The sequence below is a fragment of the Hirsutella rhossiliensis genome (assembly GCF_020360975.1).
Source record: "Hirsutella rhossiliensis strain HR02 chromosome Unknown scaffold00005, whole genome shotgun sequence".
NCBI lineage: Eukaryota > Fungi > Ascomycota > Sordariomycetes > Hypocreales > Ophiocordycipitaceae > Hirsutella > Hirsutella rhossiliensis.
In genome coordinates, this window is record NW_025408671.1 from 5363835 (window position 1) to 5433860 (window position 70026).

The 70026-nt window shown below is 46.2% G+C and overlaps 11 protein-coding genes across 11 annotated transcripts in view; 3 read left to right on the plus strand and 8 right to left on the minus strand.

Annotated features, from left to right (window-relative positions):
* Positions 1-1848, plus strand: part of HRG_06142 (PIF1-like helicase domain-containing protein) — a gene marked incomplete at both ends in the record, with an annotated part of 5966 nt that extends 4118 nt beyond the window's left edge. The window contains one exon of the mRNA XM_044864613.1: positions 84-1848. Within this exon, the coding sequence (XP_044721145.1) occupies positions 84-1848 (1765 nt within the window). The remainder of the gene's footprint in view (positions 1-83) is intronic.
* Positions 1849-3828: 1980 nt separating this feature from the next.
* Positions 3829-4262, minus strand: HRG_06143 (DDE superfamily endonuclease domain-containing protein; the record flags this gene model as incomplete). The annotated part of the gene is made up of 2 exons (XM_044864614.1): positions 3829-4196; positions 4250-4262. 2 exons carry the CDS (start codon positions 4260-4262, stop codon positions 3829-3831), a joined length of 381 nt encoding a protein of 126 aa, XP_044721146.1.
* Positions 4263-6225: 1963 nt separating this feature from the next.
* On the minus strand, positions 6226-6435 carry HRG_06144 (uncharacterized protein; the record flags this gene model as incomplete). The annotated part of the gene is made up of 1 exon (XM_044864615.1): positions 6226-6435. One exon carries the CDS (start codon positions 6433-6435, stop codon positions 6226-6228), a length of 210 nt encoding a protein of 69 aa, XP_044721147.1.
* Positions 6436-11244: 4809 nt separating this feature from the next.
* On the minus strand, positions 11245-12175 carry HRG_06145 (amidohydrolase family domain-containing protein; the record flags this gene model as incomplete). Its single annotated transcript, XM_044864616.1, has 2 exons — positions 11245-11802; positions 11894-12175. 2 exons carry the CDS (start codon positions 12173-12175, stop codon positions 11245-11247), a joined length of 840 nt encoding a protein of 279 aa, XP_044721148.1.
* A 7591-nt stretch (positions 12176-19766) lies between these two features.
* Positions 19767-21157, plus strand: HRG_06146 (transposase-like protein; the record flags this gene model as incomplete). Its single annotated transcript, XM_044864617.1, has 5 exons — positions 19767-20021; positions 20193-20257; positions 20361-20854; positions 20936-21037; positions 21111-21157. 5 exons carry the CDS (start codon positions 19767-19769, stop codon positions 21155-21157), a joined length of 963 nt encoding a protein of 320 aa, XP_044721149.1.
* A 9424-nt stretch (positions 21158-30581) lies between these two features.
* On the minus strand, positions 30582-31001 carry HRG_06147 (reverse transcriptase (RNA-dependent DNA polymerase) domain-containing protein; the record flags this gene model as incomplete). The annotated part of the gene is made up of 1 exon (XM_044864618.1): positions 30582-31001. One exon carries the CDS (start codon positions 30999-31001, stop codon positions 30582-30584), a length of 420 nt encoding a protein of 139 aa, XP_044721150.1.
* A 517-nt stretch (positions 31002-31518) lies between these two features.
* Positions 31519-32036, minus strand: HRG_06148 (uncharacterized protein; the record flags this gene model as incomplete). The annotated part of the gene is made up of 2 exons (XM_044864619.1): positions 31519-31932; positions 32022-32036. The coding sequence occupies 2 exons, from the start codon at positions 32034-32036 to the stop codon at positions 31519-31521; spliced, it is 429 nt and encodes a 142-aa protein (XP_044721151.1).
* A 2466-nt stretch (positions 32037-34502) lies between these two features.
* Positions 34503-35317, minus strand: HRG_06149 (integrase core domain-containing protein; the record flags this gene model as incomplete). Its single annotated transcript, XM_044864620.1, has 2 exons — positions 34503-34845; positions 34908-35317. 2 exons carry the CDS (start codon positions 35315-35317, stop codon positions 34503-34505), a joined length of 753 nt encoding a protein of 250 aa, XP_044721152.1.
* A 4702-nt stretch (positions 35318-40019) lies between these two features.
* HRG_06150 (DDE superfamily endonuclease domain-containing protein) lies at positions 40020-41032 on the plus strand (the record flags this gene model as incomplete). The annotated part of the gene is made up of 4 exons (XM_044864621.1): positions 40020-40137; positions 40218-40398; positions 40515-40639; positions 40785-41032. 4 exons carry the CDS (start codon positions 40020-40022, stop codon positions 41030-41032), a joined length of 672 nt encoding a protein of 223 aa, XP_044721153.1.
* A 209-nt stretch (positions 41033-41241) lies between these two features.
* Positions 41242-42901, minus strand: HRG_06151 (reverse transcriptase (RNA-dependent DNA polymerase) domain-containing protein; the record flags this gene model as incomplete). The annotated part of the gene is made up of 6 exons (XM_044864622.1): positions 41242-41468; positions 41657-41903; positions 41959-42030; positions 42097-42227; positions 42278-42341; positions 42533-42901. The coding sequence occupies 6 exons, from the start codon at positions 42899-42901 to the stop codon at positions 41242-41244; spliced, it is 1110 nt and encodes a 369-aa protein (XP_044721154.1).
* A 3892-nt stretch (positions 42902-46793) lies between these two features.
* HRG_06152 (C2H2 finger domain-containing protein) lies at positions 46794-48311 on the minus strand (the record flags this gene model as incomplete). Its single annotated transcript, XM_044864623.1, has 7 exons — positions 46794-46856; positions 47020-47108; positions 47154-47529; positions 47593-47769; positions 47817-47957; positions 48056-48060; positions 48128-48311. The coding sequence occupies 7 exons, from the start codon at positions 48309-48311 to the stop codon at positions 46794-46796; spliced, it is 1035 nt and encodes a 344-aa protein (XP_044721155.1).
* Between the last annotated feature and the right edge of the window lie 21715 nt (positions 48312-70026).

Sequence of the window (70026 nt, forward strand, 5' to 3'; positions counted from 1 at the left end):
AATTTCCAATATCTCGAGACGATGTCCAAGCAGCGGCCAAGGCCCAACAGCTAATGCATCTTCGGATGCTTGACGACATTGAGTGGTTCTCAGGGGACCATGCTTTCCGCGGATGGCGCCGACGTCGACGATACCCTAGCTCGCTACGGCGATACGGAGTCCGCTGCTGCGCTCCCGGGCAGCGACCTCAATGAACAAGGCCCTCGGATGCTTGTCGACGTCAGTCCGGCAACTAGCTTCGCGGAGATGGGACGCACCACCGCGGCCAGCTTTACACTGAACTATCTACAGACCATGGCCCTTCAACTCGTTTGCCTGTTTCTGGACAAGTATACTGCCAATCCGGACTCAGCGGGTCAGCATCTTCAATACACCGGCGGGCCGGGTGGCACGGGAAAGTCGAGGATTATCGATGCCCTGAAGGACGTGTTCGCGGCGAGGAACCAGCCGCATCTTCTGCAGATAACCGGCACATCGGGCAGTTCGGCGGCCCAGATTGGCGGCACGACGATCCACTCGGCCTGTGGGTTAGATTCCCATCGCGATCCAAACAAACCGCCTCCCCCCTTCTCGGAGGCGAAGAAGTGGATCTGGAAACAGAAGCTGGTACTCGTGATTGACGAGGTCAGTATGCTTGGAGGAGCCACTCTGCACAACGTCAGTCGTCACCTGCAGGCACTCCGTGACTGCCCGGACGAACCATTTGGCGGGATGCCCGTCGTTCTACTGATGGGAGACTTCTACCAGTTCGCCCCCCGTGCGGGAAACAAGCCTACTAATCATCACACCGCCGGACCGAACAGAGACCCCCCCCTGCGACAAGCGACCATCTCTCACCACAGCGGCTGCAGATTGTGGCATCTGTTCAAAACCGTGGTGCTCCTCGAAGACCAAGTCCGCGCACGCAACGATCCCCAACTCCGTGCACTCCTGGATCGAGTTCGTAACGGGCGCCAGACCCATGAAGATCTGATCTTGCTCAATGCCAACATTGTAGGACGCTCGCAAATCACCTTCCACGATGGTTTGCGTGCTATAACGCCGCTGAACCGCACCCGGTGGGCCCTCAACATGGAAGCTGTCGTTGGCTGGGCGCGCTTCAACCAGCGGCATATCCGTATCTTTGTCTCGACTCACACCTGGCGTAGCGGCACGCTTTCTCCAGACATCGTGGCGCGAACCATCGGACAAGGCGACGACTCTGCCTGCAAAGTCCCCGGCGTCTTATTCTACGCCCAGGGCATACCCGTGGTTGTGAACAAGAACATCTACACTGGCCTGAAGGTTGTGAATGGGGCCGACTTTACTGCCGTGGATGTAATAATCGATCCCAATCACCCGGGATACTGCTTGGCAGATGACGTGACCATCCACTTCGGGCCACCGCTCGGCATTCTTCTGCAGTCCGAGGAGACGAAGGCCTTGGCGATACCGTCCCTCCCGGTGGGGACGGTACTCATCCGACCCATGTCGCATACGCTCGATTCGACTAACTCTCACTTCAAATTCTTGTCGGCAAGATGCACGCGACGTGGATTACCCGTTGCGCCAGCGTTCGTCCTCACTGACTATAAATCCCAGGGTAAAACGTTCGTGGAGGTACTCTTGGAGCTGCGTGGAAATCGTGTGACCAATGGTGAACCCTCCAAATGCGATTTCACGAGCCTCTATGTTCAACTGTCCAGGTGTACTACGCTCCATGGCATCAAACTCCTCAGTCCCGTGAGATACCAGGATTTTATTGACAATACGCTAGATCGAGCCATGCTTGATGGAATGCGCAAAATCACAAACTTGGCGGCGCAAACGAGACGGGCATATGAGGGTGGCGGTTCAGAAAAGCAGTGACAGTGGTCAATCCGATCGTTCATGTCGCCTTTTCGTGCGTACAAGAGTCACACCTGATAAGGTGACCGGGCCGCACGCCAATCGTCTGGATCTCGCTCCCCTCCCTTCCCAGGACGTAAGCGCTTTTGCTCCTCACAATAATTTACCCACCATTTCTCGAACGCCTGGCGGCTGTAAAGCCATCTCGGCGGCCCGTCTCCTTCCCCGAACAGGTCCAAGATGTGGTCGCAGAACATCCACACTCCTTCAAGATGCTGCGGATAAAATGGCCTCCTGTCCTTGCGCGCGACCACGACGGTGCCAACTTGTGACTGCCATTCTGGAGGTGCAAACCCGGAGTCGGCATCAATATTGAGGTACGTAGCAATCTGGTTGTCGAGGTCTGCCTCGTTGACGGACTGAGTCCCCGTCCGATAGAGGACCAGCGGGACCTCGATGAGCGCTGGGACGGAGGGCACCGACTGCGAAAACATATCATGATTCGCAGGGATTGTAGTGGCAGACCAGAGGGAAACTTGCGTTTCTCGGCCTCGCATCGGACAATGACAGCTTCGACATGCCCCGACTTGCTGTGCGTTTCCCTCAAACCTGACGTACCCATCGGCGGCGAGGCATGCGTGGCCGGCGGGTGGGTTTTGCCGCTGGCGCTTGCTGGGGCGATGTCTCTGGCTCCGAATCGGTGTCGATGTTGTCCCACTTTGAGTAATCAATCGGAGGCATTGGGTCGATTCTTGACAAATTGTTACCCTTTACTGCATAATTCGCAACGGTTCGGACTCCTTCGACCTTCAAGATGATGGCTCCTGAAAAGGCTCCATTACGTCCTTACCCCGCCCTAAGCCTATCGTGTTGTGGCGGGGTAAAACGGCGTCCAAGCAGCCACACTATCGGGAGCAAGCCTCATCTTTCCTTCCAACAGACTTGTCAGTGTCAAACCAAACCGATTGCTTCAGTCCCGTTCCTCAAGGCATTGGCGGACCCTGCAAGGGGCCGGTCTCCTGTGGAAGGGGCGGAAGGAGCGGAAGGAAGAGCCTTTCGTTCCTCAAGGCACATCGCATGCATTACATCCCCAACGTGTCTGCCGCGCCTGCCGGCGGTTGAGGGCATTGCCAGTCAAGTCAGCCAGAGCCGCCCTCTGGCCCCTTTTTTGCTGGCTTTGAGACCGTGTTTGGCCCAGCTTGAATCCTTGGCAGGCGAAGCGGCGAGACCATTTTCCCTGTTGATATGTTGATGCTGTGATATTGGCACGAATTCGTTGCCGGCGTTATATCGTTGCCTCGAGCTGCCGCTTTTTCCGTATCTTGCGATAATCTCGTCAACAAGCTGCTGCCGCCACTGGCCCTGTGAGAGGTAGGGCTTCCACTGAGGCTGGCCACGAGACTGAAGAATGAAGGTGTTGATAAGAACTGTGTCTAGAAGGAAGGTCCAGGCAAGAGCCTGCCAACCACCCCGACGAATGCGGTGAGAAAACCCGGAATAGCTTCGTAGCTGGTCTCCAACATCAACAGCGCCCATTTCATCATTATACGCAGCCGTGACTGTAGGCACAGAGACTTCCTTGATGTGTTCATCGCCGAACATTGACTTGACAGCTCGAGAACGTGGCTTTGTAGTATTTGGTCGCTTTCGAATGCGTTGTGATATCTCCTTGCCAGTAAAGACGCTAGAAAGAAGCAACACAAGGGCGTTATCTTTCCAGGCTATCTGGTTTACCTGATTATCTGGCGTAGGGACCGTTTTCATCGCGCCCCAAGTCCACTGAAGCTTTCCAGCTGTGTCGGTTGTCTTTGCTTCAACTAAGGACTTAGAGATGTGTTGACTTGATATGAGACATGGACCAAGACATGTTTAGGCAGCACTTACAAGTGGTGAGTCACTGGATAGTGGCACGGACGTGCCACTATGTATATATGTATGTTGAGAGCTGTCAGACAGAATTGAATAGAAGTAAGTTCAATCGCAACACAAATCAGCAGGGCCTCATCGCCGTAAAAACGAAGTACGAACCGTTGCATGACTCCCATGTCCATCCAGAATGATAAGCCTGGCCTCAGAGTCGTCGTCAGGTCGCGTCTGAGGCAAATAGACTTCCTCAAGCCATTCGACGGCAATGTGGTTGTCCGTCCATCCATTTGGTGAAGTTATGTAGTTCCAATCCGCAAATTCTCGAAACTCGTCCTTAAACCACTGTGCCTGGAGATCTTTGCCCTTAAATATGATGCCAGGAGTCAAGGCGCGCCCGTCGGCGGTGATGGCCTCTATAAAAGTGGTCCAGCTGCGGGACTGGGGTCCCTTGAGAAGAGTCTTCCGTTTAGGGTCCGAACTTCCAACCACCAGACTGTCCAGACCTAGCAAAGAAATTGTATTAGCTTATATCGCCTATGGAGAGTTGATTGCATACCAAAACCCGACATAATCCCCCCTTCATCAACATTCACCGTGTTCTCCGGCTTGATCCACCCGTACTCCTTCTCCTGACGTCAAAGTACCAGTGCACTGCTTTGGGAGTAAATGAGTCGAATCTGTTGGCTTCCTGACGCCTACCGACCTTGCTTCTAAGTTCCGGATGGCGTTGAATGAACTTTTCTTCCCAATGACGTCCCAATCTTGAGTCGCAGCCTTGCTGTTTCAGAACGGCAACAACGCAGGCGCGGATTTGACTCTGGGACGGAGCGTAACCCAGAGATTCTTGGCGAAGAGTCCATGCAACCAAGTTGGCCTCCTGGTCTCTGAATAGGAGTTTTCCAGGTTGTTCCTGGTCGGTTAATGCCGACTGACCTCGCATTCTGCTGGAAATAGTACTCTGGGGTATGCCCCATTTCTGAGAAGCCTGGTGCTGCGACAGACCGTTATCAGTGACATCGAGGATTGCCTCGGCCATCACGTTCTCTGTATAGATCGAACGAGGCCTTTTTGGAGCCATTTGTGACAGGTGGTGGAGGATGAGCAATAGTGGAAAGCAAAGGAGGCAGGAGGAGATTAGGGGTCGAAATTGCCATTTTGCGATGCCGGAGTGTCACGGGCCACGACACCTGTGGTCATCAGCTGACCTCACAAAAATGTAAGTTCAGTCATTTCTATACCCGCTACAGGTGACTGTTCGTCAAAAGCTTTAAAATTGAGTAGATTCTGTATAAGTGAAGTTGGTACAATTTGTATGGAGCGGCAACATTTTTGCGGAGCATAAGGGGGGGTTGAGCAGAAGGGGGGTAAGCATGGTACTAGTGGATTTCCCTTCAGACTGAAAAATGGCACTTCTTTCCCGTTCGGGCTGTAGCCAAGGCGCGATGGCTTTGGATCCTTGCTTAGCGCAACAATCCCTGCAATCTGACTGTCCGAACCTGACTGTCCGGAGCCATCCCGCAAGCAAGAGGTCGCGGTGATGATACTTGCAGTGCAGAAAATGTAGACCAGTGTGGCGGGGCATCGGCCAAGGGATGTCGAGGATTTTCCGGTGATCTGCCGGGCCACGGTTACTTCGTAACCTCGATTTAACAAGCCTGTCTTAACTGAACTCTTCTTGCCAGGGAGCAGAGAGCCTAACAGGAGCCCGCTACCCGCTCGCATTAAGCACGTCGTGCTGTAGAGCCGTCGTCGTCAGAGTATCATGCTTACCCCCGTTTGCTCACCCCTCCCCTTATGCTCAGCCAAATGACACTGGCCTCACCAAAAAATCCGAATTTTGAACTGCTTGGATTTCAACTAAAAACGGAGATAAAAATATAAAAGCTACATTATTTGAAAGAGAATCGAACACACTAATTTGTTCTTGGACTTTTTATGACGCGACCCTGTCGCGTGGTGCGCTGGGGAGGCCCAGGTACCTTGACTTCAATCACCGAAGCTGTCTCCGTCTCCGACTCCGCCTCATCCTCTGACGAGTCGCAATCCACCACAACAGCCTTCTTTGGACTCCCAATTTCGGAAACAATCTCATCAGCCACCAGAGCTTCGGCGAGACGCACGAAGCGTCTATTTGGGTTAAGGATGGCTTTTCTCTTTCTTCCTCTCTTCAGCCTGTCCACTTCCTCCTCCAGCCTAGCAATTTTACCATTTTGCACGCCCACACAATGTTACAACATCGCATTAGCGCAACATCAAAGGTGAAGCTTTTTCGCGATCAGAGACGGCCCCGACATCGTCAACCTGCCCCCTGTGAGACATTGTCGGAATTGGATGTTTCATTCATCGCAGCCTATTACTTCGGTCCCTATCCACAGTCATCTACCAAGGAGCCCATCATCCCCCCTCCGCCCTCCCCCACGCATAGCATTGCGGCACCGATATTCCAGGCGAGTGAGTGATGCTCGCGCACCGTCCTGGTCGGCATAATGTGAAGGCGTTGGTCGTGGCTCGATTGTTGTCCCCGCCCATCCCTCAGACACGGCGCTTCTTTCTCTTCTTCTTGCCTCTCATCTCGGCGCGACGAACGTTGCCCTTGCTATCCATCATGCCGTCCTGGGCATCGTTGGGTGCGCCCAAACTGCCGTCGGCTGCCTGCATCCTTGACGCTGCTGCTCCCCCCTCGGACGCGGCAAGGGCGCCGCTGGCGAGGCAAGCCGCGAGAATGGCTGCAAAGGCCTTCATCGTGTGAAGTTAGGAGGACTCGATGAAGATGGTACAAAGACGATTGAAAGGATTATACTGGGTTTGGGTGATTGGGAGGCACAAGAGAGGGCCTGGAGCCGAGATTTATAGTCGCGAGGTGCTCATCATCTTGGGCCAAGGGCATCGACTTTTTACTGCCGGCCATGTCATAATGACAGACCCAAGCTGGCTTCAGACATGTTCTCGGTCGCTGATGAATCCTAGACGGCGACTTGAGGTTGTCGCACCTCGGTGATTGTCCTGAAGCTAGCTACGAATATCCTTATAAGTATTCCGTACAGAGGTCTAAGGGGAAAGTGGTAGGGTGGTAGGTAAAAAGGGCTAAAGGGGTATAAGTAATGAAAATAAAGGGTAAATTAAGGATAAATATTATAAAAATATTACTTTTTAGGTGATCCCGGCCTTCCTTCTGCTCATTCCCTCCCTGTAGCTCAACGATCTTTTAGATATGCGTTAGAATACGCTCAATCCATCGTTGAATTTGCTCTTGAGGCAGCCCCCCTTTCCATGCTGCATTCCACGCTAAAATAGCTCATAGACAAGCGGCACAAGAAGAGGAGGCACAGAGTCAGGAATAAGGAGGTTCGCGACGAAGCTGGCCATATACGCCGCTGGCTTCGCAAGGTACGCTTCAACGTCAGGATTAGCATCACAGAGGCGAAAATTCGAGACATCAGAGGTCTCTGCGCCAGGGCGACAAGCGCGCACACCTCAATTGCAATGAGTGGATGTGCGCAAGCTACAGGATTCTCTGCGAGCTACACAACCGCGGCGTAGGGAAAAGGGCGATCATGTGGCCGGAGCCGAATTAGTGGTGATGGAGGCAAATAAGCGTACTATTTGCCGTCAGACGCTTTCCTTGGAAGCTGACGGCATCGAGATGCAATGAAGAGGAATCATAAGACGCGCTCGAGGCTGGGAAGGAAGAAGAAATCGATTAGAGCTCAATTCGATGCCAAAACACCAAAAACACCTCAAAGGCAGTATGGTGATGCATTTGCATTGCTATGACTAGCTTGCAATGAAGCGAACATGTGTTGCACTTATCGCGGGAAGAGAGTTACTTTTAAGTTCTAGCAAAATGGCGGGGCTCTTATGTACTTCTTTTTTTTTTCAGGTCAACAAGCTTTTTCTAGGTCAACCGCCCCCCAGTGGGGATTGGCCGACTTTGAGGCCTCCCTAGTAAGTGGGTCGTGGCACGAGTAATGCATTAGTGCCACGACGCAAACAATGGTCAATGCTCTCGACCGAGTTCAGGTACTTGGCCATGCCCACACATTTTCCTCCCACATTTCAAGCCAAGACCATAATCTGCTATTGTAATCCGTGTTCGAGGCATGTAACAGAGCTTGGGGGCCTGACAAACGACTTCGACTTTCCGTTTCACTTCGACTCAAAAAGTTTCGGGGTTCGCAACTATAGAGAGGGCATACGTGGCGCAAGTGCCAGCTTGAATGAAGTAATGCTTCTATCCTTATTTGTCTATGCAACATCTTATAGACCGGTCTTTTTCTCCGCTCTCAGCCGCCTCTCTCAATACTTTCAATCTTTTGCGTGAAGGTGACATGATACGGCTCCGTGAACAATACTCCCGTGCCAGGATTAGTGAAAATCAGAGGCGTAACGTTTCGGACATTCATACGCCTCACCGTCGCCGTCCCCGCACTCAAAAACCTTTTGCACACGCTTGGCAGCCAGATTGCTCTGGCCTGGGCGTCACTCCATAGACCCAGAAGAAGCCAGTTTGCACGAGGGATGTATCGTCCCATCCTGTATAGCAGCTCGCAGCCCCGAGATAGTGATTCTTCATGAGGGCCGGGTAGCGTATTGTCGAGAAGCAAACTCGCCACAGCAGTATGGCAGGCATGAAGAAGCCAATACTCGTGTTGCATCCCGAACGATGTGCGATAGTTCCATATAGTTGAAATGATACCCTCGCTGTGCGACTGGGAGAAACCGAGCTGTCTTCCCACCCCAAATTCCAAGAAAGACAGGCCCGTGAATGGCTCAAGGAGCTTGATAGAGACAACATGGTAGGACGCCCTGCTAGCAGTTAGTGTACTCTTCTTTGTCGCAATGCCGCTGCACCAGGCAAAAGTAGAATGCACACTCCAACAGGTGCGCCGATGCATTGGCTGATATGTCGTCTGTGTCGCTGTTCCGGTTGCAACTTTCTTCCAGTCATATCTTTCGTCCTGGATTATAGTTGTCGACCAGGGATTCTGGGCCTCGAGATAACGGCTTTCTCTCCAAACGAACATATATGTATGGCATGGGCGTACACAAGCAAACGGGTGGACTCACATCAAGCATACCCAAGCCGGTACAACGGATGTTTGACCCTGAAACCGTTGCGATTTTGACTCCTTCCATTGTAGCAAACGACGATATAATATCTTTGCACCAAGATAATCTGGTACTGGACTTAAGCGGTTGTCTTTGATAGCAGGCAGAATCTCGCGCGCTAACCAACTAAGCTCATGCTCGGCCTCAAGGGCGTCGTTATAGTACGACAGCTGTGGCTGTGTCGAAATCGGGTGAGGGATCCACAGCGCATCGATCATTTCTCCCTTTTTTGACAACGGGACTTCATCTCGAATGCTGTTGATCCAAGGGATCCGAGAGGGAGGCGTCGCAGGAGCCACGATTAGCTCCATCTTACTGCGGTGCGGCAAGTGTCATTAAAAGTACCCGGCGCTTGGAACTCTTCAATTGGCAATTTACACGTCCAAGTAATGGAATCCGTTGGAAATGAAGGCAATTGCTTGTTGAAGTTTGTTTGCTCTCGGGCTTCCGTAGTTGTCGTACGACAAAGGGACATCAAGAATCTCCGAGGTTGACCGTAAAGTGTACAGGGTGTCGAAAAAAGCTGACCCCTGAGCGGGTCGCCAAAGGCTTGCTCATAAATTGACATTATGGCAATTCCTTGCAGCAAGGGTAATTGCGCTGCATGATCTTGCGACGCAAAGAGTCGGAAAGCCTCGTCCGCGAAATCCCGATGGGTTGGAGGCTCGTCAAAGTCGGTACTCTTAAAAAAAAATCCCTAAAGAGAGGCGTGTCAATGTTACGTCTGTTTGATGTCAAGGTATGATTCACTGTTGTTGTTGAACCACATACCATAGAGACTGCTAGCATTGAGTTGATCAAAAAGTCTGAACAGAACTGTGCCTCAGCTTCCCTCGGCGCGCTTGAAGTGGCATCCCGCTCTGCAGACAAAGTGTCCAGAAGCAGCTCGCGATGCAATATCGTCGCAAGGGTGCTGTCCCAAGTCCAGAACATTGTGAAAAGATAGGTGAGAAGACTATCGTCATTGCTGATGTTCGTCCATCGAGAGAGGGGCAGTTTGACCAGTGGGGCAAAAGAAGGACGACAGTTGGGCATAGACTTGAACATGCTTTCATTCATTGCCGATGCGTGAAGCCCGTCTTGTCTTGACTCCAGTTGAGGATGATTTGTAGGTAACCGACAGCATGGGTATCCCATATTGGAACTGCTGGGCTTTGACTTGCTCTCATATGTTCTGCCGACTCCACAGCACTCTGCTTTGTGGTGTCACGCATTGCGTCAAAAGATTGCCTGATATCTTCAATCGCAACCTGTAACTCTTCGAGGTGTTGCCGCATGTTGGCTTCAGGGAGGCGATATGTACATTTCACCTTTGCCGTACTGCACGAACGACATGACGGGCTTCGACCGTCGCACTGCACTTTGTTAGCATGTCGTCTGTTCATGACGCCCTTCTGGGGGGTTAGTGTCGACCTTGGCCTTCCGCTTCCGACATCCTATTGAGGGATGACTTAGATATTTCTCCCCAGAGGTGCGATGAATGGCTTACTCTCGCAGGCCAACTTTACCTGCTGACGCTTCTGCCTTGCAAATATTTCAGATGGCTCAGTCGAAGCTGGGTTCAACGGTGCTTTGGGTAGAAGCTGCCTGCTGGGCAAATTCGACCTTGAGCGTCCATTTGGACGATGCATTGTAGTTGAAGTGAAAAGGCAGATCAGTAATGGGCGTTTTCTGACTTCTTTCTAGATTATGACATCAAGTGGATGTCACAGGTCTGGTTTTGGTGGGCGGTCAGAGGATTACCCCGCAGATTACCGCCGATTACCCGCCTTGCCCTTGACATCACCTCTGCCGGGTTGATGTCATCTTCGGAGCGCCATAAAGCGCGAAAGCCGGGACCGACGACGAGAAAAACTGTTCGACTGGATAGCCTGTGTTCGTGCGATCAGAATGCACCCTGTCTAAGGTCCTACATCCTGTCGGTTGCGAGGTCGCGGTGATTTGAAGCATTTTCTAGCCTTGACGCACTGGAGCTACAGCGGCGATAGCGAGATACACCCTATCTACAGGCCACTACCGCTAACTGTAACGACGTAGCCCTTGGCGGCCTGGGGGCACTTTCGCCGCCAAGGTCCTCGTCATTCTACCAGGCGGTGTTCAAATCCACTGCGCCATCGTCGTTTGCTCATTACTCATAGCAAAAGCCCTACAAAAGGCAGTGTGGCTAACAGACAGACTGTCTGAAGGTGGTCTGATAGACCGCATAACGACCGACCGCCAATTCTCATCAGACCGACCGACTGGACGGAACTGGTGTTCCTGTGATGCCATTGGTCCGTTCCGCCTAAGGTAGCACCTACCGGTAATGTCAACAAGTTACGCGTCTGCACTGCCAACTTTCGCGTCTTCCCATCCATCTACGATATCATTCGGTAAGGGAGCCAATTCCTTTGAGGGCGAAGCAAACAAAAATCCAGAGGCGTTCCTGCCGCCAATAATTATTTACCTTATATCAATCTCGACCCCGGCAATCCAAACCCGTCTGATTTTGTTGCTAATAGCCAAGTTCTCCAGTGGATTGCCATCTACAAGTAACAGATCCGCTCTGCAGCCCGGTTCAATACCTCCACGATCGCGCAACCCGAATAGTGCAGAAGGAACGCATGTTGCAGCCCGGATCACTTCGATATTGGATAACCCTGCCTCAGCGAGGAGCTGCAGCTCCTCATGCAGGCTCTGACCAAATGACACGGCCATGCCATCTTCCTCGTTCGCGGATGTCCCAGCACATATCCGAACCCCTGCCTTGTGAAGCTGCTTCACCGCAGCCATGGCATGAGCAAAGTCATAGTCCGTGTTATCTGCCATATGGACTGCTTTCTGGAGATAGGAGAGGGTGGGGACGACGCCAATGCTCTTTTGCGCAAATCCTCGTACTACTTCGGCGTCGAGCGCACGGTCCACAGGAACGGCCGTAACAATGTCAAAACCAGCGTCAAGCGCGAGCTTGTAAGCATCAGCGAGAGGCGTGCCCGATAGCCAGGCTCCCGTGCTGGTGAGCTGCCGTGACCGCAGCCGCAATTGTCTGGAAGTCTAAGCCGGGCTGGTCCACGATTATCTTGATGAAGCGTGCTCCACTTGAGGCAGAAACATTTTTTGCCACAACGATTTTCGCCTCTGCTGGAGTTGTAGCAATCTGGACAGCGCGGAAGGGGAACGTGCCCAGAAAACTGGCACCTCTAGGCCCAATAGCAGAACCGGTAGCGAAATAAGATGGGAGAGTTGGGTTCTCTGAGATAGCCAAGTGCATCGCCTGACTTTCGGCGTTTGTGCTTGTAGAATCGATGACAGTTGTGATGCCAAAGGCTGCAAAGGTGGAAAGCGCACCTGGCGACGCACCGACGTCTACTTTGGCATCAATGAGGCCGGGCATAAGGGTACATCCAGTGCCATCGACATAGACATCTGGATTCGATTGGGAGTGAGAATATCTCCAGGGCTCCCTTGGAAGCATTGATTGGGTACACGTTTGACGCAAAGCCCATCGAACACGTCAGCGTTCGTTATCGAAATAATTGGCATTGGGCCTAAATATATTGTCAAAAATCTGCGGGGTATTGTTCGACCTCGCCCTTGTTATAATGTTGTTCTGGTAGAATGATTTAATGCGGCACCCAGGCCCGCAGCGCTGATGTGTTGAACGGATTGCAAAACTGCATACAAGCATAAACAGGCGATCGTAATCTACAGGTTTCTCCACAAAGTTACCGCAGCATGGGTTTCCGTTGTCGTCGTCTACAGTGACTTCAGCTCGGAAGAGACTGGTTGTCTCTAGAAGATCCGTGGTCACGTAGGCCCCTGCCAGCTATGTCCATCTTGGCATTGCGAGCTTTCCCATACTCCCTTGAAGACCCATAGCATCACCCATAGCATCACCCGTATGTTATCGTGGGGCCGGGTGTGATGTTGAGGGCACGGCGTATCCGCAGGACATACTGTCAGACAGTGCACCGGGACGTATTTCCCCTGCTGTACACAGGTCCCCTGAACCCCCGATGCCTCTGTTTCTCTCTGTGGTGGATTCTCCCTTGTCCCCCCTGGTCTCTATAGGGTGGATCCCCCTTTGTTCTGGCATACATTCCTGTTGCCCCTTTGTCCTGGTATGCAGTCCCTCTCTGCTGTGTCCCCCTTTATTGGCCCCTCTTTGCTCTGGTATGCATTCCTGCTGCCTCTTTGTTGGTCTACATTCCTGTTTCCCTCATATATGCACTAGGCAATTGGGGGCTGCTGCTCTATAGAGACATTCGGGGTCTAGAGCCTTCTGCTCTCTCTTTTCCCCCTGTTCTCTGTTGCTTCTGCTTGCCCTCTTTCTCTCTATACAAAGCAGGTAGTCTCCCCTCCTTAGATAGAGAATCAAGAGCTTTTCTGTCTCGATCTCGCTGCTCACTTTATTCCCTTTGCTCATCAGATACAGCCACCTCAACTGGCGGCATCCAATGTTGCTGTTTTCTGTATAGCTCGCTGAAGATCATCTTCATTATATTTGTCTTCATCATTGCTGTTGGAGTGGCTCTGGTGGATTGAGCGGGTCTCCGGCGCCGAGCCCAACATGGCGGATTTGGGTGACTGCTTTGTCGCTCTGTCGTCCTTTCCACGTCCCATCGTGGTGCCAGTATGACCTTGGTGCTGTAAAACGGGACGGTGTCCATCTCGGCCATCAAGAGCCGCCGGGGAAGGACAACACCCAGTGTGTCCATCAACCAAGTAAAGCAGAAAATGACACCCTTACTTGACTTGGTTGAAGGATCCGTTTACTCGACTTGGTTTACTCGAAGAAATGGCTGTGCTTTACTTGGTTGGTTGACATTACTTGACTCCGGAGCCGATTTGCTTGAGTGATCTCTATATCTTGTCCGCCTGTGACCTTGGGACGAGGGGAAAAAAAGTGCTCCTCGAGCATGACTACGATAGCATGCCAGATCGAAGTAGGTGCTTTTGGCATTCGATAGCTGCCACGGTGTTGGAGCTGAGGCGATTCCGCTCATCCGTGATGACCTTTTGGTCTGAGAGAAAACCGCTCACATTCAGCACTCATTGCTGGACAAGTGAACAAGTCGAAAGCCATTTGCGACAGAACTGGGTAGTCTGCCGCATGACAGATCCACCATTGCAAGGGATCTTCGACTTCCGAATCAGCCTTGTTATTCCTAGCCATAAACTCGTCGAGCTCAAGTTAGTCTCGCTCTTTTCCTCCTTCCCTTGCCGGACGCCGCAAGCTCAGCCAGCATCTGTCGGCGTTTGCGAGCTTCCTGGAGTGGGTCAAGGGCGACGAGATCATCGCCAGCCTTATCAGCGACGACTTCTCCTAGGGCCAGCGACGAAGCCTCCTCATGGTCCGCAGCGTCCGCTTCCATGTATGCGTCTTCGTATTCTGCGAAAACTTCTTGAACCACGCTCTTTGCCTCACTGATCCACTGCTTGTTGTGACTCCACTCAAGTTCGAAGTAAGCAAACTTATTCGCCGGATGCAATGCGACAGCGCACCGATAAGCTGGGGTGGCATCGGTAAGGCCGAAGTACTCTTCTAGCTTGATGCGAGCAGCATCGATTGCGTGGGAATAATACGTTGAAACCACGTCGGGATGGTCATCGGCAAATCTTCCGGCCTCTTGGAGCTTTTGAAGAGGACATCGAATGATTCAATTGTTTCATGAAGGGAGCCATGTGATCCTTCCAGGCCAGCTTTGTTGGCTCGGCCCTCCATGCGTTTTGTCAGATCTTTGAAAGGCTTCAAGATGTCGAGAAAATGGTGCAAGTCAATCAATCTTGTGGGGTTAGTACGTCTTGCGAAATGTCGTACCCTACGCCACCGTAGCAATAGTTGAGGAAGAACAGATCAATCGCATGACGGAGCTTGACCGCCCTCTGAATCATTGCATATGCAGAGTTCCAGCGGATTCCGCCGTCGACCAGGACTCTAGTGTAGAGCAGTTCAATGCTGCCTTCCTCGTAAGCCTGCAAAATATACCGTTTCAGCTGCTCCCGCCTTTGGTCACTTCTGTTTACCCAAACACAGAAATTGTGAAGTTTACCGACGAAGCTATGCTTTCTCCAGATTTCAAAACGCTCCACTTCAGACGCGCCGCAAAGCTGTTTCTCCAACTTGCCGACACCCTGCCCAAAGAGAAGGGCTTTGACGATTAGGTTGAGCATATGGCCGACGCAGCGCAGGCGACTCTGAGGCTTGATGACAGGATAGCGCTTCGCCAGCTCTCGAATGCAAGTGTCGTTACTACTTGCGTTGTCCATCATGAAGAAACCAACGTTCTGACCGATCTCGTATGACCCCATGACCGCTGCAAGGACTTTGGCGATATTCTCGCCAGTGTGGGGGCCCTTCAAAACTGGCAAATCCAGCAAAGCCGTTTGCAGCTTGTATGCAGCGTCTAGAAAGTGAGAAACTATAGCCAAATAGTTGGTACCTTCTTCAGATGTCCAAGCATCTGTCGAGACGTGGATCTTGCTTTTGGACAGGCGGAGCTGTTCTTTCAGCCAGGCGCGCCTGCCGTTGTCACCGAACCATTTTTCGCTGACCCAACTGCTCAGCGCTGACGGGCTTTCGGCAAAACTTTGTCGATGTCTTCCAGGCACAATGCAAATATTTCATTTGTTCGTCGGTGAGTCGCTTGGCGGAAAGTCAAATCAAGATCAATGACCCAGTCGGCAAAATGACTTCGAAACTGGAGGTCATTGAACACCATGCGTCGGCTCCCCAAGTACGACGCGGCCTTGGTGGCTCCTTGAGAGATGCTGAAGGGGTCGGACCCTGCCACTTTGTAACCGAACTCGGCAAGTTTGTGGTGGTGCCTAAGGTGATAGATGATGCTCGTCGTACTCTCGCTGGCAAAGAGCGCTGTGTCGTGACGTCCGCTTACATGGCAATATTTGCAGAGCCAGTACTTGTTGTCGCCGTCTGTCGTGAGTTGCGCACCGTGTTTGTAGATTATCGATGGTTGCGCCTTCGAGTTCATTGCGCGCTTGTGAGGCTGACGATATCGTATGGTGGCCAACGGTTTTCTGTCGTAACGAATCTTCTCCCAAGATATAGGGAAAACGCATTGCGATGCCTTTGGCAAGTCCCTTTCATGGAGATGCTTGGCTCGTCGGGGACCGACTGGGAAGGCGTCTTGGGAGGCGTGACGTGCCCGAGATGATTGCAAGGATCGAAAGCTGAGTGAGAGGGCATTGCTGGCTTCCTCAGCGTTGAACAGTTTCTGCAGGATGTTGATGAATCAGGCACGAAGAAAGTAACTGTAATCACCAAGCTCAATCGGCGAGAGGAAAGGGTTCGTCCACTTTCATGACATGGGTATCACGAAATTGCCTGAAATCAACGCTAGTCAGGTACCGGTAACTCGGAGTAAACCCGAGTAATGCAGAAAGCTTTACTTTTGCTTGGTCGGAGAGATCGTTACTCGTGATTGACTGTTATGTAATCAACCAACTTCAAGCAACCAAGTCAAGTTACTTGATTGATGGACACACTGACAACACCCAGTAGCCTAGGGCCCTAGGCCAGGGTTACGGGAGCTGAACATCCAGCTGCCAGCTCGCAAGCGCTCATTGCCTCTCCAAACCTCAATGAGGTATACCCCGCAATTGACGCCTAATCCATCAGCCACAGCGCTCCTAATAGTGCAGACCGTTTAGCGCACTATTAGTGCACACTGCAGTTTGCACTGCTTAGTCAGCACACTGCCAGTGCAGTGTAACCGTTTGGCAACGCACTGCTGGTCCAGTGAGGCCTCCCCCTCCACACTGCTGGTTCAGTGAGGCTTCCCCGCCACACTGCTGGTTCAGTGCGGCTCCCGTCAAACTGCCCCATAGTTCAGTGCGAGCGTCGCGCACTATCAGTGTCACCATCAGTGTGACGAGTGTGACTTGTGTGATAGAGCTAAACTTGGACGTTTGACCATTAACGTAATTCCTGGCCTACTTACAACGAGTCAATCGCTGATTAAACGGCGGGATGCGTTCTTGCTCAATTTTACAAACCATCTAGCTCTTACGAGATATCAAAGTGTTGCCAGGGCAGAACGAGCCTCTGCGTAGCTTTCATCTCATGTCTTTAGGGTAGCATCTGGTCACACTTCCCATACTCTCTGCTAGGCAGAACTTGACGTTGAAGCCTTTCCTCAGTTCACCTTGCCCCCCGCCGACAAACACGAAACAGACGCGACAGGGTAAAAGCAGATCAGATGTGCAATATTTATTGCGCTCTCCAATCGCCAGACCGCTTCACGATCACTGAACTTTACCGCTCGACTAGTCTTGATGAAGCAAGCCACCGGCTTCCAATCATCCAACCTTGAGGATGTGATTGGACGTCAAGCTCATTCTGGGACGCCCGATTTTGGCCTTAATCTGACCAACTTGACCAATAGCGAGCCGGAACAAAGAGCTGCAGTCTCTTGAGCGCTTTACTGAACCGAATTCACGCTTGCATGCGTATGAATCGCGCCGTGACGCGCCAGACTATTTTATCAGGGCCTCGTCGCGCTTTGCAGTGTCACAATTTCTACGGCAATGACTCCCTGTTCCGTAGTTGCGGTCGTTCCCGTACCAAGATTGCCGACTTCGACACGCCCAAGACGTTTCTTCAGTATCTGATCGCCTCCAAGTTCGCGACATCATGGACAACTTCACTCAGGCGGATGCGGCCGACTGCGCAAGTGACACTGCCGCCTCATCATCGCCAACACCGTCCACTTTGTCCCCACTGAACAGTTGCCGCCAGCATATTTCGCCCGTTTGGCAATTTTGCCGAAGAGAGGAAGGGAAAAATTATGCGGCAGCTTGGACCGACGCAAACGGGACGAAATGGTGGCACTGTCAACCCTGCTGGAATAAGAAAAGAGCCAAAAAGTACAATTACTCTGGCGGTTCATCCGCCATTGTCAACCACTTGCGCAAGGAGCACCGAATCATGCTTCCCGGAAGACAAGAAAACAGGCGAGAAGTGACGCAAACTCGACTTGGTGACATCACCGCATTTTTGGCCGATGAGGCCCAGGTTTCCAAGAAACGCAAGGCGACAGTGGCTGAAAATGCCCTTGACCAGCCCATGTTTCGCGAGCTTTACTGTCGCTACGTTGTAGCCTGCAGCCTGCCATTCACCCATGTTGAGCAGCCAGCTTTTCGCGACTTGATACAGTACATTTGTCCGGCTGCGAATGATCTTCTTCCGACATCTGGGGATACCATTAGAAGCGATTTGCAAAGAGGCTACGATGGCAAACGGGAGTTTGTCAGACGTGCACTACAAAATGCTCTCTCGTCGATACACATTGTTCCAGACAACTGGACATCGCCGAATCATTTGGGCGTGATAGGATTCACGGTTCAGTTCGTCACCGAGGATCATGGTCTGCTGTCCTTGGTGGTCAGGATCAAAGAACTTCAAGGACAGCACAGTGGTGAGAATATGGCGGAAGCCATCATGGAGTTTGTGCGAGAGTATGGAATAGCCTCCAAGATTGGTTACTTCATGATGGATAACGCATCCAATATGAACACAATGATCGACAAAGTCAGCGACGACCTGGAACGTGAGTTCGACGTTTTCTACGACCCCCCTCCAGCATCGACTTCGCTGTTTCGGCCACATCATCAATCTGGCGGTGATGGAATTCCTCATAGGTAAGCGTCCACGCACGATCGAGTCCTATCACGGCCCATCCGAAGATGAGATCGAACAGTGGCGGACACGAGGGGCGATAGGGAAAGTACATAACATCGTTGTCTTCATCACATGGACTCCTCAACCAGTGTGTCCATCAATCAAGTAACTTGACTTGGTTGCTTGAAGTTGGTTGATTACATAACAGTCAATCACGAGTAACGATCTCTCCGACCAAGCAAAAGTAAAGCTTTCTGCATTACTCGGGTTTACTCCGAGTTACCGGTACCTGACTAGCGTTGATTTCAGGCAATTTCGTGATACCCATGTCATGAAAGTGGACGAACCCCTTTCCTCTCGCCGATTGAGCTTGGTGATTACAGTTACTTTCTTCGTGCCTGATTCATCAACATCCTGCAGAAACTGTTCAACGCTGAGGAAGCCAGCAATGCCCTCTCACTCAGCTTTCGATCCTTGCAATCATCTCGGGCACGTCACGCCTCCCAAGACGCCTTCCCAGTCGGTCCCCGACGAGCCAAGCATCTCCCATGAAAGGGACTTGCCAAAGGCATCGCAATGCGTTTTCCCTATATCTTGGGAGAAGATTCGTTACGACAGAAAACCGTTGGCCACCATACGATATCGTCAGCCTCACAAGCGCGCAATGAACTCGAAGGCGCAACCATCGATAATCTACAAACACGGTGCGCAACTCACGACAGACGGCGACAACAAGTACTGGCTCTGCAAATATTGCCATGTAAGCGGACGTCACGACACAGCGCTCTTTGCCAGCGAGAGTACGACGAGCATCATCTATCACCTTAGGCACCACCACAAACTTGCCGAGTTCGGTTACAAAGTGGCAGGGTCCGACCCCTTCAGCATCTCTCAAGGAGCCACCAAGGCCGCGTCGTACTTGGGGAGCCGACGCATGGTGTTCAATGACCTCCAGTTTCGAAGTCATTTTGCCGACTGGGTCATTGATCTTGATTTGACTTTCCGCCAAGCGACTCACCGACGAACAAATGAAATATTTGCATTGTGCCTGGAAGACATCGACAAAGTTTTGCCGAAAAGCCCGTCAGCGCTGAGCAGTTGGGTCAGCGAAAAATGGTTCGGTGACAACGGCAGGCGCGCCTGGCTGAAAGAACAGCTCCGCCTGTCCAAAAGCAAGATCCACGTCTCGACAGATGCTTGGACATCTGAAGAAGGTACCAACTATTTGGCTATAGTTTCTCACTTTCTAGACGCTGCATACAAGCTGCAAACGGCTTTGCTGGATTTGCCAGTTTTGAAGGGCCCCCACACTGGCGAGAATATCGCCAAAGTCCTTGCAGCGGTCATGGGGTCATACGAGATCGGTCAGAACGTTGGTTTCTTCATGATGGACAACGCAAGTAGTAACGACACTTGCATTCGAGAGCTGGCGAAGCGCTATCCTGTCATCAAGCCTCAGAGTCGCCTGCGCTGCGTCGGCCATATGCTCAACCTAATCGTCAAAGCCCTTCTCTTTGGGCAGGGTGTCGGCAAGTTGGAGAAACAGCTTTGCGGCGCGTCTGAAGTGGAGCGTTTTGAAATCTGGAGAAAGCATAGCTTCGTCGGTAAACTTCACAATTTCTGTGTTTGGGTAAACAGAAGTGACCAAAGGCGGGAGCAGCTGAAACGGTATATTTTGCAGGCTTACGAGGAAGGCAGCATTGAACTGCTCTACACTAGAGTCCTGGTCGACGGCGGAATCCGCTGGAACTCTGCATATGCAATGATTCAGAGGGCGGTCAAGCTCCGTCATGCGATTGATCTGTTCTTCCTCAACTATTGCTACGGTGGCGTAGGGTACGACATTTCGCAAGACGTACTAACCCCACAAGATTGGATTGACTTGCACCATTTTCTCGACATCTTGAAGCCTTTCAAAGATCTGACAAAACGCATGGAGGGCCGAGCCAACAAAGCTGGCCTGGAAGGATCACATGGCCCTTCATGAAACAATTGAATCATTCGATGTCCTCTTCAAAAAGCTCCAAGAGGCCGGAAGATTTGCCGATGACCATCCCGACGTGGTTTCAACGTATTATTCCCACGCAATCGATGCTGCTCGCATCAAGCTAGAAGAGTACTTCGGCCTTACCGATGCCACCCCAGCTTATCGGTGCGCTGTCGCATTGCATCCGGCGAATAAGTTTGCTTACTTCGAACTTGAGTGGAGTCACAACAAGCAGTGGATCAGTGAGGCAAAGAGCGTGGTTCAAGAAGTTTTCGCAGAATACGAAGACGCATACATGGAAGCGGACGCTGCGGACCATGAGGAGGCTTCGTCGCTGGCCCTAGGAGAAGTCGTCGCTGATAAGGCTGGCGATGATCTCGTCGCCCTTGACCCACTCCAGGAAGCTCGCAAACGCCGACAGATGCTGGCTGAGCTTGCGGCGTCCGGCAAGGGAAGGAGGAAAAGAGCGAGACTAACTTCTGAGCTCGACGAGTTTATGGCTAGGAATAACAAGGCTGATTCGGAAGTCGAAGATCCCTTGCAATGGTGGATCTGTCATGCGGCAGACTACCCAGTTCTGTCGCAAATGGCTTTCGACTTGTTCACTTGTCCAGCAATGAGTGCTGAATGTGAGCGGGTTTTCTCAGACCAAAAAGGTCATCACGGATGAGCGGAATCGCCTCAGCTCCAACACCGTGGCAGCTATCGAATGCCAAAAGCACCTACTTCGATCTGGCATGCTATCGTAGTCATGCTCGAGGAGCACTTTTTTTCCCCTCGTCCCAAGGTCACAGGCGGACAAGATATAGAGATCACTCAAGCAAATCGGCTCCCGGAGTCAAGTAATGTCAACCAACCAAGTAAAGCACAGCCATTTCTTCGAGTAAACCAAGTCGAGTAAACGGATCCTTCAACCAAGTCAAGTAAGGGTGTCATTTTCTGCTTTACTTGGTTGATGGACACACTGGCTATTGCGTTGCGAGGTCAGTAGTCCCACCCTAACCTTCGAACTAGAGGTGCCGAATCCAGTCACGACAAATAACTTGGCAAGGCAGAATGGGTACTTATGTCGCAAGGGCTGTCAGCCGCAGCGACGAGATTCACGACGTCGTCATTAGACGGAGCAACCCACCCGCATGCTACAAGTCTGAGTTCGCCTCGAGGGCCATAGATTCAGTGGAAATGGAGCAGGGGAGGACATCGTTTATAAGTTGGATTACGACTCCCCTCCGCTCATCCCAGAGCTTGTGCTAAGACTCATTCCGTCATACATTCGCCATCCTCTGGTTGAACAGCCCTGGACTACAAATATTCAGCCAATATGCCATTTCCGTTGCATCTCTTATGTGAACTCCTCAGTGAACTCGAAAGAAATCACACGAGGTCTTTCAGTATTCAGAAGACCCAGGACTTCGATGTGCGCAGTCTTGTTGGCTGGTTCGACAAACATGATACAGCCATCCCACGTCTAGGGTCAGAAGCCGTGGCATTCTTGTCATGCCTCTTTCCCGAACGCAGGCCGGACCGAGTTTTCGGCTTGTCAAAAATTCAGCTCGAAAGGATTGTCCAACAAGCACAATGTCTTGGATCGTCCCGAATGAAGGAGCTACAGATATGGCAAACCAGGAACGGCCCGGACTTCGCAACTTGTGTTGAGCGCGTTATGGCTATAACGGACTGCGAACCAAGGATGGGTCCGAAAGTGACTCTGCAAGAACTTGACGATGTGCTCGATCGGATTGCAGCCTTCTCACCTTTCTCGTCCGCTGATCTGCGAGAAGAAACTGAGCGGAAATACCGTCAACCCTGCAGCAGCTCGGACGATCTGCTCATCAGTTTGTTCCGAAGATTGAACAGCTTTGAGGCCAAATGGCTGGTTCGCATGCTATCCAAAAACTACAACCCGGCCTCTGTCCCAGAAAGACTGGCGATGGGCAGATTTCATCCGTTTTTGTGGAATCTCCTCCGTTTTCAGAATTCAATCCAAGTTGCCGTAAGTATCCTAGGGGACTTGAGATCCGGAATACACCCTACAGGCCGTGGTAAATCCTGGGAAGAGTTGAGGAAAGTCCTACAGCCGCAGGTTGGAGTCATGATTGAACGGCCAGCTTATGCGAAAGCAAGGAGCATCAAGCATTGCTGCCACTTGGCTGGCTCAAGACTAATGAGCGTGGGCGGAAATACGATGGAGAATACTGTCAACTTCATGTTGACTTAAGCAAACCCGGAGCCTGCATCAAAATATTCTCCAAGAGTGGGAGGGACTCTACCATCGACCGCATTGGCCTTCATCGCGCGTTACGAGAAAGCCTCGACCTTGGCACGGCAGGCTGCAGGATCAAGAAACAATGCATACTGGAGGGCGAGCTGCTGGTATGGAACGACGACAGTAGGGTAATCGAGCCCTTCCACAAAATTCGTAAACACGTCAGACGATCAGGACGGCTCCTTGGAGCGGCCCAAGACCCCCCATTCAATATGAATGAACATCTCATGATTATGTTCTACGATCTTCTGTTGCTGGACGACACGGTCTGCGCTAGAAAAAGCCATGCTAAGCGGCGACGACTACTTCGGTCTCTGGTTCGCCGGATCCCTGGTCTTGCCGAGGTCGGGTTCCGCGAAGTGGTTGCATTCTCCTCAGCCAATGCTGCTGAGCGGCTCACTGAACTATTCGCACGAGCCATTACACAACGGTGGGAGGGACTGGTGCTGAAAGGTTGCAACGACCCTTACTTCACCTCCGATTGCGACAAGTCATCCATCAAACTCAAGAAAGACTACATTCCAGGCCTCGGTGACTCTGCCGACTTCACTATTGTCGGTGGCAACCATAGCGCGGAGGACGAACAAGAGATTGGAATTGGCAAGCTCTGGTGGACGTCGTTTTTTATCGGATGCATGGAAAATAAAGATGAGGTCTGCCGTTATAATTCTAAGCCAAGACTTCGCATCATCGACATCATCGACAAACATGGCATCCCGAAAGACCATATGCAATATCTCAACCGACATGGATATTTCACACAAATACCCTTCATTGAGTCCACGCCAAATTTTGACGTGGTCTTGGACCCCGACCGTGGACTACGCCCAAAGGCGTTATTTCAGCATCCATTTATAGTAGAACTCGTGGGATCTGGCTTCGACAAGCCCGCAAATGCACGGTACTATACTCTACGGTTTCCACGAGTGTTGAAGATACATGGCGATCGCTCGTTCACTGCTACCACTAGCTTCGTCGAACTGCAGGAATGGCTCAAAAATGCTCAGAGATACCTGACAATTGCGAAGGGAAGAAAATTCTTGGCTAAGGAGGTTGCGAGGTCACAGGCACTGGCTTGGGTCATCAAGCCTTGGGACATCAAGGCGATCTCCTAGCGTCGATTCAGTTTCTTTGGACATTCAAGCCACCAGCCCAGATCAGAGGCAACAGGAAAATGGGGGGGAAGCGGTTGAGCTCCCGAGCCCTGATAATATTTTCATCGATTCATCGAAGAGAAGGGTGGATTCGGACAGTGCATGGCATAGTACAGTCAAACGCGTAAAACAGGACTAGAAAATATGTGTATGCATATTGAAGACTTACGCAATGGGTGGGTAATTATCAAGATTCGGCGTTTGGCAAGAGAGCAAAAGCACTGTGGCTGCCTTGTCCAACGGCGTTCGAACCCGGTGAGGCGATTTCTCGCAATAAAATGAGGGTAAGAGTCAATCTGTTCATTGTCGTCTATCTAAAATGAATGTGAGAAGTTCTGTCTCCTTATAGTCCTGAGGGAATATGACTGCCTTGCGGTGGCGAATTGCCACTTGCCACCCAGGGTGCTTTTGTAATGTTATCTAGAAAGTTCGATGACATCGCTTATCAACCGCGCATTTCATTATACGCATCCTGAATGCGACACGATTGCCTTGCTACTTGTACTGAAGCGCGCCCGCAAAAGACCCCGGCCGATGCGAGAACCCGTTAAGTTACAACAAGACTCTGTCGAGTCTACTCTGCATCACCATAACTCGGTAAGATATCCTCGAAGCATCTTCTCTATGGATGAGGCCATTCGACGGTTGGAGCTCATCTCTGCCAGCAATTGGCTCGCGTGGGCCATTATGGGCACTTTGGCGGCAGTCGGGGAGGGGGACACGTCTTGATAGGTGCTAAACCCGTCCACGCTTGAAACATCCGAGATGGTCGCCAAGGACAACTTTCTTGGTTGGAAGGTTGCGAGCCAGCCAAGGCCACAGAGTTGCATGTTGACTCAATTGTAAGCCATGCAAGGGCAGAGGCACAAACAAAATAGGGGACGAATGGGGAGACGCGTCTAAGGGTGAAGAGCCTGCTGTAGGACTGCGACAGGGTGAGGATAGAGTCCGCAGCCTGGAGACAGATTTCGCGGGGTCGGACGTCGGAATCAGCCAGGACAAGGTTGGCGAGAGGGCGGAACAGGCAGAGTAGGCAGAACTGATAGTACATGCTACATGCGGGCAGTCAGCCGGATGATGCTGTCTCTTCTCCCCTCTGTGTCTCTCGGCCCTCCCGAGTCCTGTGAGCCGGGTTCTTGTGTCTGTGTACATACTGGATAAAGAGTACAAAGGGGGTGTCACTGCCGCCGGTTTTGGGTAGGGAGAAGAATCCTTCGTACCAATCGAGACACTCGGTATACACTGCCATGACCTCGGCTGTGTCGAATCGTCCGTTTGGGGTACCGGTATGGGTTGCTGATGAGAGGAGCTTGTACACCCATTCCGTGAGCTGGAAGACTCTTGCTGGAATGAGCTGTAGATTGCGCAGTTGCGAGCCGCGTGCTTTCAGGGCAGGGTTTGCAGCCGTGTTACGGTGCGACTCCTGATTGGATACAATTCCTGGGTATACCTAACTTGATGCATTCACCTGGTGTAGTTCCGCTGCCGCACTGGCCGCCAAACAGGTACTCGGCACTGCAGGCGGATTGGTCTAGAAATATTGAGTCGTCTTGTAGCTTGCAACTCGTAGACATGGTGAAGACTTGGCCCGTCGTGAGACGAAGTATGCTGTGTGCGGAATCCCATCAGTTTATGCTTCGGAGGAGTCGGGAACAGGGGCTGCAAGCGGTTTACAGACCGAATCAGGGACACGGCGCCGCGGTACGAAGTAGCCCAAACTTTGGCATATTTCGGCCTCGGAGCCCATCAGGGGCTCTTGAGGACAAAGATTGACTATCCTAGCGGCAAAGGAGTCGGCAAGCGCTTGAGCTTCGGCCTCGCGCCCGCAGGTAATCTGGTAGAGCGAGAGAATCCCGATGGCCTGTATATCTGGGAGGTTGGCCGAGGGCCGGTTCTGCGGATAATGGCCTCGGCCTTGTCGAAAGTGGTTTGCTTCCGCACTTGAAGCCAGGCCCCGGGCTCTCCGCTTCGTCGCTGATCTCGTGGACCACCTGGGTTGCCAGCGCGATGAGCGCGTTTACCAGGGCAGAGGAGCAGTACCGGCTCGAGCCGCTGCAATAGTCTCGGAAGAAGGGTCCTTGCACATGAGGCAGAAGGGGAGGTAGTCCCAGGTGAGGAGGGCGTCGAGGATCTGCCGAACCGAAGCCACCGTACACCCGGCGCACGTCCACCTGTCGGTTTGCGCGTGTGATGCATCGTCAAAGGGCAATGACGGGAAACAGGAGCCGCCAGGGCCGGTGTCGAAGTCGCCTTGGGAGCCTCGGTCAGTGTGCTGAGGTCGCTCGAGCCCGAGGCAGAACGGTGCATGGTGGGCGACGGCAGTCGGCTCAGGCAGTGCGGGCAGACGGCTTCGTCGAGAATGGAGCTGGAAGAGCCCGCCGATGATTCCTGTTCACCTCCATCTGACGAGCCACGCCCGTTTTCACCGTTCAGGTGCGCCAGCTCCTGCAGAATGGCTTGGTGAGACTTGGTCCCCGACCAAGTCTTGTATAAAGGCATTGCTGACTTCGACGTCGTTGATTGAACATATTGCGCGGAGTAGTCGGTCATGCTCCTCGTTGTACCGCCGTAGACTATCGATCTCGGCCCGTAGATCGTCTTTGGACTTGCGTCGCGGGTGGTCGTATACGCGTCCTTCTCCGGCCTCGTCGCATCTTTTGCACGGTGCCTGGCCATCATCACACTAGAGAGCGAGAAACCAATCAGTGAAAGTATCCAGCTAGGCAGGATATGGGATGAGACAGACGACTGGGGCTCTTTGGGCTTTGGCTTCGGGTGGGCTATCGACTGACCTTTGCTCGTTTCTTGCGGCACCTCTGACAAGCCATTTCGTATCAGCATTCGACGGGGCATTGTCTTTGCTGCCAAGTGCAGTAGGGGCCCGTGGAAAGGAACCGCCTCCTTATGTAAGGTACGCCTATCGTGCCCGGGGCCAGTCGAGGTCAGACATTGAGGTATCAAGACAACATGGCTTAGGCGTCACGGCGAGATGGTGGTCAGGGCCGCGATCGCCACGTGCTGTCCATGGCAAGGTTTAACGTGCCGGCCCCGAGGCATGTTTGTGCATACGTACATGCATATATATCTTGTATTTATGTATGTATATATGTATGTACATATGGTTGCCCCGGTCTGCATGAGCTCGGAGTAGAGGGGAACAAGGTTTGGTGTTTGGGTCACTACAGCACCGACGTGCTGCAACACAACATCGCAGACGTCATGCCGACCTCGATGGCGCGCAGGTGGGTCGCTTTCTGTCACGTCGCGCCACATTTTGTCTTGCCTTGTCTCGTCTTTGTCCCCCCGTCATGTCGTGGCGGCCCAAACTAATTGGCAGGGGTAGTTCGAGCACGATCTCACTGCAGCCGATCATTAGCCCAAGGGCGGGGGGTCTTTAGACCCCCACTTGTAAGCTTACCCTTGACTCGTATTGTGTGCGACACACCGCCACTAGCTCGAGGCAACCCCAGGTACGGATACTCAGGATACTTTATGTATCTAGTCTTCTCTAGCCTAGCACGTCTTTTTGCTTTTTTGGAGATGTCCCAAACGGTAATCAATACTACTAAGTTACTAGTTATAGTAATTAAATCTCGCGATAACCTCACTTTCTGGATGCCAATTGCCTTTGCCTTATGTTACGAAAAGTTAGAGCTACTGTCTAATGATTCAGATGACACTAAGTATCTGGCTTCGCGACACCTCTATGTTATGTCAGACATGTTTGTCGATAGTGTAAGTGCGCCTCACCAATCGTGACTTACGACAGCGCCATTTCCAGAGGGGAAACGCGCATAGCTAAGTTACCGCTAGGTGTGAGGCGCCCTGCCTAATACGGCTAGACACATGGAAGATAAATATCGCGCATAGAACGATTAAGGGGTCCTGGTTTAGGCCATGCATAGGTGATGATTCGTTCAAGAAGGGTGCCCTGCACATGGAGATCGTTGGTCAGCAGCGTCCTGCATCTTTTGCTGCAGGTCATCAATCCTACCACCTGTTCTCGGATGGCTGCCGCCACAGCCCAGAAAGGATTAGTTAACCATGAAATTGCACTGCCGGCCGAATCGCGCTTCTGCTTCACCCGACATTCTCGAGATGGTTGCAATATGTACACAGCAATGACCTGACGTCTTCGTTCTACGAGCTGCTATGCCGCAGCCACAGTGTGCTTCCACCTCTCTTAGCACTTTTTCTGCCAGATTTTTGCGTTGTACCAGGCACTACGCCCTCTTCTTGAGATGGCTGCGTTTAGAGGCATATGGAGGGGGGAAACCCCGAAGGTGGGCGTAGTGGAGGGTCTCGTGGCAGCAGCTCGGTTGGAGCGCGATGAAGCGGGATAGTGCAGAAGTACTTTAAAGTAGAGCTAGAGAGAAGAGGAGTGAAGGCGAGGGTGGGAGATGTGGGGTCTCGGAGACGTATGCGAGAGAATGGTCAGGGGCCACAACTGCGTCACCAAACCGCGTCCTTTTGGGCGCATTTCAGCGACACTACTTCCAGGTACATGGGCACAAACCGCGATGATGACGTTCGAGGTGCGGCAAGGGGCTATTACCTACCCCAACCTCCAGAATTGCCGCTTTTGGCGGCTCCAACACTGTCTGTTGATCTGAAACGTGCTTGTGAACTACGCCCAGAAGAAGGTTAAGACATTTTTCGATTCTTCTGCGACATAGGCTTTTCCGGCTCTCCGCCCGCCGAGCCAAGAATATAGCGTCTAGATTGGGCAAAAGCAGGCTCAGGTAAGTCTGGTGGGCAACGGTCGTGGACATGCGCGAGTAGTTCATACTCCTGTGGAGCTAATGAGCGCCGAAGTGCTCCTTTATTGTCCTGACTGGCTTACTATGTAACATAGTGTACACTACAGTATTATTTCCGTTTGAGCTGGTCTTTTACCAGGAGGAGGCAGAATTCAGCCGGGCAGGAGGGGCTTTGCACAAACTTCATGCATGTTTCGAGAGACGGCGCACGTCTGGATGGCGTCATCTTGTCCTCTTAGTAGAAGCGATTTTGACCAATGAGAACTGGAGCTTAGAACATCAATAACTCTGGGCTGCGCGTATGATTGGTCAAGTGACGCCAAGCTGCATCAGAGGCTGTGCACCTGATGGCCGTTAGGACCTGCGGGACGGAACAGAGTGAGTCAGTCAGTCACAGATCGTGAGAGACAGGGGTCACACAACAAGGGCACGGTTGGTGTGGATGACTGAACAACGATCGGGAAGAAGATCCCTGTGTATCGGGCAACGAAAGACTCTTGATTCTCTATCTAAGTGATGGTGAAAAGTTGGCTTCTTATACTTGGAATTTTGGGCTGAGTGGCGATGTCGCCACATAGGCAGCATGTAACGGGCTAGGCCCTGCTGGACAAGGCAGTGCCTTGTCGGTCTAAGCACTGTTGCTCCAGTAACGGCTTAGTCTATTTTGTTGGTCTCGCGAAGAGAGGGTGCAAGTGATGAATAGATTTTGTTTCTTGTCCTTAGATTCTTCTTCCTCCCTAACAAAAAGTGACTTCTTATAGTTCTGTCACCTGTGGCTGCCTTGTGGTGGCGATGTCGCCACCCAGGCCGCCTAGATGACGTTGTCATCTAGAAGGTTCGATACCACCGCTTAACAACAACATTATTCATCCTTCTCAGTCACCTTTGCTAGAGTCAGCCCGACTAGGTAACCTCCGGACCTAGATCGTTAACCCGTTTTCACGACACACCCCCTTAGCTATAGCCTATCCCGATCGGGTGTAGCTAAAAGCCTTTAAGGGCAACGATCGAAGGGCCGATCGACCGGTGTGAATAGGAGATACGAATGCTTTACCTTCCCGGCGGCATAGGCTTCCTATGGTCTTTGATCTGGTCTCGGAGGTCTTCTAACCGGGCCTCTATGCGTAGCCGCTCCGTGAGATCTTCGAGCCCAATCATCCTTTGGAACTCGAAGAGTTTCTGCTTTGGCAGAGCTTTGGTCAAGCCATCGGCTCTCATATGTGCCGTGGGGACCCAACGGACCCGGATTCGGCCTTCCTGGCATTCCTGACGTAGCCAGTGTTGATGGATATCGACATGCCTTAGCCGTGTAGATAGCTTCGCGCTTCCCTCTTCGAGGAGCCTGATTGTCTGCGAGTTATCACACTCTACTAGCAACGGCAAGGGGATCTGAATCCGTAAAGACGTCAACAACCGGCTTAAGAAGATTGCTTCCTTTGAGGCTTCTGAAAGAGCTAGGAGCTCTGCCTCTGTGCTCGACGTTGTGACTGTGGCTTGCTTCGAGGCTTTCCACGCAATGGTTCCCCCGAATAGGGTCATAACGTAGCCTTGAGAGCTCTTTCTGTCGAGAGAATTGTCTGCAAATGATGCATCACTCGAACAAAGAAACAGTTCGACTTTCTTTGAGCCCCCAAACCTTATGCCGTACGAACGCGTGCCGCAGAGATAAAGGATGACTCTATCTACGGCTCGTTGGTGTGATTCGTCCGGGTTCTGGTTGTGGCGGGCTAGCCGGAGACTGCAAATGCAATATCCGGCCTCGTGGATATGGCTGAAAAGAGCACAGATCCGACCTTCTGGAGATATTGATGTATCTCCCTTTGGTTTGCTTGGCTAGAAGCCGGAAGGAGCTCTTCGTTCGTGACCATCGGAGTGTCTGGGAGCTTCGAAGGGCCTAGGCTTTCGGGAACGTACTTATGAGCTATCTTGTCGATATACGAATCCTGGGTCAGCCAGATCGTTCGATGGGGCCGATCCCGGAGGATGTGTATCCCTAGAAACCATTTAGGTTCCCTAGGAAGCTCATTTTATAGCGTTCTTCGAGCCTTTGTATGGCTTCCTTAGCTAAGCCTTCATCTTCCTTTCGGTAGGCCCAGATAATGTCGTCCACGTAGAAAAAGACGGTCACGGCACCCTTCATCATCACACAGGGTTCTTGAGGGACTTTCTTGAACCCCAGCTCTTCGAGGGAGTCTGTGAGATGCTGTTGCCAAAGAAGAGGGGATCGGCGTAGGCCGTAGAGAGCTTTCCGAAGCCGTAGCACCTTCCCGGGTTTCTGGAAGCCTGGCGGCATCCTCATAAAGACGACTTCTTCTTCTTCAAGAGGGCAATTGACGAATGCGTTGACGGCATCCATCTGATCAAGCTCGAGGTCATACTCGGCGGCAATGGCCATGAGGGTCCGGAAAGACATCCCGGCTAAGGTTGTGGCCCGGGTCGGAAGGTCCCCCTTTTTCTGTTGGTTGCCGCAAACGACGAGCCGGGCTTTGCATTTCTGAAGAAGTCCATGCTTATCTGTCTTATAGATGAATACCTACTTGCATCCGAGAACCTGGTGGCCGGCAACCCTTTTCCAAGAAATCTCTTCAAAGGAGCCCATTTCCTCATGTGAGGCAAGATGATCTTGTTGGGCTTGGGCGAATTCTCCTATAAGGGTGATTCTCGAGTTGTTTCTGGGTTTCTGGGGATCCGGGAGATCTCTTATGGACCTTGGTGGGCTTCTTTGTGGCCTGAAGAGCCTCCCTGCTGTAAATGCTCCGCGGCATCCGTCTTGGATGGGCGTAGGATTAAAGTCCGAAAATCGGTCCGATCGGTCGAAAACGGGTCTTCCTGTCCTATCCCTGTCTGATCAGACGCTTCATTGGCTTTGCAGAGCAAGGCCGAAAAACAGCCGCTGTAGGATTGTCCGGAAAGTGAGGTTTTTCCACCCCTCACGGAGGGCTGCTTTCCCTCCCACCCCTCAGGGGTAGCGACAGGAAGATGGACTGAAAAGACTGCCCTGGTTCGTCTTCTGAATCCGCTGTTGTGGGAGGCGTCAGAAGGCCAGCTTCTTCGAGAACTCTAGCCCTCTCGTAGTCTTCCTTTTCCTGTTCTTCGCTTTGGTCTTCTTCTTCTTGGGTCATTACGACGATCGTGCTTCCTGCAGTGCTTTCTGCGTCGAGGTCTTCGATATCGGTTTCTTCATCGGTTTCTTCATCGAGAGCTTCTTGGTTACCTCTCTGATCCTCCGGGATCTCTATCTTCTGGATAAGCTCTTCGATGCCTGATAGCAGCGATTGTTGCTCGAGCTTTCCGTCGAAGAAGGTATGTTCGTCGAAAACAACGTCTCTTGTCGAGACAACCCTCTTAAGATATGGAATCCAGATCCGGAAGATATTCGTAGAATTATAACCGACAAGATACCATGCCCCACCCCCCTTTCGGTAACACCCACCTTTCGGTAGCGCATTAGGAAATATCCCCACCAAAACCCATCAATTTCACTTACACCGATTCCAGCCAGCTTTGAAGATATTCACAAGCCGTCACTTGGAGTAGATAGAGGATTGATTGAATTCTACTTTTCGATGGTTGAATGTTTGTACAGGGGTCTGTGGCCTGTGCGTACCTTGCACGCGAAATTACCATCCAACCCCCTAATCTCCTTCCGCCTCCTGACGATGATTCTTCTCGTTATTCCTCCACCACATGACCAAAATGACCTTAAAGCGGCCTCGGAGTATTTATACGGAGGATATTATGGCTAATGCGATAATTGATGTCACAAAAAACGGCTTGTCGCAGTACCGCGCCGCCCAAAAGTATGACATACCTCAGCAGTCTATTTCCGACAGACTCAAAGGCCAGGTAGCCCTGGCTGATCAGATCCAGCCTCGTCAACTCTTGAGTAAGTCTCAGGAAGCTCGCTTGGTTTCTTGGATCCTCCGCCAAGAGTCTCTCGGCTATGCTCCTCCCACAGTCAGATCCGCGCATGTGTGGAGGCTCTTATGAAGCAACTGAACAACGAGCGGACAGTGGGGCGCAACTGGGTCTCTAAATTCATCAATCGCCATCCGGACATCAAGAACAAGCGTGGGAGACGTCAGGAAGCTAACCGATTTAATGCTTTTACGCCTCGTGCGGTTCACTGGTTCTTCGATATCAGGAAAAGGAGTATGGATGGATTAAACCAGAAAATACCGTGAATGTTGACGAAGGCGGTATTATGTCTGGCTTTGGTGAGTATTTGGCTTGTCTTTCATTACTTTTACTAACCAGACTCTTTTTGCCAGGTTTGGATAGTCTTGTGGTTGGGAGTGCAGACCCAAAACGGAAGGCCCTTCTGAAAGGGCCACAGTCCCGCAACTGGACCTCATTTATTGAAGCTATCACCGCGGACGGCCGTGTCCTTACCCTGGCATTATCTTTAAGGGCAAAGAACTTCAGAAACAGTGGTTCTTGACGGAATTCGGCAAAATAGCCGACTGGCATTACATAACGTCGCCCAACGGATGGACGGACAACCATATCGCTATTGAGTGGCTTGAGAGGGTCTATTTGCCCCAGACGCGACCAGCCGATGCCTCAGATGCTAGACTGATCATATTAGATGGACATGGAAGTCATGCAACGGTGCGTTTCTTTATCCACCTCTGTAGGAATTACCGTTAACCGGGACCAGGATGCATGGATGGCCACATGCTTTTTGAACAACGTTTATTGCTGTTACCTTCCTGCCCACTGCTCTCATGGCCTCCAGCCGTTAGATAACGGTGTATTCAATGCCTCCAAGGCAGCTTACCGGAAAGAACTTCAGAAATTGACCTGTTTGACCGATTCTGCGCCTGTTCATAAGGTCAATTTTATACGGGCATATGCTAAAGCGCGCGAGGTTGGAATGACGGCAAAGAATATATTGTCCGGCTGGAGGGTCACTGGGAATTGGCCGATCTCACGATCCAAGGCATTGCGGCATCCAGAAATTCACGCGGACATTGTAGAGACGTCTCCAAAGTCCGCGCCATTTTGGGTTCTGATGATACGCCAAGAAACAGCCGCCAGATTCGCGATTTCGGAAAGAACAAGACTCCTGGCACCCGGAGACGATACGCCGTGATAGCTAGAGGCTTTGAAGCCCAAGAACAGACGCTTGCCGAGCACAGCAACAGAATCGCGAAGCTAGAGGAAGAAGTGGCCCGGCTGCAGAGAGGCAAGAAGAGGAGAGCAATTCCGAACCCGAACAGACGGTTCATGACTCTCAGTGAAGCTTTGGTGGCTGAGGAAGCCATTCCCAAATTAAAAGCCAAGAGATAGCCGTTGTGCTGAATTCTGACACAGAGGAGGAGGCGGTCTCAGAGGTGGAGACAGCTTCAGTGATCGAAGTCAAGGTGGCACCCGAAGCCCTTCCAGTCACCACCAGATCCGGGCGAATGGTAAAAAAGCGCCGGTACATATAAGAGCGTCCATTTCTCTACGGAATGATATAATTTTTGTGTTTATAATGTTAAGTTCTGATCATATTTCATGTAGTTCAAATGGTAGACTTTTGGTGGAGAATTTTTCAATTGCGCTACCGAAAGGTGGGTGTTACCGAAAGGGGGGTGGGGCATGGTACCCAATATGAGCCCTCGGATCAAGCTTCCGCAGTTTGTCCCTTTTCAATTGGGCGTTTGCAGTCATCGCGTAGGCCCTGCAACCGTAAGCCCGAAGATGTGACAGTTGGGCATTCTTGCCTGTGAACAGCTCGATCGGGACTTCCATTCAAGTTCTTCTTCGGCCCCTGGCTTCGCGTCGGGCTCCGGAGCGTCGGACCCGGCGTTGATTTGGACCCTCGGCTCTCTTGGAGTTCGATTTCGAAGATAACATGCGGCTTCCACGATCTCTTTCCAGAGGTTATGCGGGAGCCTTGAAGCGATTCTCATCACCCTGCCTCTTTCTATAGAAAGGCCTCCCGATCTTTCGGCCCTCCATTCTGGGATTGGGTGTTTGAAGCCGATCTTTCCGCTGAAATGCCCTTCTTTCGTAACCATGCTGTGATCTTCTTCGTAAAGAGCTCCCCATCTGAGCGTACGACCTTCACTTCGAAGCCGTATCGGTCTTTCATCCAATGGACAAAATCCCTCAACACAGCCCAATTATGCTTCTCTTGGTAGGTCCGCATAAAATAGGGGAAAACCATTCCTGTAAAGGCGTCTGTGATAAACATCACACGGACGAAGTCTTCGTGGTCTGCGGAAAGGTCGGTCCAGTCGATCCAAATCTCGTGACAAGGGCGATTTCTTTCCCGGTCGGGGGTCTGCGGAAATTTGTTTCTGGCCTTCCCTGAGCACAGAATTCGCACTCCACAGTCTTTGGCCCTTGATTCGAACCCCGTTTCGAAGGCCTAGCTTGTGGAGGGCCAGTGGGCCCGGTGACCGAGGCGGGCGTGCCAGAGGTTGCCGTCTCCTTGGCTGGCCGGGCGAGGTCTTTGGTCCCGGCCCTTCGAGGTTTTGTTGCTTGGAAGACTGTGTCGAAATTCACGGTCTCCGCTTCTGCTGTTGGCCTGAACTCCAGGACGAATTGTTGGTATCTCCTTTGAAGAATCCCAATCGTCTGATTCCGCCGTACTAGCCTCGTAGGCTCCGAGAAGGTGTCCCAATAGATTCCTTCATCTCGTAGGGTTTGGAAGGAAATCAGGCTCGTTGAAAAGCTTGGGCAGTAAGCTACCTTTTTCAGCCGAAGTATTTGGAATGATCCGTCCGGTAAGGTCATCGTGAAATTAACCCTGCCGTACCCCTCAATCCGGACTTCTGATTCCCCTGTGATTAGGTAGTCTTTCTGGGCCTTTCTGAATGACCGGAATCGGCTGAGTGTATTACACACGTGAAGTGAAGCTCCTGAGTCAAGGATCGCGGATAGGCGGAGCGGGTATTCCGATGCTGCCACCGATGACCCGGCTGGGTAGACGAAAGCCGGATTGGCCGTCCCAACCATCCGTCCTCGAACCCGGGTCGCTGGTTGCTATTTCCCATCTTTCTGGATTTCGCGGATCTCCTCGACCTTCTTCCGTAGGTCGGGGTTGTCCTTGATAGCTTTCTGGGCTTTCTTGCACAGCCTTTCAGATCGATTGAAATGGCCTGGCCGTAATTCCTCGAAGACTTGCCAGCAACCCTCAAGTTCATGGCTGTCAAGACCACAAGCTGGGCAACGGTCTTTGTCAGATGCTTCCTTCCTCTTCTTCCGTGGCGTGGAATCTTCTTTCGGACTGGCCTGAAAGCCGGCTCCTCTTTTCACCGTTCCCGGGGCCGTTACTGGGTTCAATTCGACGATTTCCCTGACCTGGCGAGCTGCTTCCTGGTAGGTCCATCTTTCTTCTAGGTATTGTTTTGGTCGCTTTGGGGATTCTCGATGCAGTCCTGGCCTATGTGCTTGGTAGATCTTGAACTGGATGGCAGCGGCTTCTTCGTCAGCCTTTTGCTTCCGCGGATAAATATAGCCGAGAAGCCGTCGGAAAGGGGCTTAATCAGGCTAGCTATGTCTCGCAGCCATTGGCCGGTCACAGCCTCCACGAGGAAGTACTGTTCAGCTTCTCCCATGATTTCCTCCCATCTAGCGAGCCAGGTAGAGATATTCTTCGTCGGAAAAGCTCGAAGATGGATCGTATACTGGGCTCGGATACGTTCCATCATATAGCCCCTCGTTGGGGCTGTCGAGGCCTCGAGCTTTACAAACCACTCCCGAAGAGTCTCGTCGTCGTGAAGGGAGGTCAACTTCGCTTTGCTAATCGTCTCCGTAATCGTCGTACGGGCTGCTGTGACGAGCCTCGTCTCGTAGAGGTATTCCTTTCGGCGACCTTCGTAGTCCCTCGATGCTTCAGAATAAGCCTTCTGCTGGCCTGCATTCAGATCAGCAAATCTTTCAGCCTCAGCGTTGAAATCACTGAATTCGGGGCGTTCAGGTAGTTCAAGGGGGGTCTTGTCATGTTCGAAGATGAGCTTGTGGATGGTCTTGTCCACACGGGCCCGAAGCTCCTTTAGCCACTTATCCCAATCCTGAGGCTCCGTAAGAATCGTGCGCTGGATGGTGTCCTTCGACATCTTGGTTGAAGCAGAAAGGATGATTAAGGAGAGAAATGGGGCGTAGAGGTGTCTTAATCGACGATAAGTTCAATCGAGAGCGGTTGTGGAAGAATGCAGCAGCCGGAAGTTACAGAAACACTGTTTCTCCCGGGCTCATAACTCTCGCGAAGAGAGGGTGCAAGTGATGAATAGATTTTGTTTCTTGTCCTTAGATTCTTCTTCCTCCCTAACAAAAAGTGACTTCTTATAGTTCTGTCACCTGTGGCTGCCTTGTGGTGGCGATGTCGCCACCCAGGCCGCCTAGATGACGTTGTCATCTAGAAGGTTCGATACCACCGCTTAACAACAACATTATTCATCCTTCTCAGTCACCTTTGCTAGAGTCAGCCCGACTAGGTAACCTCCGGACCTAGATCGTTAACCCGTTTTCACGACAGTTGGAGGATTTCTGTCCTTCTATTTTCCTTTCCTTCTTCTTTCCTCAGCTCGAATGTAAAACGCACGAGGACTACATAGCTGTAATTTACACTATTAGAACCCATCACACAGCATAGATGACGATGTCACCTAGAAGGTTCGAATCCATCACTGTGAAAGGCCTCTAGTGAGTTGATACAACTAACTAGTCCCTATGCTGTTTACTATCAAGATAGAGAAGAAAGAAAGAAAGAAAGAGAATCTACTACATGAGAGCACAATAGCATTTTATAGCTTCGAGCCAATGGAAGGTTCTAGAAGCTAGGCGGCGCAGCCGCCGTTAAAGCGGCTTGCCCGTTACATTACCTCCTCCCTTCCAACGTTTCCTCTTCCGGGGTCGTGGCAATCTGTGGCAAGATGACTTGAGAAGGTGACACTCCTTTATGCTTCTTCCATTGCTTCCATGCATCGGTGTGTCGAATAGTAGTAAGGGGTTCCCACGTAGGCTGCGAGTAATCATGCCATTTTACGAGCACCTTCTTATGCGTACCTTCCATTCTTTCATCCAGAATTCTTTCAACAAGGTACATCTTTTCGCCGTCCACCAGCACCGGTGGGGCACTCTCTTGATCGAGTTTCTGCGAAGGCAATGGGTCTCCGGGGACTGGCCGGAGTAGGTCGACGTGAAAGACTGGATGGATGCGCCCAGGCACATCCAACCTGTAGGCATGTGGGCTAACTTCCGCGAGCACTTGATATTTGGCATGTAGCCAATCGAGCTTCTTGCAGGGTCGCGATGTTTTGACATTTCTAAAGTTGAGGTATACCCAATCCCCAGGCTCGTATCTCGGTGCGGCTGTCCTGTGCTTGTTGGCTTGCGCTTGCTGTATTTCCTGGGCCATAGCTATCGCTGCTTGCGCAAACTCCGTGGCGTCCTGTAGTCTCTGAATAAAATCCTCCGCTGTCGCTTCCCCCTGCGTCGTGTCTTCCGTTCTTCGATGCTCAACTAATTGGATTGGCTCGTTGTGGTAGCCGTGCATGAAGAAGAACGGACTCAGTCCGGTGGAGGTTGCTTCCTCTCGTTAATAGTCGCCATCGCGATTGGAAGCAAGTCTAACCAGTTCTCCTGCAGATAATTCGTCCATATCCGAAGAATCCTCTCTACCTCTTGGTTCATTCGTTCTGTTGCACCGTCGGTTTGTGGATGGTACGCCGTCGACAACCGCTGCTCGATCCCTAGCATCTGACAGAAACTTTTCCACATACCACTGACAAACTGGGGACCCTGATCACTGGTTATAGCCGTTGGGATGCCATGGACAGGGTAGTGTCGTTCGAAGAGTCTTCTTGCAACCGCTTCTGTGGAAATATCGTTCAATCCTTCGAGTTCGACGCCTTTGGTGAGTCGGTCCGTGACCACCATGCAGTTCGTCGCGCCATCTTTCCCCGACGGTGGGAGGTCAGTAATAAAGTCAATGGTAATTTCGCTCCATATGCGTTGCGGAATAGGGAGCGGCTTTAGGAGTCCTTTCTTTGTATCCTCCAGATGGTGTTTCGTCCGCAAACCTCGCAGTTGCGCACAAACCGACGTACATCGCTAGCGGCACCCGGCCAGAAGAAGCGTCTCGACAGAGTCGAGTACGTGAGGTCCCTTCCAGGATGTCCGGTGATATGAGAGTCGTGAGTTTCCTGGATGATCTTTGTACGTAGCGGCTCCGAACCGGGTATCCAGACGCGTTCTCTAAAGCACAGCAGGCCTCTATTGTCTAATGAGCATTCTGAAATGCTGACAACCTTCTCCTTCTGTAAGTCTGTTGGCACACTCTTCGCTCCATCTGCTACCAGCTTCGTGAGTTCTTGATAAAGCTTGTCTTCTTGCCGTGCGGCGTGCCACAGCTGCTGTAACTCCTCATCTTCAAATATCCTGATCTCTTTTCCGAAGTTGATTTCCTGGGCACCCTCGGTGTTGGTAGACAATGTCGATATTGGGACCCTTCTAAGGTGATCATTTTGGAATAGCCTCATAATGCGTCCCTTTAGTCGTTCATCGGAGTAGTTGGCCGGCATATCCTGGTCCCGTCGAGAGAGTGCGTCAGGCAATCCGCCCTTGCGGCCCGGCCTCCATTCGAGCTCGAATTGGAACCTGGACAGGAACTCCGACCACCGCACTTGTCTCTCTGTCAACCTCCTTTCCGAGTAGAAGTACCTCAGGTTCTTGTGGTCCGTTAGGATCTTGAAGTGCTCTACTGCCCGTAGCTCTGGTTCCCACTGCTCCAAACATCTGAGAATGGCGAGTAGCTCCTTGTCATGGATAGCGTAGTTCGCTTCGGCTGCCGAATGTTTCTTCGAGAAGTAAGTCCCTGCACATAGAAATGGGCACCCCCCTGTTTTGGGCACCCAAGATGGGTGCCCAACCTAAACGGCTGCGTCAACTTCAACAGCAAATTTCACCGCGGAAACGCATCCAATCTGCTAAAAAATTGACGCATGTGTCTTCAAGCCACTACTGATGAAATATACAGAGTCTGACATTCACAGCGCCCTTGAGGCAATCGCCAATGGCGGATCCGCCAAGAAGGCTGCTCGCGATTGGGGCGTCCTGAGGGCAACTCTTTACAATCGCATGCATGGTCACGAATGCAGAAAGGATGCATTTTCTGCTCTTCAGAGGCTTTCAGACACAGGAAAAGCAACTTACCGAATGGATTCTCATTCAGGACGCCTTGGGCCTTCCTCCCACTCACTCGCAGATCAGGCAGTTCGCGCAGCGCATGCTCGCCGTCAAAGGAGACCACACACCGCTCGGAAAACACTGGATGCAAGCATTTTTAAGACGAAATCCTGCAGTTCGGACCCAGAAGTGCCATCACAGAGACTCTGCGCGTGTCAACGGCGCTTCTACCGAGGTAATTCGGCCTTGGTTCAACAATTTCTTCCTTCCCGAGATTCTGGCTATTAAGCCGGAGAACAGGTACAACATGGATGAAGCAGGCATCATGGAAGGACTTGGGGAGAATGGCCTGGTCGTTGGCAGTGCTGAAAACGATCTGTACAAAAGAAGACGCCTGGTTCTCGGGTCTGGACGTCGTTCATCGAGTGCGTGTCCGCTGCCGGCACCTTCCTCCCTCCACTCGTCATTTTCAAGGGCAAATCGGTCCAGCAACAGTGGTTCCCAGAAGATCTCAGTACTTTTAGTGACTGGCAATTCACTGCGACAAAGAACGGCTGGACTTCGGACCAAACTGCGGTGGAGTGGCTCGAAAAGGTGTTCATTCCAAGAACCCAGCCACCCGACCCTTCGGAGCGAAGACTGCTAGTATTGGACGGCCACGGAAGTCACGAGACGGTTGACTTCATGTATCTATGCTACCAGCATCAGATTCACCTTCTTTCTTACCTCCCATACCTCTCATGTGCTGCAACCGCTCGATTTGTCTGTCTTCTCCGCTCTTAAGCACTACTACCGCAAACAGGTCGGATTTCAGCCTCCTGACCGATTCAAGCCCAGTCGGCAAGCAAAACTTTCTTTCCTGCTACCAGAAAGCACGCGAGCAAGCGCTCACTGTGTCAAACATCAAGGGTGGCTGGAAAGCGACGGGTTTGTGGCCGGTGTCGATGGCGAAGCCACTTTTGAGCCCTCTTCTGCTGGAGAACAGCAACAGACGCAAAAGAACGCGAAAAATGTGGCCAATGCATTCAATAGCCACTTACCCACCAGTGACTGGCAATCAGACACATCCCAGATTGCGTGGTCGACCCCGAGGCGCTCGCAAGATCTGAAGGTTCAGGTAGTTCAATTCAACCAGCTAGACGACGACGTGCCCACGAAGAGATTGCTGTTCAGGAAGATCACAAAGGGTTTGACGAGAAGGATGGCCTTTTAGCAAAAGCTCAATTGCAGATTCAGGCACTGGAAACACAATTGGCGGCCGTCAAGCCGAAAAAGGAAGAGGGTGGTCACGAGCCCGAATTCGAGGTTCGCCAATATTGAGGCAATACGACGGGCGCAGGAGGAGGTGAACGCAGCTGAGAATGAAGAATCTGATGAAACCGAAGCTGAGGTTTCAGAAATAGGTGACGATTGTATCGTAGTGCACGGTGGTGGGCAGTGAGAAGGGATTGAATTAATGGTGTTGAAAATGGTCGTGATTTTTTTGGGGTGCCCAAAACAGGGGGGTGCCCATTTCTATGTGCAGGGACTTATGCGACAGGTCGTACCAGTCCATCCTTATCATCTCTCTGCAAGAGCACGCCTCCCGACGCGAATCCTGAAGCGTCTGCTTCCACGATAGTCTCCCTTTCTGGATGGAAGTGTGCAAGGATCGGGGCCGTGATCAACAAGTCCTTGAGCTTCTCGAAGGCTTCTTCGCACAATTCATCCCAACGGAATGGCACGTCCTTCTTCGTTAGCCGCGTTAGCGGCTCCGCTATCACCGAGAACTCTGGCATAAACATCCTGTAGAAGTTCGCGAATCCAATAAAACTCCTCACGGACTTAACATTCGTCGGGTTGCCCATTCCTTCACAGCCTCAACCTTCTCAGGGTCGACTCGGATCCCACACTCCGCCTCGATGATAAACCCAAGGTATTTCACAGCCTTGACTTCGAATTCACTCTTGTTGATATCCAGTTGCAGCCCGGCGTCCATCAGTCGTTGGAGGACCTTGCCGACCTTGTCGCGGTGGTCTTGCAGGCTTCCAGAGGAGAAGATCAGGACATCGTCGATATATGCTGACACAAAATCGTCTAGGTAATCCTGGAGCGCGCTGTTAATGTACCGCTGAAAGGCTGCTGGTGCGCCTGTCAGGCCGAATGGAACTACCAGCCATTCGAAGGATCCATAGCGCGTTCTGAAAGTTGTCTTTCCTCGTCGCCGGGGCGACCCTGATCTTATGGAACGCTGCTATAACATCTACCTTGGTGAACCACCTTGCCTTGGCTATCGTTCGCAAGGTCTCGCTCAGTAAGGGCAAGGGATAGCGGTCCCTCTTCGTTATATGGTTCAAACCTCTGTAATCCACGCAGAAGCGGATGCCTCCGCCGGGCTTCTTCACCATAAGGACTGGTGCCGCGGCTGGCGAGCTGCTGACTCTAATAAATCCCTTGTCGAGTAGTTCTGTGAGAGTCTTCCGTAGTACCAATAGCTCCTCGCGGGACATGCTGTAAAGCGGTCCCCAGGGTAGGGCTTCTCTCGGCCATGCTCGTCTTTCAGCACTTCGATCTTCAGGTCCACACCTGGCCGATGAGGGGGCAGCTGGTCGGCCAGTTGCTGAGAGAAAGCTCGAGACCACTTGTGGTACTGTGGTGGCAGCTTCTCCATTACGTCAGTCTTCGGTTTCGGTCTTAGGGCCTTGTCAATATCCGCCATCGTGACCGAGTGAACTCCAATGCCGCCTTTGCGTTTGTCACGGCGTGCTTCTGCTAAAAGGTTGCGGCCATGACATTAGAGACATCTAGCTGTGGAGGCTGGTAACGTCGTCGGTCTCGTACTTGAACTCCATTGGACCCGATCTCGAGATATCCTTCCTTCGCATGGATGTGAACATCCTGGTCTTCCATCCATCGTTTACCCAGGATCATATCCCAGTTCAGATCGTCGATGACGTACATGAAAACACGATGCTGCTGATGTCCATCGAGGTCGATCGACACATACGTGATCTTGTCGATTTTGACCTCCTTGCCGTCTCCCGCTGCATTCTCCAAGATGCGCGGCTGGACGCGTATATGTGGCAACTGGAGAGAGTGAAATGTGCGCTTGCTAACCGCGCCGTAGCAGAGGCAGCCATAGTCGACAAGAGATGGCACGAAGTCTGTGCCGTTCACCCTGACGTCTGCTATGAACGGTTCTCCGTCCATTTTGCTTTTCCGCTCACATCCCATTCTCTCACAGCCGCCGCGTGTCCCTAGTCTGAATCTTCATCGTTATGAGAAGAAGTATCGTCTTCGGCGACCTCGGCTTTAGTGACCGCTGGTCGTGACGGGGTCACGGCATTGACCTGAGTGCGTCGGGTCGTGTTTGCGGGTCGGATAGGCGCAGCCAATGGACAGCGCTCGATTCTGCAGTTGTCTCTTCCACAACGGAGGCAACGCCCTTCACGGTAACGGGCGTCCATCTCGGCCTGGTCGACCCACTTGGCACGCTTGCCCAACAGCGCTTGGTCTTCTGGTCGCTTGGATTGGTAACCATATGTGTTCTTATCACTGCGGGTGCGCGCAGCGTTCACTTTCGCGGATGCTTGTAGAGTTGGTTCCCATTCCATCATATCCTCTCGTCTAACTTCGGTTTTCTGGCCAGGCTGTTTCTGGGCAGCCTGGCCTCCATGATTCTGGTGGTTGTCATAGTTGTCCGAACTCTTTGTGTTGCCTCGAGGCCTTTTCCACTGACCCAACAATTCCATCTGGCTGCTCAGCGAATCGCACCTCCTCGCCAGCCCAACATAGCTGCTGATGGCAGAGGGGTCAGAGCCTATGAGGGCTGCTTTCATTTTATCGTTTAGTGCCTCCTGGAGGTAGGAAATCTTGCTGTCATCTGGCCAATACTCGGCGTTGGCATTGGCGATCTCCCTCTCAAAGCGGGGGTAAAAGGACGTGAACGGTTCATTCTCTCCTTGCTTAATCGAATGCAGGTTGCGTGTAGCTCTCTGCTTGCGATCCCTCTCCCGTTCAGCAATTCGAGGCGGTTGAGTAGTTCAGCAACATTGAACGTTTTCTTCTCGGTTTGCATCTCCACAAATGTGGTCACGTTGTCTTTAGCCTTGCCTTCTAGGCTCATGAAGATGTACATAAAGTGGCCTTCTGCATCTCCAAGGGCTTCTTTGTCGACTCGTAGCTTTCCTTCGGTTTCTAGTTTCCAGCTTCGCCACTGGGCCTTGTCGCCGCCGAATTTCGGTATGTCTCGTAATTTGGGGCGCTTGGTTGGGTGAGGGTTGTGAGTGGCGACCACACGAGTGTCCTCAATGGGGACAGCCGGGGTGACAGATGGCGTTGGCTCTAGGAGTTCAGACGAACGGGCTTGCTGGTGTTGTTGGAGTTCCAGGGCAATAAAACGTTCTTCAAACTGGGTGTTTCTTCGGGAACTCTCTTCTCTCAGACTTCGTATCTCGGCAACCAGGGCGCTGAGGACGTCCGGCTGCATGTTGTTGTTATCTTCGGCCATCGCGACTTCGCTGAACGCTAATAGTTCGACGGGACTCAGTTTGGTGTCTTCAGTGTCTTCGGTGTCTTCGGTGTCTTCAGTGTCTTCGGTGTCTTCAGTGTCTTCAATGTCTTCAGTGATCTTGATAGTATGTGAAGGCCTCTAGTGAGTTGATACAACTAACTAGTCCCTATGCTGTTTACTATCAAGATAGAGAAGAAAGAAAGAAAGAAAGAGAATCTACTACATGAGAGCACAATAGCATTTTATAGCTTCGAGCCAATGGAAGGTTCTAGAAGCTAGGCGGCGCAGCCGCCGTTAAAGCGGCTTGCCCGTTACAATCACTAATATGGCATTACGAACTGCTTGCTGCCTTTTAGGCAGCACCGTGAATGAGCGTCTTGATCTTGACAGGGCGGTAGAAACCTTTCGCCAGAACGCAAGTACGGTACGGTCAAAGCCTTGAGATGTACCTACGGCAAGCAACTGCCAACTGGTAAGTTAATTTTCTCCTCGATGCGTGATACTGTAATTTCGCATCTCGAATTTTTGTTATTTGAAGAGTTCAAAGAGCATGAGAGGGGAGTATCTGCAGATTATGGAAGGGCCGGAAAAAATTACACGATATGTATTTCGCGCAGCATCGAAGACTGTGAAGCGTAGACTGGTACACCAGATTCCTAAATACGCTACAACTTGGCGACGCGTGTAAGCCAGGATATCACAAGTATTGCGGCAGCGAAAAATGCAGCGGCTGTACAATGTTCGTTCAACCGCTTGGCAGTGGCTTATTCGATGCTCCACACGCCGGAGCGGGCAACCCAGGGCAGCTCAGGGCAGCTCAGGACAGGCTCAGGCGGCTCAGGCAGCTCAGGGCAGATCAGGGTAGCTCAGCCCCTGCTCAGGGTAGCTCAGTCCCTGCTCAGGTTCGGCACGTACTTACTCAAGGTGGATCAGGTGGTGCTAATGGAAATACAATAGAGTGTGAACTTTCAAGGGTAGACCATGATTGCTTTGTCGCGCGGCTGGAATAGATCTGAGGAGCGTGTATCCTGAAGCTTCGGGAGGATTCTCGCGGCCAGCCCTTCATGGCAGACTGGTTGCTCGCTAGCTTGCTGGGAAAAGTAAGATAGCTGCGTGCCTCCCTAGGTAACTGTTAAAGGCACCACGATAGCCCAATTGACCTCCATTATGCCGTAAGAAGTAATGAGCAGGCAAACATTCGAGGAGCAAATTGACGTTTTTCAAGAATGCTCGTTCCTTAGTTACGTTGTGTTCTAGTCACATTGACGATCGATGCACTTCCCGCGACTGAGAGCCGATACGATGCCGCCCACGTGGTTGTCCTTGACAATTGGTTTGTTGCAAAGGACGCTGGACGCTCGATCATGCACGCCTTTTATCTAGGTGTGGATTTTTAGGTGGCCCGACGGCCGTTCAAGCGAAAGACAGAATTAATGTTTAACGACGATTACGCCAATACACATTGGAAGAGGTAGGAGCCAAGTACACAAGTTGTTATGAAGATCTAGAAGGTGCGGCCCAACGGTCCTATTTATGCCGTTGGGTAACTTCCATGGGCACCAAATTAGCCATACACGTGAGGTCACTATAGGTCCTGATACATGGCATTATAATGATCTTTCAGGTGGTCCTGATAACACCTAATAGCCTAACACTCCGACATTCCTCGTAAGAACGATTGGAACACTTCCACCGCAAAAGTTCCTCTATCACCACCGCGCGAAAATGGACGTCAACTAGAAGGCTGAAGCTCGAGGAACGTAAGTTCTCCTTGTCTCATACTAAAAGAAAGGATACTCTCCTGATTAGGAAGTCTGGTTGAGAACAAGGTGACTGCTTTAGCCACACACATAGATTTCGCGCGATGCAGGTTGACCGTGGAGATACCAAGCGATACATTCGATTTGCTACCTTGCAGACCAACAACTTCGATTGGTCAAAGGCATAGCTTAGGACACTGTTCCGTGTATTCGTAGAGCATGGTTCCGCAGATGCTCCATATGGTCCAGTGGCAAATCGCAGATCGAACATCTAATCTCATCGCCCTCGCGTAAATTCGACAAGTGCTTGCGTCGGAAGTGCTTGGACAGGTCTCCAGGAGTGTAAACTCGCGAATGAGAACCTCCACGGCCCCATCATCTGATGTCAAATCAAGGGCCTTGCCGACACAGACGAAGCATCTTCGAGGCCTGTCCGTGACTGTCTTAATGAAGGTGGACATCAGAGCCGTGTGTTGAGGGCTGTTGATAGGCGGTTCGTTCATGAGAGTAGGCCTAGTTGAGTCGACCGACGCTCGAGCGCCGCGGATCGTCTGCCCTTCCTCGACCATACAATAAGCTACGATGGCGGCGATAGCATTGTCTCTCCGTCGATATTGACCTTCGAGCGTGTTGCCAAGTGGAGCGGCGAGGGCCTCAACCAATCGCTTTTGAGCCGGTCGCTGAGGACAAATGGGAGTGTTCACAGTCGCTTGTTTGACAAACCCAATACCTTGCAATTGCCCCTCAATGTCGTCCACCGCCTGTCTGGCAGTCCATTCATCTCGAATCTTCTGCTTAAGCACCCTCTTCAATCTTTGCTTCTCGTTCCTCAGTCGACGGCGGAGTTCCATGTGCTTCTTTGAACCTGGGCGATGATGCCGAAGGTCTTGCTCTAGTCGCTTGATGATAGGATCAGTAGACACGGATGCTATTTGTTCAGCTGTGAGATCCGTGGGTCTCCGCTTGCTGATAGAGTGGCCGACGCTGCAGGCCTGCCTTATGAGCGCCTGCTGTGGTTTTTGTCGCCGGAGAATACCCCAAGTATCCGCGCAAACCTCCCGTCCCAGGTAGTGCTTCTGAAAGGGATTCGAATTGGCGTGATCTAGAGCAAGATTTCGCAGCGACTCGCTGATATCGGCTGAAGCTGGAGTAAGCAACAAGGCTATCGTGATTGGAGGACTTGACGAACCACTTCGATCGAACTCATTGGCCGCATTATAACGCAAGTTGTAGGGGATGGTGGGGTATTCCAACCCCAATATTTCGCCAACCCTTCTGATCCATTGTGCAATCATCTGGTAAGAAAGAGGCTTGTCCTGGGATAGCTCATAGCCGGTAAAGGTTTTCATAGCCCGTCGGAATATATATGTGTCTTTTAGATCGTCCTTGAGCGGCAGAGGTAGCTCCCGCTCCTCAGGGTGGATATCAAGATTGGCAAGCTGTGCGGGTGAATTGAGACTTGTTGCTCGGAACGCGCGATGGCGGAAAGAATGCCTAGCAGGAAGATGTGAGGATTGAGTAGCAAGGAAGGGTCGGCCAAGGTCTCTGGAAGAGGAAATGTTTTCCTAGATTCGCGTCAGTGCCATATCCTACGAGCAGATGAAGCACGGCGTTTCTGGCGTCCTTACGCATCTTTGATACCGAGGTACGTTTTCGTGAAGGCCAAGGTGAAGCGAATCAAAATATGGATTTTTTGTCGTGCTAATTGTCGTTTCGATTTGCTCCTTGAGATCTTCGATCGTCATGCATCGATTCGCTCGCCTCTGGTCGCTCAAGTCATGTTTTTTGGAGAGGTCTCGGAGAACCTGCAGGGTTACCTTGTGACCTATTATTCGGAGGGATCGGGCTGTACCTTGTGCATACGCCGATTTAGTTTCGGCTCGAGTTTGTCTCCAGTGGCTCTCTCGAAGACGAGTCGGAAGACTTTCCAGTATGTGCTCAAAGAGCTGCTCTTCCTCGTTCCTCGCCTTTTCCTGCCATCCTTACCGACCTTCTGGTTGAGGACCAGTCAAAAAATTATACAAAAGCCGCAGGAGCTGGACTCGGAGACAGACTCCAAACATTTTTGGGGGTCACAACCCAGCACCTCACAGTACCTGAGGGTAGGACCATTACATGTTAGAGGCTGGGAGTCATAAGGACATGATGTCGTTGGTGACGTACTGGCGCCATTGTGCGTCGCAGGCATCGAGGAGCAGTAGACTACCGTCGCTATAGTCTTGAGCTTCGTAGGCGGTCTCGTTGAATTTCTCAACGGCTTCCCGGTAGTACTCAGGTGGATGAACGTTGCCACCGAAGAGCTGGACTTGGTCTTCAACGTCAGCGTCGACGAATCCGTCTGCGTCATTGAAGTTCAAGTCCTCTACATCCGTTGCCTCCGCACACGTATCCGAGTGAAGGGCTCAACTTTGTCAAAGAGACCACCATCGTCAAATTCGTTCTGGGGGGAGTAAGACGCGTCCGAGTCGTAAGAGATGGCGGAATGGCGTGCTCGGCGCGTCATGGTTGACAATGGATCGTATAAGTCAGCGGGATGCGGCTTTCCGTGAGCTGGCAAGAGGAAAGAGTTTCCACAGTAAGTCCCTGCACATAGAAATGGGCACCCCCCTGTTTTGGGCACCCCAAAAAAATCACGACCATTTTCAACACCATTAATTCAATCCCTTCTCACTGCCCACCACCGTGCACTACGATACAATCGTCACCTATTTCTGAAACCTCAGCTTCGGTTTCATCAGATTCTTCATTCTCAGCTGCGTTCACCTCCTCCTGCGCCCGTCGTATTGCCTCAATATTGGCGAACCTCGAATTCGGGCTCGTGACCACCCTCTTCCTTTTTTTCGGCTTGACGGCCGCCAATTGTGTTTCAGTGCCTGAATCTGCAATTGAGCTTTTGCTAAAAGGCCATCCTTCTCGTCAAACCCTTTTGTGATCTTCCTGAACAGCAATCTCTTCGTGGGCACGTCGTCGTCTAGCTGGTTGAATTGAACTACCTGAACCTTCAGATCTTGCGAGCGCCTCGGGTCGACCACGCAATCTGGGATGTGTCTGATTGCCAGTCACTGGTGGGTAAGTGGCTATTGAATGCATTGGCCACATTTTTCGCGTTCTTTGCGTCTGTTGCTGTTCTCCAGCAGAAGAGGGCTCAAAAGTGGCTTCGCCATCGACACCGGCCACAAACCCGTCGCTTTCCAGCCACCCTTGATGTTTGACACAGTGAGCGCTTGCTCGCGTGCTTTCTGGTAGCAGGAAAGAAAGTTTTGCTTGCCGACTGGGCTTGAATCGGTCAGGAGGCTGAGAAATCCGACCTGTTTGCGGTAGTAGTGCTTAAGAGCGGAGAAGACAGACAAATCGAGCGGTTGCAACACATGAGAGGTAAGGGAGGTAAGAAAAGAAGGTGAATCTGATGCTGGTAGCATAGATACATGAAGTCAACCGTCTCGTGACTTCCGTGGCCGTCCAATACTAGCAGTCTTCGCTCCGAAGGGTCGGGTGGCTGGGTTCTTGGAATGAACACCTTTTCGAGCCACTCCACCGCAGTTTGGTCCGAAGTCCAGCCGTTCTTTGTCGCAGTGAATTGCCAGTCACTAAAAGTACTGAGATCTTCTGGGAACCACTGTTGCTGGACCGATTTGCCCTTGAAAATGACGAGTGGAGGAGGAAGGTGCCGGCAGCGGACACGCACTCGATGAACGACGTCCAGACCCGAGAACCAAGCGTCTTCTTTTGTACAGATCGTTTTCAGCACTGCCAACGACCAGGCCATTCTCCCAAGTCCTTCCATGATGCCTGCTTCATCCATGTTGTACCTGTTCTCCGGCTTAATAGCCAGAATCTCGGGAAGGAAGAAATTGTTGAACCAAGGCCGAATTACCTCGGTAGAAGCGCCGTTGACACGCGCAGAGTCTCTGTGATGGCACTTCTGGGTCCGAACTGCAGGATTTCGTCTTAAAAATGCTTGCATCCAGTGTTTTCCGAGCGGTGTGTGGTCTCCTTTGACGGCGAGCATGCGCTGCGCGAACTGCCTGATCTGCGAGTGAGTGGGAGGAAGGCCCAAGGCGTCCTGAATGAGAATCCATTCGGTAAGTTGCTTTTCCTGTGTCTGAAAAGCCTCTGAAGAGCAGAAAATGCATCCTTTCTGCATTCGTGACCATGCATGCGATTGTAAAGAGTTGCCCTCAGGACGCCCCAATCGCGAGCAGCCTTCTTGGCGGATCCGCCATTGGCGATTGCCTCAAGGGCGCTGTGAATGTCAGACTCTGTATATTTCATCAGTAGTGGCTTTAAGACACCTGCGGCAATTTTTAGCAGATTGGATGCGTTTCCGCGGTGATATTTGCTGTTGAAGTTGACGCAGCCGTTTAGGTTGGGCACCCATCTTGGGTGCCCAAAACAGGGGGGTGCCCATTTCTATGTGCAGGGACTTAATGCTTGGTTGTGTAATAGGTAAGATGCTACCAAAATTTGAGGCGGAGTAAGAGCTTCTTAAGTATGACCTATGCGACGCCACCGTTCTGAGCGCTTTGTGGCTCCTTCTTTTGAGGCTAGAAAGAGGTGTCGGAAAGGCACACAGCTTAAACGGGCCGCGGAGGCGTCCCGACGTGGCTCTGCGGGCTGAGCATGATGGGTGACATGCCAAGTACATCGGAGATACTTGGAGGGATGAGCCCGGCGATACATTTGTCCGTTCTCGCTCTGGATTCCTGGCAAATTGGCCGCCACCTTTAGTGGCAGAGACCGTCCAAACGGGTGGTAAATCCGCCGTCTCATAGTTTATTAGAGTATTTAAGTAGTATACTATAATTAGGTTCTAATAATATAACTTAGTCGTTTAAGTAGCGTTAATTAATTTTCTAGTAGTTTAGTTCTATACTTAGGTAGGGTTTTAAAAGTACTTATCTCTTAAACCTAACTAAGAAAGTATTATATTATGCCTTTATTTAAAAGTATATTATATAATCTAGGTAAATATATAATATCTATAAAATATACTTATATTACTTATAAGTAAGTAGTATTTATAGATCGTCTTTAAATTCTCCTTATAGTTACTATTCTTATTATAAAGCTATAAAGGTATTAATTATAGCGATAGCTATAGTATAATCTCCTTTATATAGTACCGGTTAATACTAAATTAATATAGCTTATTAGTTTTCTAAAAGAATTTAAGGTATCTATTAGGTTTTAATTTTAAGTATTTCTTTAAATTCTTTAAAGTATAGAGCGTATTCTTTAATTATAGTATTTTCCCTTAATAGTAAGGGTAGTAGTATAAGTTCGTTCTTATCTTCTATTTCTTTAAGTATTTCTTATTCTTTAAAGCTTATATTATCGATATTTCGTTATTCCTCTTTAGGTTATTATCTAAGTTTTATAAGTATAAGGGCTATATCTATATCTTCTTTATTATATTATTTATAGACTACCTATTATTATTATTGATTTTTATTTTATATATCTTCCTAGAATCGTTTACTATTTTTCTTAATCTAGTCTTAAAAGACTCCTTTAAGATAGGGGTATTTTAATTCTATAAATTTAACTTATTTTTATATTTTAAGATCCCTTTATTATATTATTATAAGGGTCTTCTTTAATAGCTTTAGGAACTATTTAATACTATTCTTATTACTTAAGTATACTCTATATTTATTATTATAGTATATAGTTTAACTAAGGAGTTTATACTTTAGTTCCTATTTATTAATAGCGTTTAAGTATTTCTTACCTTTTAAAGCTAGTACCTAGTAGGTTTTCTTCTCCTTATAAAGTTATCTATATTCTTTAAAGTAATATTTAAGTTTCTTATAGTTAAAATACTTTCCTTTACTTTTTTATATTATATCTAGATCTATCCTACCTAGGTTAATTATATATATATAGGTAATAGGAGTTTCGCGCTTCTTTTTATAGTTAGCGCGTTAGTTAAAGTTATTCTTATAAAAAGGGTTTTAGTTTCCTCTTTCTTATTTCTTTTCTTAGCGTTATATATACTATTTATCGTCGATTTATACTACTATAGTAATATAATCTAAGAGGTTATTAAGTCGATTTTCCTTATAAAGCTCGTCCTTAACCTTTTCTTTAAGCTTATTATAGAATTATAATATAAGAGGTTCGTTATCTTAGTTAAGCTTTAAGGTAACTTAATAGAACTTTATAGTATAATCTAATATTAAGATCCTTTATTAAAGTTCTTAAAGTTTTTATTTATTTTATTAGTTATTCTAAATACCTTTATAATAGCTTCTTTAAATCCTTAGAAACTAATAAAGACTTTATCTATCTTATTATCTTATCGCGCTAGTTAATTATCGAGAAAATCCCTTATAATAGGTTTAAACTAAGTAAGTACCGTTTTAGATAAATAATTTCCTATATAAAGTACTTTTTCGACTAGGTCTAAGAGTTTAGTAGGGTAAACCTAGTAGTAGGCCTTAAGTTAAGTAAGAAAGTCTTAAAGCGTGCTATAAATACTATCGAATAGTCCTAGCTATTTTAGTTTAACTACTTCTCTAAGGTCCCTAACCTATTTATTACCTCCTCCGTTCCTAAGTAACTATACCTTATATTAAAGGGTAATAATCTCGCGTATTATATCCTAAGGTAATATAGTAGCTCTAGAGTTAGTTAATTTAGCTTATTATATAAGTATATTAATAGTTATAATATTACTTAAAGTAACGCGGTATTATATTAAATAAGAGCTTTTAATATATAATAATTAGTATTATTCTTAAGGGATAAACCTATTAAGGGGTTTATATTAGTAGATATAATAGGGCGTGGTCTAAGTAATAATAAGTATATTACGTTAGTAATAAGTTAGAGGTTAAAGACTATAGACTATAACTAGGTAATTAAGTAATTAGAATTAAAGATAAGATTATAATAAAGATCGTAATAATTATAATATTAAAAGCTATTAAGCTATTTATTTAAAGGAGTAAAAGTAAGTAGCTATATATACTTACAGAGACTATCCTTAGATTATAAGCCTAGCTATAATCCCTAACGTTAGATTATATAAAGTATAGTAATCTTATTAATCCTAGATTACTTAGATCTCTATAATCCCCTTAATCCTATATCTATTAAATAGTTATACTAACTATTTATCCGTTAGACCGTATTACGTACTTAACGCGGTCGACCGTTAGCGGCTTAGTAGCCGTAGTCGTAATACTACCTATACCCTATTAAACTATACGCTTAAGATAAAGCCCGTAAGTTTATTATATACTACTTTTTCTATAGCGTTACTTAGCGCTTAGGCTAGTATTATATCGCTACTTTAAGTTTATTAACTCGCCTTATTAAGGTATATAAATTTAGGTAGCGTCTATTTACGCTATACGCTTTAATCGAGCTTAGTATATTAAGGGCTACTACTATATTTACCTACTTCTTAGCCTTAGCGTAGTATCGCTACTAAGGGTAATTAATACTACTAAATTAATTCCTAGTATTAGTTAGTATTTTAGGCGCGATATATACTTATTATAGATATATATTAGTTTCGCGAAAAGTTTTTCTTTTATAAGAGGAGGGGGGGGGGTTTATATTAGTAGATATAATAGGGCGTAGTTTAAGTAATAATATATATATTATATTAGTAATAAGTTAGAGGTTATAGACTATAGACTATAACTAAGTAATTAAAATTAAAGATAGAATTATAATAAAGATTTATATTAAAAGCTAGAGAGCTATTTATTTAAAGGAGTAAAAGTAGGTAGCTATATATACTTATAGAGACTATCCTTAGATTATAGTCCTAGCTATAATCCCTTTTATAGCTTACTATAGCTTACTTATAAGCTATACTCCTAAGTAGTAATCTATTTATATAAAGCTTACTTAGCTTATATATACTTTAGGTAAGCTAAGCTTATATAACTTTTTATCCTAACTATTATTCTAAGCTACTTTATTATATAAATAAAGCTAGCTCTCTTATAGCCTACTAACTATAGTTATAATATATAGCCTTTACTTTATCTTTATATTAAGTAGGTCTCCTTTTAAAATTTATAATAAATTACTCTTAGTTTAGCTATTAAGGCTATTTATACTTCTTTATACTATTTAGGTTAATATATTCTAAAATCTTATAAGTTTAAGCCTATAATTTAATCCCCTTAATCTATAAGGTTTAATTAAAGCTTTCTTTTAACCTTATAATATAATTATCCCTTCTTACTTCCTTTAAAGATATTATAAGAAAATAAAGAGGTAGGCTTAATAAGTAATCTCCTTTTTTAAAGGATATATAATTTATATATTTCTAATAGTACCCCTTAGTATAGCGAGGTTCCTTACCTTAATATTATAGTTTAAGAGTTATAATAGTATTAATAGCTTATAAATAGCTTTAAAGGTAATATTAGCGGGTAAAAGATAATTTAGTTATATAAACTAAGCTTATAACTCTTAAGTAAAGGCTTAAGAGTAAAGTAAAATAATTATAGGTATATATTATAGGCTATGCCTATAAAAGGCTAAGGTTATACTATAGCGACTATACTAAAGTTAAGCTAAAGTAAACCTATATATAGGTAGAGCTCGACCTAAACTTAGGCTAAATAGTACTTAAATATAGGTTAAGCTAGGGACTAAGGAAGATAAATAACTATCGCGACTAAGATAGAGTTTTCCTCCTTTTTCCTTAGCTTTAAATAAATAATTATTCGGCCCTATACTACTATACTAAGTATACGCCGGCCCTTAATATATCTAAAGCTCCTTTTAGATAAGGCTATAAAGCCTAGAGAGAGATTAAACTAAAAAGATATAATATAGATATCCTAACGACCTAAAGGAGGGAGAATAAGCCTAAGAATAGTAAGGAGTAGCAGTAAAAGGGCTAGACGCCTAGCTAATAATAAAGTAAGCGATACTCTCGCTATAGGTAAGAGAGGTAAAGATAAGGTATTAAGTAATATAGAGCTAACTATAGATATAGGAACTAATCGGCTAGATTAAGAGGATATACTAAAGGATAGATAAACCGATATAGATAGGTATATAGGAGGGGGCTAAGGGTAGGGTAGGTAGTTTAATACTGCCCTTTTTAAGGTATATAAGTAAAAGCGGAATTTTAGGAAATTAAGGAATTATATAAGACTACGTAATAGAGGGGAAGAAGGAGTATAAGGTAGGATTTTTAATAGAATTTATTAGTAATATATTAGTATATAAAAGAGGTATTAAAGTTAATAATTCTTAATCTATTTACTAGTAGATATACTATCTTATATAGATAATTATAGCTAAATAGAAGAACCTTTTAAGACTAGATTTAGGCTACCGTATAGCCCTAAGACTAGGAAATTCTATAATACCTTAAGTAAATCTAGAAGTATCTTAGTTCTATTAATATTCGTGTTTAAAGGAGGTTAGTCGTACCGGTATTCTTAAGAGGTCTTAGCTAGTATTCTAAGCTAGCTCTATTCCTTCGATTCCCGATTATACGATAACCGGTAACCCGTTTAATAAATAATAATATATAAAATAACGTGCGATTCTTACTCTATAGGATAAGATTTTATCTATAATTAATATACTACTTATTAGCTTATATAATTAGGAGAGTATATTATAGCTACTTTATTTATAGTAGGAATACCGTTCCTTATAGCCTCCCTTAAAGAGTAGATTTATATACTCTTTACTAATTTATTTATAGTAGTATATATATAGGGTAAAAACCTAATTTAGGAAAACTATTCTTATACCTTAATAGGATATTTAAAAACCTATTCTTTCTTAAGAAAAGAATTCCTTAGGTATATACTAATAGAAAAACCTATAGTAGGAAAAATCTATAGTTATAATAATTATTTATAGGATAACCTTATATAAGGTAAAACCTATTATTACTAGGAAAATCTTAATAGATAAAAACCTAGTAAATATTTCTCTAGGAAACCTAAAAAGGAAAAACCTAGTAAGGGAAAGATATAGAAAGTATAAGAAATATCTAAAAACCCCTTTTAATTGCTTAGGAACTTATATTAAGGATAGACCGTCTTTAAATTTATAGAGTAATCTAGGTCTTAATTCCTTTATAAAAATATTAGCTATATTATCTTTTAATTTAATATAAAAAACTTTAATTTCCCCTTCTCTTATACTAGTTCTAGTATAGTAATAGGCTAATCTTATATACTTAGACCTTTTTTAAAATTCCGGATTTTCTACTAATTTAATAGTAGTAGTATTATCCGTTAAAATAGGAGGTATAGTATTAAGAATCTTAATAGATAGATCCTTAGTAATATTTTTAAAAAGTATATTTAAATAAATAGCTTCTTTATTTACCTCCTTAAGGCTAATATACTTTGCTTTATAGGTAGAAAGGGCAACGGCTTTCTACTTAAAGTAAGCCTAGCTTATTATATTATTATATATATAAAAATAGTAACCGGAAAAGGATTTTCCGTTTAGATAGGTAAAAGGGATATTATAATTATATTTAATCTTTAGGCTAGGGAATTTATTTAAATATTTCTAAATTATATTTAAAGCCTTAAAATACGTTTAGTTAGGCTTAGCCGCGAATCTAATATAGGAAATTATAGAATATAAGATATCTAGCCTAGTAAATAAGGCTAAGTATAATAGAGATCCTATTTCTTTCTAAAATTATAATATATCTTCCTTAAAAGGTAATTCCTTTACTTTTATAAGCTTAAAGCCTACTATAGTAAGTAAATTTAAAGCTCCTAAACCTTCTTTATTAAATTCCTTTAATTTATTTAAGGTATAATTTTCTTAGGATATATATAGCTCTTTATTTTCTTAGTTTATTATAATATTTAGACCTAAGAAGTCTTTTATATCTCCTAAAATAGTAAAATCTAAGAATTTAGATAATTCTTTAAATAATCTTTCTTCTATTATAGATTTAAAGGGCCTTACTATAAGAAAGTCGTCGACGTAAATTACTAATGCTATACTGTAGTCCTTATTTATAAATACTCCTTTATCTATTAAAAGAAGAAGAAATCTAAGATTATTTAGTATAATTTTTAAATAATTATACTAAAGCTTAGGACTTTATTTTAGGCTATATAATACTTTCTTTAGCTTTGCTTTAATTTAACTGGTTTTATAAAGGTCTAGGAATTTAGTTAATTTAATTCCTTTAGCTCTATAAGCTAATCTATATTTTAAATAATATTCTTTAGTTTAGTTTAAAGAAAAACTTCTCGCAAAACTAATATACGCCTATAGCGGGTATATATTATAACTAAAACACTAACTAATACTAAGAATTAATTTAATAGTATTAATTACCTTTAGTAATAATACTATACTAAGGCTAAGGGGTAGGTAGATATAGTAGCGGCCCTTTATATACCGGGCTCGATTAAAGTATATAGCGTAAAGAGACGCTACCTAAATTTATATACCCCGATAAAGCGAGTTAATAAACCTAAAGTAGCGATGCGATACCGGCCTAGGCGCCGAGTAACCTTATAGAAAAAGTAGTATATAACGAACTCGCGGGCTTTATCCTAAGCGTATAGTTTAGTAGGGTATAGGTAGTAGTTAAACGGCTCTTTAAAGTAAAGAGCCGCGCTAGTAGCGCGTTATTAGTAGTGCTCTATATAGACGAGAGCTTTAAAACGATAATCTAAGATATAATTAAGGAGGTAGTTAAGGAAGAACTCCGCCTAGGTATCGCTTTAGGCCTAGGGGGCCCTAAGCGAACCTAGGCCGCGGTCGTAGCTAAGACTAAGGGACCGACCTAATATAAAGGTATAGTAAAATAGGTCCTACCGCGCTATAAATATAAGATTATTATAGTCCCTATTAAGGCACCGCCTAAAATCTTAAGCCGTAAACTAAAGGATATAGTAAAGGTAGTAAATATAGCCCTAAAAGCTATAAGCGCTATAGCGGCGAGGCGCCTTTAAAGCGGAGATATCGCGGTTATATTTAATACTACGGTAAGAGCCTATTAAAGGGACTAAGGCTAAGTTAAGGCCGTATTTAGACTAAAGGCTATAATCTCCTACCGCGCGTATATAGTAGTCGCTAAGAACGTCCCCTTAAAGGTAGCGACGGTAGATAGGGAGCGATTACTCTATAAGATTATAAAAGCGAATAAAGTTAAGGTCTTTTAGGCCTAGGCGCTACGCCCTTAATCTAAGATATCGATAGTAATAACTATACTTATTAAGGTGAGTAGCTTAGAGGAGGCTAATAAGCTTTATAACCTAGGCTTAGTCCTTAAAGTATAGATCTTTTAATATAAACCCTATAATAAGTCGGTCTAACTATAGAAGTACTATAACTACTATAAATATAACTATATCGCTAAGCGATATATATCGATATAACTTTATAGCTAATATAGGAGTATAGTATATAATAGAGGCAAGGATAAATATATAGCTAAGAAGGGCGAAATCCCCTATAACTATATCTTATACTAAGGGGACTACCTATTATAGACCTAGACCTACCTTATAGTAAATAAAGCCTAGGAAAAGGTAAGGGAAAACTACCTATATTAACCTTAACGGTTTATAAATACCTAAACGTACGCTAAGTAATAAGTACTTCTTACTATCGAAACCTAGGGCGTTCTTAAATCGACCGTAGTCTAAAAGCGGGGACTAGGTAGACCGCGCTAGGATAAGAGGTCGAGCTCGAGACACCCGCCGGCTAATAGGGCTAAGGAGGCCGAACTAAGTATAAATAATATTTATAGGTATAATAGATAGAGAAGCGCTAAGAGATAAAGCGCCTCCCTCCCTATATAAACGACCCCTTTTACCTTAACCCTACTTATATATAACTAAAAGTACTATTCTAGAATATATAAAAGAGATATAAGCTAGCTTAGTTAGCGCTTTACTACTAGGCTAGCTTTAACTTAATAGTATTATAGGAAGTAGAAGCTATACTAAGAGGCAGCCCCCCCCCTCTTAGAGCGGCGCCTTATAGCCTAGTCTATAGGGAGGGGAGGTACGCGCTATATATATATAAAAGGCTCGGGCTAGGGACTTAGTTACCCTAGTCTAGACTAAACTAAAGCGAGGTAATTTTCGGGGATAGTACTAAACTATAGGTAATTTACTTACTACTAAGGGCCGCGAGGGTAAGAGCGCTACGTAACCTAAGCGTAATCGAACTAAAGTACTTTATAGTAATAGTAAGGGACTTTAATATCTATTACCCGCTCTAGGATAAATATAATAGAACCTTAGATAGCGTAATATAACTTATATAAAAGGCAATAAAGCTATAACTTAAACTCGCTACCCTAAGAGGGGAGTATATAAGATTTTTCTATAGCTAAAGGGATAGTACTATTAACCTAGCTTAGGCAATACTAAAGACTAGAATATAGTATACTAGGCCTAACCTAGACCTAACTAGGTTAGACTATATCCCTTAAACTATTATACTATAGGTCGATACCTAGGCCTAGGTACTTAAACCGGCCTTAAGGTAGAAAGAAGCGGAAGTAAAGCTAGTCGAAGCTAAGACTATATCCTAGCTAGGACTATACTAGCTAATACTTTAGACGCTTAAGATATTAATAAGGACCTAGACTATATCTTCGCTACTTTAGCGTAGATCGCGATAGCTATAGTTCTATACTAAGGGCGAGTATTACTTAAGGGTAATATATAGTTTACCCTAGAGGTAGGGAGGGCGATAAGGGAGGCTAAGAAGGTAAGGAGGAAGTCTAGGTAGGAAAGGAATAAGGCAAACTAAGAAGACTTATATAAGGCGTCTATAGCTTAGAAGCGGACCGTCTATAAGGCGAGGAGGGCCTATTAGCGCGAGTTCTTAAAGGAATTTAGCGCTAATAATACTAAGCTCTAAAACGTAAAGAGGTAGGTAAGACTCTATAGTAAGCTACTACTAGAACTAACCTATATCCTACTACTAGTTAAGGAAGGCGAGGACCGATTAATAGAAACCTTTAAAGGGAAGGCTTAGCTACTAGCCGCTAAGTTCTTCTTACTAAAGGCCGGTATAACTTAAGGGCTACCTTAGCCTATAGCTAAGGTAACCCTTATAGTTAACTAATAGATCTAGCTAGCTAATATTATAAGGGCGCTAGGTAAAATAGTAAGCTAGAAAGCGGTAGGTCTAGATAGCGTCCCCTTAAGGTTTATTAAGAAGTATAGCCTAGCTTTAGTTTAGCGACTAGCTATAATCTTTAACGCCTATACCTAACTTTTATATTTCCTAGGTCGGTTTTATAGCGCGAACGTAGTAGTTATCTAAAAGCTAAGTAAGAGGCTAGATACCTACTATATAGTAAGGGGTTAAAGATTAATTTCCCTCCTACCTATAATAAGAAAAGTACTTAAGTAGATACTAGCCTAGAGGATCGCGGGAGTAGTAGAGGCGAACGGTATCCTACTAGATAGATAAATAGGGAATAGGAGGGAACGCTCTATAAAGGCAGCGATCCTATTAGTAATAGAACTAGTATACGCGATATAGGCCTAGAAGGGTATTATATTATTCCTATAGCTAGATATTAAGAGCGTATTTAATATAGTTAACTATAATAAGCTTATAAAGGAACTAAAGCTTAAGGGATACCTTAGGTAGCTTACGAGCTTAATATAGAGCTTTATAAGCGATAAAAGATCGACCTTTTACTTTAATAAAAAGACCTTAGAGCTAACTTAAGTGCTAATAAGAGTCCCTTAGGGCTCCCCCCTATCCTTAATCTTATTTCTATACTATATAACCCCCCTATATAAAAAGCTTAGTATAATATATAGTATTTATACCGTTAGCTTCGCCGATAATATAAATATAGTTAATATTAGACCTAATAAGGCTATTATAGTAGTATACCTAAAAGAAGCTTAGAGGGTATACGCGGAATAAGCGACTAAGTTCGCGGTTACTTTCGAACCGTTAAAGAGCGAATTACTATACTTTATATAAAGGAGATAAGCGATAATAACGCTAGTCCGCTTTAAGGCTAACGTAGTAACTCCGGTCTAAGAGGCCCGCTTACTAAGGGTTTAGGTATACTAGAAACTACGCTAGAAAGTATACCTAAAATAACTCTAAGCGAAGTTAAAGCGCTAAACTATAGCCCTAACTAAGCTCGCGGCGTCTATATAGGGCTATACCCTACTACGCGCTAAGGAAGTCTATAGTAAGGTAATCTAGTCCTTAATCTCTTATACTATAGTTATATTTTATAAGATAATGCTTATAGGGGTAAAACTATATAGAATTATATAGGACCTTACCTAGGACTAGTTAGCTTACCTCTAGGTAGTAACGGGTACCTACCGCGCGACCTTAGTTTACTAAGTTAAAGCGGAGGTATAAGTGCCCTTAATTAACCTTTACTTAAACTAAAGAATAATAAATACCCTTTAAAGGCTAAAAGACTTAAGGCTCCTAAGCTAAATCTAACGCGCGTTTAACGCGGTCGCGGGTATACTTAAAAAGAAGCGATGCTAGAAAAAGGATAGACCCTTAGCGGTACTACCTTAAGGTAGACCCCCCCTCGCGGAGGAGATAAGGGGGGTCTAGAGCTAGATAGGATCGGACGACTTCCTAGATAAAGCTAAGTCGCTTAAAAGGCTAAATAAGGAATAGGCCGCTTAATAGAACGCTAAGGAAGACGCGATCTAATAATACTAAACTACCCTCTACCCCGCTAACTTCCCGCCTTAGTTTAATAAGGTAATAATACTAGACTATTATAAGGGCCTCCCTAAGTATATTAGTATAGTAATTACCTAGATATATATAGGAAAAATCGGGTTTAATAACTTCCTCTTCGATTAATAGGTCCTTAATATAGTTTCGCTAATATATACCTATAGATAAAGATAAGATACTATCTACTATAAAATAATCGACTATCTATTAATAGTAAAAGTAAGTGAGTCCCTCTTAATATAGGCCTAGGATATAAGTAATATAAGAGCGGGCCTTTAAAGGAAAAGGATAGCGGCGCCGCTAGTATAATAGTTCCTTTACTTAGGTAAGCTCTATTAGTTTAACCTAGCTTAGAGGCTATATATAGATATACTAGATAATAGAACCGGGGTCGCGCTAAGGATAGAGCGGCCCTAACTAAGACTACCCTAGCTAACTACTTCCTTTACTAAGGCGACCTAAGAAAAGAGAGGACTTATAATTATAGGACTATAGCTTCGATTAAACTAAACCTAAACTAAGTATAAACCTCGCCGATTAAACTATAAACCGAATAAAACTAATATAACCTAACTAAACCGACCTTAATAGCTATAGAATAAGACCTACTACTAAAGACTATAACTAAATAAGACCTAACCTAGAACTAAACTAAGATAGAGCTAATAACTAGCCCCCCCCCTTAAACTATAACCCTAGCTTAGCTCGTTAGTAGTAACGTCCGCTTTATTATCGCGGCGGGAACGATAAGACCCTTTTAAGGTAGTACGCGGAGTATAGGAAGGAGTAACCTAAGGCTTATAAGGAGTATAAGGACTACTACCGCTATAAGAACCCTAATAACGACTAAATAAACCCGACCCTAAACCTAAACCGGAGCTAGCTTAGATAGCTAGCTTATAAGATAAAGTAACAACTAAGGTCTATATTAAGGTAAGACCTATATTAGCGGCGGTATAAAGGCGTTCGTTATAGCCTATACTATAACTATAGATCTAATTAAGGTTAAGACTAGTAACGATCTTAGCTAAGACTAAACCGCGATAGCTATAAAGACGCTATTAAATAAAGTTAGGAGCGTTAATAAGATTAGTAGGCAACGTAAGATAGGGACGCTTTAAAGTAGGCTCGGCGCTAAGAGAACTACTAAGCTATAGCTTAGTATTAAAGGGAGACGCGGTTAGCTCCTAAGCTAGCTCTACAACGGCTATAGGCATAGATACCTTAGCCTTAGCCTTAAATAGGGCCTTAAACGCAGCTACTACCTTACCCTTACCTTTACCCTTCCCTTTATTAATAGGGACTAGGGCTAGAACGGGCTTAGTAAGACTAATAAGATTAAAACCGCTATCCTCCGCGTTAAGGCTATCGCTAGTAATAAGATAGAAATAGTTAGCGAGATCGTTAACCGCTATAAGAGTCTTCTAAGTAACTAAGAGCGACTTAAGCCCGACTTAGGCTAAGGTCTTAATAGCGTCGTTAAACTTACTTAGGTACTTCTTTAGGGACTTATATATATAGTAGGTATTATCTACGAAATAAGTAAAAGCTAATATAAGCGTCTCTATATTCTTAGCGACTATAGCTAGACTAAGGGTAGACTCGCCTAACGCGCCCTTACCCTTAGCGGTAAGGGCCTTCCGATTAACGCGAATATAAGTTTCTAGAGTAGTATAATAAAGGCACTCTTATACTAAACCTTTAATAAGGGAAGGGCTATTAACCTTAGACTATACTTAGTAGAGGGTATTAGCGGCCTCCTTACCTTTAAAGGTAATTTAGACTATAAATTAGTACTAAACTTAGATAGTACTATAGTAGGAAGGGGTTACTTACTTAGTAATAAGACTAATTAAAGTTAACGTAAGCGATATACGCTTTAGCCTTTATAGCTATTAAAGTTAGTAAAAATACTAAAGGTAGGACTAACCTAGGATAAAGCTAGGATTAATATATATAAGACTAGTTTTAATAGCTAGTAAAGGACTTATAAGTAAGCTTACTAGTAAGACGCTTAATATATATAAAATATAAGATAGAGCGCTTTAATCCCGCTACTATAGCGACTTTCTTATAAGGAGGGGGTTTTAGAGGAGGCGAGCCGCTACTACTTAAGTCGGCTTCTTAATTAGATATAGCGACGTAACGATAAGCGAACTAGATATAGTACTAAGGAGACCTAGAGTTACGGAAATAAGGTAAGCGAGGTAGTAGTTAGGCCTATAAAAGAGATAGATAATAAAGGGATAGAAGGAGGTATATATAGAACTAAGGGAGGAGGGTAGGTATATATAAGCGCGAGCCGGGCACGTATAATTAATAACTATAAGATAGAGGGTAAATATAGGCCGCCGCGCCCTTAATCGGGAAGTCGCGTAACTAAATAGGAACTAATTTACAATTAGCGGAGCTAGCCGACTAAATATTAATTAGCTAGCCCTACTTAGGAGCGACCTATACTAGCGCCTAGCCCGGTAACTAGATATTACCTGCCCTACTAACTAACGGACTAATAAGCTAACGCGACCGCGGCTACGCGGCTATAACGCGGGAGCTAGGGTAAATAAAGGCGCCCGCGAGTTAGGCCCTTAGAGAGAGACTACTACCTATAACCCTAGGCCCGGGCTAGTAAGCCTAGGCTGCGGCCGCTTAGGATAGTAGCGGCTATAGCCTAAGAAGGCCCGCGCTAAGACGCGATTTTATAGGAGGAGCCCGCGGTAGCTAGCGTAAATTTCCTATATATTACTACTACGACCTCGTTTAAGGCAGACCTATACTAAAAGAGGGGAGGGTTTTCCCTTAAGTACTTTAGTTTTTCCCTCCTATTTAATATTAAAGTTCTAGATACCTTTAGCTAGGTCCCTAGCGTAATCTTAATAATAATAATAATAAATAATATTCTTTAAGAGCGTATTCTTTATAGCTTATAGGAAGATTAATATATACTTTACTATCTATATTAGTATATATAAAGGTATTTATTATATCTATCTATAAAGCTTCGAATTTATAGATAATAGCTAAAATAAGTAGAATTCTAATAGATTTAGGTCTAGCTATAGTTAAGAAGGTATCTAGGAAATCTAAGCTATAGATCTACTTAAATCCCTATATTATAAAATAAGCTTTATATTTTATTATATTATTTTAACTATCCTTTTTAATAGTATAGACCTAGCGGCCTCCTATAGCCTCCCTATCCTTAAGGAGGTAGGAAAACTCCTAAGTTTTATATTTAATTAGCTAGCTAATTTCCTTAATTATAGCTTCTTTCTAAAATACTACTTTAGGGCTATTTATTGCCTATTTATAAGTCTTTAGAATTTTTAGATCCTAATTTTCTATACTAGCTAGAATTAACTCTATAAAATCGTAGTTTAAAAATAAATTAACGTTAGGGTATTTAATATAGTTAGAATCGAACCCTTTTAGCTTCTTAGGTAATTCTACTACTATTTTACTAGTAGTAGGAATAGGATCGTTATTTAAAGACTCTTCTTCTATAGAAGGTAAGGGACTTTTATCTCTAGGTTCTTAGTAGCTTTATTTATAAGGATATAGCTTTCTAGCTTATCTTTATTTAGAATAGAATTAAAATTAAAGGTATTATTACTACTAGAAATTTCTGGATTTTTTATAAATTTATTTTCTAGTATAGTAATATCTCTAAAGATAGTAATCTTTCTCTTAGTAAAATCCTAGATTTTATATATATTTTCTAAATAGCTTACTATTATTCCCTTAAAAGCTTTATTATCTAGCTTATCTTTAAGGTCTTTATTCTTATAATATATAAGGCTTCTAAAGGTCTTAATTTTATTTAAGGTCTTAAAGGGTAGTATTATATTATCCCTCTTTTCTATAGGACTTTTAAATCCTATCGTAGAATATAGTAATCTATTATATAAATAGGTAGCTATTAAAACAGCTTCTCCCTATAGATATTTAGGAAGCCTAGCAGTAAGTAAAAGAGCTCGTACTTTTTCTAATATAGTACGATTTATTCTTTTTATTCTACTATTAGATTCTAGCGTCCTAGGAGGACTAGAATTAAAGGTAATCCCTTCTTTTTCGTAATAGAGCTTTATTTTATATATAAATTCTTTAGTATTATTAGAAAATGCTTCTTTAATCCTAGTATTTTAGGGTTATTTTCTACCCTATTTTTAAATTCTAGGAACCTATTTAAAGCTTCCCCTTTTTTTCGAAGAAGGTATATTTCTAGATATCGGGTTCCTATATCTAGGAAAGAAATATAATAGTAATATTTATTATAAGTAAGCACTTTAATTAGCCCTTAAATATCTAATACTATTTTTTCTAAATAAGTATAAGACTTATATAAAGGTTGTTTATTAACCTTATTCGTTGCTTTAGCTCTAATATATATTTTATATTGCCTTATTTTATTTTCCTCTTCTAAAGGCATTTTAATATCCTTATTATATCTTTTTAATATTTCTAAAATCGCCCTACTATTTATATATCCTAAGCGTAAGTACTAAGTATAAAAATCTATATCCTTTACCTTTAAAGATATAATAAGGATTAATTAGCTTTCTAATAAAGGTTCTATAGGAATATAATATAATTTATTTCTAAGAAATCCTTTAGTAAGGACCTTAGCCTTATTATCTAATAAAAGGACTTTTTTTCCTCTTATTAAAGCATAGGTATTATTAAAATAAGATTAGGATAGTATATTTACTCCTAATTTAGGTATATAAAAGTAGTCTCGAAGGATATACCTTTTACTATTATATAGGAACTTAAATACTAAGTCCCCCTTTCCTTTTACTAATATAAAGGAAGCTTTTCCCTAGTAAACTTTAGACTTAATTTCTTTATAGTTAATAAGGAAATTTTTATTCGATACTATATACCTAGTAGCTCCGGTATTATAAATAAAATTAAAGATCCTTTTATTCTTATAACTAGGAAATCCTCCTTCTCTTACCTTTAAAACTAATTCCTTTATTCTAGGAATCGAGGCTTCTAGAGGTCTTAAAAGAGAGTCTTTATTAGCTTTTGCTATAAGGGTATTTATAGAGGTTAAAATTACCTTTAAATCCTTAGACGTTTATATAGGGGTCGGAGCCCTAGAAAGGTCTATAAGGTCGATATCTAGGTCTATATTTTCTTACGAAGCTATATTTAAGACCTTATTACTATCGTCCGAATCGGACTCTAGCTTTATAATTCGAGCCTTCCTTCTTTTATTAGTAGTAGAAATACTACTAGAAGGGGATTTCTTCCTAGAAGAAAAAGATAAAGAAGATTTTCTCTTCTTAGAAATTTAAGTCCTATTATCCTTTTTTCCTTTATTTAAAACCTAATAAGTAGGAGCCTTATTTAGGTATAATTTATAGTAATTTACTATAAAATGCCCTGGTTTTTTATATTCCTTATAATAATAAGTATCTATAGAATTTCTATAGGATTTCTAAGGCTTCCTTTATATTAAGAAGGCTTTCTCCGAAGATTTATCTATATCCTTTATTCTTCTAGCTTTATCTAAAAGACTAGCTATTAGGGATTCGAGGGCAAACGCTATAGAATTATACCTAAGGCTCTACGTAATATTTATAATATAGCTTCTAAATTCCTTATTAAGGCAAATAAGAATCTATGCTATAAGGATAACTTCCGGAATTTCTATATTATAGGATTTTAAATCCTTATAAATTTCCTTTACCTTATAAAGGTATTTCTCTAAATTAAAGTCCGAGGGACTAAGATTAAAGAGCTGCTTAATAAGTAGATAATTCGACGAAAAGTTCGACGTATTATATAGCTTTTTAAGCTTATCCTATACTTCTTTAGTATTTTTTAGATGCCGAATTTATATTAAGGGACTATCTTCGACTTAAAGGAATATTATAGATAAAGCCTCTATAGTCTATATATAACTTACTTACTCTAGAGTAGTAATAAGCTTTTCTTTTATAAGGATAGCTTCTATCCTCGTAGTTTAAAGAGTATAATTTAAATTTCCCTTAAGTCTAGAGAATTTATATTCTTTCTATCTACCTATTTTATATAAATTCGGTATTATTTCGTTCGTAGAGATCGAGAAGTCTAGATAGGAGTTTAAGAGCGTAGGAAGGTAAAAGAAGTCGAGGGGATTTTCGAAAGGAATTTTAATTAAATATTTCGGCGAGGAATTTTAAAGGTATAAGTAGTTAATTTCCCGGCTTAAAAGGAGTAAGACGGGCTTATAACCTCTTAAGGTATATAAGCAAAAGCGGAATTTTAGGAAATTAAGGAATTACGTAAGACTACGTAATAAAGGGGAAGAAGGAGTATAAGGTAGGATTTTTAAAAGAATTTATTAGTAATATATTAGTATATAGAAGAGGTATTAAAGTTAATAATTCTTAATCTATCTACTAGCGGACATACTGTCTTATATAGATATTTATAGCTAAACGGAAGAACCTTTTAGGACTAGATTTAGGCTGCTATATAGCCCTAAGACTAGGGAATTTTATAATACCTTAAGTAAATCTAGAAGTGTCTTAGTTCTACTAATATTTATATTTAAAGGAGGTTGGTCGTGCCGGTGTTCTTAAGAGGTCTTAGCTAGTATTCTAAGCTAGCTCTATTCCTTCGATTCCCGATTATACGATAACCGGCAACCCGTTTAATATATAATAATATATAAAACGACGAGCGATTCTTACTCTATAGGATAAGCTTTTATCTATAATTAATATACTACTTATTGGCTTATATAATCGGGAGAGTATATTATAGCTGCTTTATTTATAGTAGGAACACCGTTCCTTATAGCCCTTAAAGGCAACGGGGGGGGGCAGCGACGCCTATAATTAAAGGGGAGGTAGTAAGGAAGAATAGCTATAGGAAGCCTCTTCTAAGCCTAGGAAAATTCAACGGATAATAATAGTACTATACCTTATAGGCACGATATATATAAGAGAAGTATAAGATCGATAAAGAATTCTTCTTAAGCTTAAGGAAATCTTTTACCTTATCTATAACTACTTAGACGCCGGGCTATAATAAACGGTCGCTATATACTATAGAATAAGGGTAGAGAGGGGCTATAATTAAAAGGAATTCCTAAAGTACCTTAACTTAATCTACCTTAATATAGATATCTAGTTATACGCGGTAGCGGCGATTTAAATAATAAAATAAGGGGAAGGTTAAACGTTTATAGCGTTCCTCTTAAAGTTTAAGTAAAGACTCTTTAAGGCTAGAGGTAGGTCCTAGCTATATAACGTTTAGATCGTCTTCTTAAAGGGGGCTCTAGGAATCTAGCTCCGCGAGGCGTTAGCTATAATCGACCTCCTTATATTAAGCTTCGCCGCTTATACTAATTAGGTAGCGTAAATAGCGGCTAAGCTAAAAAGGGTCTAGTAAATAAAATAACCCCCTTTAAACTAAAAGAGACTAGCGGATATATACCCCTAAGAAAGGAAGGATAAAGATAGGGATACCTTAATAACTAGTATTAATGCCCTAAATAGATAAAGGAAGGGGTAGAGCTAGCTAGAAAATTAAATATACTTTAACTATAGAGTTAGAAGATATATCGCGCTTTATTATAAGAAGAGGAGATAAGAACCTTAGAGGGCGGGTATAATAAAAAAGAAAGGGACGCTAAGGATAATAATAACTTAGAAAAAGGGGAACCCTAGCGTAAAGTTAGGCGCTAAGGGTAAAAGAGAAATAGTAAGAAGCTTAGAAGTTAATAAGGGACTATTTTTTACTAGGCCTAGTAACGCTAAGGGTAAGTATTAATAGGAAGAAAGGATTTAACGCGCTTATAAATACTAGCTATAATTACTATACTATAGTAAGCGAGAGGGTAATAAAGAAGCTATAGATACCTCTCGCTAATAAGAGGAAAAGATAACTAAGGCCGTTCTTAAAAGATACTCTAGCCCTATAAATAAAAGGAATCGTAGTAATTAAGATAAATATTAATAGCTATATAAAGTAGACCTTTATATATATAGTCCCTAAGCTAAGCTATAATATATTCCTAGGAAGGCTATAGATAAAGAAGAACTAAGTAATATATAATATAGTAAGGGATCGGATTTAGTATAGTAAGGCTAAGATCTAGATAGGCCTATAAGGATCGGAAGTAGTAAGGAGGGTAGAATAAATCTAAGGGGCAAAGACTATTAGCGCGGTAGTATTTATAGCGGAATATCGGAGGGAGAGGGCGGTAAAGGATAATAAGAGAAGGTAAAAGATAGTCGATATCTAAGCGATTATAATAAAAGATATAGAGAAAGCACTCTAGCTAAAGATAGCGGTAGACCTAGCGGACTATATCCTAAAGTAAGCGCTAAATATATACCTAGACCTCTTTATACTAAAAAAGGCTTTAAAGATACCCTTATATAGGCTAAGGG